Source organism: Chiloscyllium punctatum, chromosome 30 (genome assembly GCF_047496795.1).
Source record: "Chiloscyllium punctatum isolate Juve2018m chromosome 30, sChiPun1.3, whole genome shotgun sequence".
In the NCBI taxonomy this organism is placed as follows: domain Eukaryota; kingdom Metazoa; phylum Chordata; class Chondrichthyes; order Orectolobiformes; family Hemiscylliidae; genus Chiloscyllium; species Chiloscyllium punctatum.
In genome coordinates this window covers 43,846,561-43,906,785 of record NC_092768.1, presented here as the reverse complement: position 1 = coordinate 43,906,785, position 60,225 = coordinate 43,846,561, and the positions used below count along the sequence as shown (strand labels likewise).

At 46.8% G+C, this 60,225-nt stretch overlaps 2 protein-coding genes across 5 annotated transcripts; both read left to right on the top strand.

Moving 5' to 3' along the window:
* Positions 1–18,833: 18,833 nt before the first annotated feature.
* On the top strand, positions 18,834–34,883 carry LOC140455477 (class I histocompatibility antigen, F10 alpha chain-like). The gene is made up of 6 exons (XM_072550398.1): positions 18,834–19,268; positions 20,467–20,727; positions 28,146–28,421; positions 28,536–28,814; positions 34,329–34,436; positions 34,843–34,883. The coding sequence occupies exons 1-6, from the start codon at positions 19,217–19,219 to the stop codon at positions 34,881–34,883; spliced, it is 1,017 nt and encodes a 338-aa protein (XP_072406499.1). The 5' UTR covers positions 18,834–19,216.
* Positions 34,884–41,595: 6,712 nt separating this feature from the next.
* LOC140455475 (class I histocompatibility antigen, F10 alpha chain-like) lies at positions 41,596–58,366 on the top strand. Of its 4 annotated transcripts, none has more exons than XM_072550385.1 (8): positions 41,596–41,891; positions 44,620–44,880; positions 46,557–46,832; positions 46,949–47,227; positions 55,391–55,495; positions 55,900–55,932; positions 56,421–56,456; positions 58,006–58,361. In XM_072550385.1, the coding sequence occupies exons 1-7, from the start codon at positions 41,840–41,842 to the stop codon at positions 56,450–56,452; spliced, it is 1,038 nt and encodes a 345-aa protein (XP_072406486.1). In that variant the 5' UTR covers positions 41,596–41,839; the 3' UTR covers positions 56,453–56,456; positions 58,006–58,361. The 4 variants fall into 4 exon arrangements, with proteins under 4 accessions (XP_072406486.1, XP_072406488.1, XP_072406487.1 ...); XM_072550388.1 differs by having other exon boundaries at positions 41,840–41,891; positions 55,388–55,495; positions 58,006–58,366; XM_072550387.1 differs by lacking the exon at positions 55,900–55,932 and having other exon boundaries at positions 41,598–41,891; positions 55,388–55,495; positions 58,006–58,356.
* Positions 58,367–60,225: the final 1,859 nt, after the last annotated feature.

The following is a 60,225-nucleotide window of genomic DNA, read 5'->3' as shown; positions in this document are numbered from 1 at the left end:
GTACTACAAGCAAACAGAGTGGAGTAGAAATGTCTTTTGTCAAGAAAATTATTTAATTTCCACAAGGAAGGAGAGGGATGCCATTTGTCAGGGATAATATTCCATCCCCTTCGAAGAACTTGCTCTGTAAAAACTCTCAATGCTCCCCTCCCCCTTCCCTGAACAAGTGTCCAAACCAACCATCGTCCCTTTGATCACAGATCCGAGGGAGTATCCAATACCAAGAGTTTGGCATCGCCGGTATAGCTGGCACTGATGGCACGAGTCCCCATCTGGCCTTGTCAGCAATGCCTGTAACTTGTTATGGTAACACCACCCCCACCCACTTTCCTGTTTAATCACAACATTTGGTGATAGGACAGTCTGCCCACTCTGTTCGGCCTTCTCCTGCTAACCATATTGCAGCAGCAGAGGCAGGAATCCATCCTTAATCATGCCATAGTTGGGCAGTTAAGGCCTACAAAGAAGCCATTAGGCCGGGCTGGCTAGTGGGCACCTTGTCCATGCACCATTCAAATGTTATAGATCATGGGAAAGATCTGCATGCACCCAGACCCATTCCACGACCCTATTACCCTCTATTTACCCTCTAATGACTAATGCACCTTACCAGAAAACGATGTGGCAATGTGAGGCAGCAGTGCTAACCACCGAGTCACTGTGCCACCTCAAACTAGTTCTGTCATGATTAAAACCCAGAGAGCTGGCCTTTCATCAAACAAAGTTGTTCCAAATTGTAAAATGAACAAGAATGCGAACACATAGATTTAAAATGACGTGCAAAAAGGGTGAGAAAACTTTGCGCTCAGTCAGTAATTGGGGTACGAATGTACTGCCTGGAACCGTAATGGAGGCAGGGTCAAATCAGGCACTCAAGACAGCATTGGAAGATTACATGGATAGAAATAACGTAGGGACATTAGGAACAGGCAGGAATATGGCACTAGTTAATAAAATCAGTAAACATAAGGGGCCAAATGTCCTTATTCTATGCCATAGCAATTCTGTGTTCTTTTTGCTGAGGAATGGGTTGGGGGAGGGCAACCACACATCCTATTTTACGTGGACTTCCCCACACCCACCCCGAGCAAAAATGTCCCAGTGAGGGTGGTGCCAAAAATCCATCCCTCAGAAATCCGTCAGGATAATTAACCATGCTTGGCTTGCCGGCAACACCCAAGTCAGGCAACGAAAGTAATGTGTCATAGAGCATGGGAACAGGCCCTTCGGCCCAACTTGTCCATGGTTCTCACAATTTTAACTAGTTCCATTTGCCTGCATTTGGCCCATATCCCTCCATATCTAGCCCATCCATGTACCTGTCCAAACATTTCTGAAATGATGAAATTGTACTTACCACCACTACTGCCTGGGCAGCCCGTTCCAGACATTCACCACCCTCTATGTGAAAAAGCTTGCCCCTTTGGACCCTTTTGTATCACTCCCCTTTCACCTTAAACCTATGCCCTCTAGTCTTAGACTCCCCTACCCTGGGGAAAAGCTGTCACCCCTCACTCTCTTATGCTCCAGGGAAAGAAGCCCCCTCCACTAGCACACTCCCCTCCCCCAGCCTATTGAATCTCTCCTTATAACTCAAACTGTCCAGTCCAGGCAGCATCCTTGTAAATCTTTTCTGCAATCTTTTAATAATATCTTTTCTATAGTTGGGTGACCCAAACGTGCAGTTGATTGTGTATTCATTTTTATTCATGCCCCTGTTTCTTCCCTTCCCGCTGACCTGCAACTCTACTCAAACCATCATTCCTGAGTTGGCCCAGTGGTTAGCCCTGCTGCCCCACGGTGCCAGGGACCCAGGTTTGATTCTAGCCTCAGTGACTGTCAGTGTGGAGTTTGCACATTGTCTGCATGGTTTCCTCCCACTGTCCAAAGATGTGCAGATTAGGTGAATTGGCCATGCTAAATTGCCCCTCGTGTTCAGCGACATGTAGGTTAGATGCATTAGTCTGAGGAAATGTAAAGTAATAAGGGAATGAGTCTGGGTGGATACTCTTCGAAGGGTCAGTATGGACTTCTGGGGCCAAATTCTCTATTTTCACACTTTATGGACTCTATGAGTTCTTGGCCAGGCCTCCTCCCTTCCCCAAGTGTTTGTTGCCTAGTCCCACAACAGCAGCAAATTTGATTTGAAGGCAAGGGGTGGGATAGGAGTGACTAAGGACAATGTCAGAGCTCAACCAAATCACTGTACAACTTACAGTGGGGGGAATAGCAGCCAGGGACCCACAGGAACCAAGGCAGAGGATTCAGGTGAGTCAGGCCAAACAGGGAATGCCTCCAGGATAAAGTTTTCCAGTCCTGAAGCACAGTGAGCATTTAGCCAAGAACAAATTTCAACTGTTAATGACTAGTGAAGTGATGGTAGGGGTTTCCTATCACTCTGACTATGTCTTTGGAGAGATAGTTAGGGGTAGGATCCCTTTAAATGTTCATCAAATCGTGTGATGCTGAGAGAGGTTCCTTTAACTGTTCCCAGTCTCAATAGTGCTGGTGATGTTGGGCTCCCTTTAAATGTTCCAGACCCCTGCAGCACTGATCAGGGAGAGATCCCCTCAATGTCCCTTTAAATGTTCCAGATCCCTGTAGCACTGATCAAGGAGAGATTCCTTCAGTGTACCTTTAAATATTCCAGACCCCTGCAGCACTGATCAGGCAGACATCCCCTCAGTGTACCTTTAAATGTTCCAGACCCCTGCAGCACTGATCAGGGAGAGATTCCTTCAGTGTACCTTTAAATATTCCAGATCCCTGCAGCACTGATCAGGCAGACATCCCCTCAGTGTACCTTTAAATGTTCCAGACCCCTGCAGTACTGATCAGGGAGAGATCCCTTCAGTGCCCCTTTAAATATTCCAGATCCCTGCAGCACTGATCGGGCAGAGGTCTCCTCAGTGTCCCCTTAAATATTCCAGACCCCGGCAACACTGATCGGGCAGAGATCCCCTCAGTGTCCCTTTAAATGTTCCAGACCCCTGCAGCACTGATCAGGGAGAGATTCCTTCAGTGTCCCTTTAAATGTTCCAGACCTCTGCAGCACTGATCAGGGAGAGATCCCCTCAGTGTCCCTTTAAATGTTCCAGATCCCTGCAGTACTGATCAGGGAGAGATCCCCTCAATGTCCCTTTAAATATTCCAGACCCCTGCAGTACTGATCAGGGAGAGATCCCCTCAATGTCCCTTTAAATATTCCAGATCCCTGCAGCACTGATCAGGGAGAGGTCCCCTCAGTGTCCCCTTAATTATTCCAGACCCCTGCAGCACTGATCAGGGAGAGATTCCTTCAGTGTCCCTTTAAATATTCCAGACCCCTGCAGCATTGATCAGGGAGAGATCCCCTCAGTGTCCCTTTAAATGTTCCAGACCCCTGCAGTACTGATCAGGGAGAGATCCCCTCAGTGTCCCTTTAAATGTTCCAGACCCCTGCAGCACTGATCGGGCAGAGATCCCCTCAGTGTTGCTGGCCCCCTGGAGTAAAGGTGACTGCCTGAATGATTTTAACCCGTGACTGCACGGGTTAAAGTGCAGCCTGACCGCTTGCTGACATGGGTTCCTGCCTGTACCACTGCACACGTGGCAAGACTTTACACAGCACGTTTTAAACCTGCAATATTTTACATTCCACAAGATCTTATACCTGCAAAATGTCACACATTTTTACACCGCACATGAGTTTGCACACCACACCATTGGAGAATCCCTCCTGTGTGGAAACGGGCTGTTCAAATCCTAACTGACCCTTCAAAAAGGAGCCCAGTCTCCTGCCTCTAACCCTGCATTTCCCATGGCTAATCCACTTAACATGCACATCGTGAGACACTATGGGCCATTTAGCATGGCCAATCCACCCTAGCCTGCACATCTTTGGACCGTGGGAGAAACAGGAGCACCCCGAGGAAACCCACACAGACACAGGGAGAACTTGCAAACTCCACACAGTCGAACCTGAGTCCCTGGCGCTGTTAGGCAGCAGTGCTCACCACTGAGCCCAACATGCTGCCCACAATCTTTCATCCGACAAAAATAATACACAACACACAATTTACACCTCACAATCTTTACACCCCACAGTATTTTGCACCCATACTATTTCACACACATAATCTTACACCCAATGATTGAACACACACCAAACTTAACACAATCTTATACCCTAGGAATTTTACAACCACAGAACTGTACACCCCACATTATAGGGAGGCTGTAATTATACTCGATAGGATGCAGGGCAGATTTACCAGACTGTTAATGTGGCACTAGACAAGCACATCAGGTCAGGCAGCATCCAAGAGGCAGGAGAATTGACGTTTCGAGCATAAGCCCTTCATCAGGAATGAGGCTTGTGGGCCAGGGGGCTGAGAGATAAATGGGGGGGTTAGGTGCAAGGTAGCTGAGAATGTGATAGGAAGATGAAAGTGGGGGAGAAGGTGATAGGTCAAAGAGGAGGGTGGAGTGGATAGATGGGAAAGGCGATGAACAGGTCAAGATGGTGGTGCCGGGTTGGAGGCTTGGGACTGGAATAACGTGAGGGGGAGGCCAAATGATGAAACTGGTGAAATCCACATTAATCCCATATGGTTTCAGGGTCCCAAGACAGTAGATGAGGCATTCTGCCTCCAGGCGTTGGATGGTTAGGGTTTGGCAATGTATGGAGGAGGCCCAGGACCTGCATGTCCTTGGTGGGAGTGGATGGGGGAGTTGAAGTAGGCAGAAGTGGGCACTGCAGATGCTGGAGATTCGAATCAAGATGAGAGTGGTGCTGGAAAAGCACAGCACGTCAGGCAGTATCCGAGGAGCAGGAAAATTGACGTTTCAGGGGGAGTCAAAGTGTTCACCCACAGGGCAGTGGGGTTGGTGCGGGTGACCCAGAAAGTTCTCTGAAACGATCCGCAAGTTGGCATCCTGTCTCCCCAATATACAGGAGACCTCATCGGGTGCAACGGATACAGTGGATGACATTTGTGTCAGATGTGGAAGGCTCCTTTGGGGCCTTGGATTGAAGTTGGTGGGGGGGGGGGGGGGGGAGAGGTGTTGCCGCAGGTCTTGCACTTCCTGCTGTGGTAGAGGAAGGTGTTGGGAGTGGATGGTTGAGAGGGTCTCTCCTGAATGCTGGTGGGGGTGGGGAGGGAAACTGGAAGGATTCAGCTGTGAAGGAGAAGGAGGGAGACTGACGTTGTCTTCCTTGGACCAGAGATGACTGTGGGGAAGGCGCGGTGCGGGGGTGAGGGAAAATGTTGTCCTTCATTTCCACATATACAACTCTGAAGGGCATAGATAGCAATCCTGAAACCATATGAGATTAATGTGGGTTTCACCAGTTTCAACAGGGACAGGAAGATCAGGCAGGTCAGCTCCACTGCTAGGCTCTGCACCTCAAGACTGGATGTCATGGCTGTCCCGGAGCTTCTCCCCGCCTTGGATGCAGATCAATGGACAGAATTCCCTTCAAATAAAATATCCCGCCAACAATCGCTTTCACTTCTGCAAGTTGTCCCAAATTTTAACCCTGAAGGGTTTGAAATATACAACTTGTCTTTGTTCAGAGATGTTATTTCTCTAGAGCAGGTGGGACTTGAACCTGGGCTCGGAACTGTGTCTCAAAATGTCCCTTTAAACCCTTCCTTGTTTTCATGTGAATGGAAATGGCTGAAGATGCTAGAGGCCACTGGACTAGGCCGCATCCACCATCAGGCATGGCAGGATTTGAACCAGGGTCCCCTGAACATTGCCTGGTGCCCCAGGTTAACAGACCAGTGATAATGCCACTAAACTATTGCCTCCCCTTCATGGTGCTGGTGATGTTTGGGACATAGTCTGTAAAGTGTGATTCCATGAGCATGACTGTGTTTAGGCTTTTGTTTGACTGGTCTGTGAGAGAGCTCTCCCAATTTTGGCACTAGCCCCTAGATGTACAGAAGGAGCAGTTTGCAGGGTCAACAGGGCTGTTTATTGCCATTGTCTTTCTCGGTGCCGAGGTCAATGTCAGGTGGTCCATCCAGTTTCATTTCTTTGTTGAGCTTTTGTTGTTATTGATACAACTGACCAGCTTGCTAGGCCATTTCAGAGGGCAGGTGAGAGTCAACCACATTGTTGTGGGGTCTAGAGTCACATGTAGACCAGACTAGGTGAGGATGGCAGAATTCCTTCCCTGAAATGCGTTAGGGAACCAATTGGATTTTTCTAAACAATCCACAATGGTCCGATGCTCATCAGAAGATTCTTAATTCCAGTTTTTTTTATTGAATTCAGATTCCTCCAACTGCTGTGGCAGGATTCAGATCTGAGTCCCAAAACATCACCAGAGTTTCTGGGTTAATAGCCTAGTGATGGCACTACTAGGCAATGGTCCCACCTGCATTTCCACTCGAGTCTAATTTCTCAAGGTCTCATCTGATCTCTGCCCCTCACCCCATTGAATTCAAGCTGGTCAAAATGACTTAAGTCAATTTTAGAAAAAGTGATTGAAATCAATGCAAGCTAGTATATCAGTGTCTCTAAAAACAGCTTAAATGGAACTGTGGAATCTTTGGCTTTATTAGTCAAGATATTGAATACAAGAATAAGGAAGTGTTGAAGGAGTAGTATACAACATTAGCGAGTTCACAGCTGGGGTATTGCGTACAGTTTTAATGACCACACTATAGGAAGGATCATAGAATCCCTACAGTGTGGAAACAGGCCATTTAGCCCAACATGTTCACACGAACCATCTGAAGAGTAATCCACCCACACCCATCCCCCTACCCTATTGTCCACACATTTGCCCCTGACTAATGCACCTAACCTACATATTCCTGAACACTGCCTGAATTGGCAATTTAGCATGACCAATTCACTTGGCCTGTGGGAGGAAACTGGAGCACCTGGAGGAAACCCACACAGACAGTCATCCGAGGCTAGAATCAAACCCAGGACCCTGGCGCTGTGGGGCTGCAGTGCTAACCACTGAGTCACCCGTGCCATGAGAGAGGTTGCAAAGGATGTTCACCTGAAGGTTGCCTTGCCTGGATAGTTTCAGCTACTAAGAAAGACTGGAGCATCTGGGGTTGCTTTCCCTCGAGCAGAGAAATTTAAGAGGGGAGTCCAATTGCGATGTACCATATTTTGACAGGGTATGATTGGAAGAAATGTTTCCCCTTAATGGAGGGATGAATCATCAGCTTTTAAGATAAGGAGCAGGAGCTTTAGAGGTTTGTTTTTAAGATTAGATTAGATTCCCTACAGTGTGAAAACAGGCCCTTCGGCCCAACCAGTCCACACCCAACCCTCCGAAGAGTAACCCATAGAGAGCCATTTCCCTCTGACTAATGCACCTAACACTGTGGGCAATTTAGCATGGCCAATTCACCTGACCCACACATCTTTGGATTGTGGGAAGAAACCTACCCAGACACGGGGAGAATGTGCAAACTCCACACAGACAGTCACCCAAGGCTAGATGTGAACCTGGGACTCTGGTGCTGTGAGGCAGCAGTGCTAACCACTAAGCCACTCTGCCACCCCAATTTGAGGTGATTTGAGGAAATAAATATTCACTCAGAGAGTTGTGGGCATCTGAAACTTTATCCTGAAAGTGTAGCGGAAGCAAGAATCCTCAAGATATTTATGAATGATTTAGATAAGCACTTGAAATGTCATAACATCGAAGGCTGTGGGCTAAGTGCTGCGGAATAGAATAGATGGATGAAAATCAGTTCTGAGTCTTACCAGATTCAAAGCATGATATCATTCAGTCACAGTGGTTTATAGCATGGAAACAGGCCCTTCAGCCCAACTTGTCCATGCCATCCCATTTTCACAGATAGTCACAATTTTCACAACTCTATTTTTCTCCACAGTTGCTGACAGAATTGCTGCGTTTCTCCAGTATTCTCTGTGTTCGTTTTAGAATATAATGGTGGATAACATGGCAACACTGCTGCCTCACAGACCCAGGGTCCCTCACCCTCCGTTGGGTGACTGTCTTTGTGGAGTTTGCATCTGTGTGGGTTTCTGCAGGACACTCCAGTTTCCTCCCACAGCCCAAAGTCCAATGCAGGTTAGGTTGTGCTAAATTGCCCCACAGTGTCCAATGGTATGCAGGCTAGGTGGATTAACTATGGTAAAGTTGGGGTTACAGGGATAGGTTGGGGGTCTGGGTGGGATGCTTTTGGGAGGGTGAGGGTAGACTCGATGGGTTAAATGGCCTCTTTCTGCACTCTGTAATTTGATGATTAGTGTGGATTCATGAGATCTAAGGGCCTCTTTCGGCACTATAAACACTCCACGACTCTTTCATGGGGTCTGCCAGCACTGACAAGGTCAACAGTTGTTGCCCGTAAGCTGAGTAGCTCACAAGATCATTTCAGAGGGCCGTTAAGGGTTGACCACACTGTGTTGGGTCTGGAGTTACTTGTAGACCAGGTTAAGGTTAATTCCTGATGAAGGGCTCCTCAGATGCTGCCGGACCTGCTGTGCTTTTCCAGCATCTACACTCACTCTCATTAGTGAGCCACATGGGTTTTATAACAATTGGTGTCAATAGTTGTTGCTCACTTTTATTTTCCAAATGAATTAATTGAAATTCGATTCCACCAACTGTACTCGTGGGGCTGGTGCATTGATCGCCCAGTGTCTAAACCAGAGTTTCGGGTTCACTGATGTTGCTAATGCACCATCCTTATTGGTGAAGTGTTTCATCAATGCTGATCTCATGGGATGAACCTAACCTAACATTGGATCAAAATCAAACAGAAATAAAACAAAGAAACAAAAACAAAGAAATTGTTGGAGAAACTCAGGTCTGGCAGCATCTTTGGGGAAAGAAAAAGCCAAGTTAATGTTTTGGGTCCTGTGACTCTTTATCAGAACACTGAACCTAAATCTGTCAGTTCACTGAGTTTAAACCTGTTTGACAATATTGCTTGCAATCTTTCAAGGTAGCATGGTGGATCAGTGGTTAGCACTGCTGCCGCATCGTCCCAGGAGCCCTAGTTCGATTCCAGCCTCAGGTAACTGTGGAGTTTGCACATTCTCCCCGTGTCTGTGTGGATTTCCTCTGGGTGCTCTGGTTTCTTCCCACTGTCCAACAATATGCAGGTTAGGGTGGATTGCCCATGCTACATTGCTCATAGTGTCCAGGGATGCGCAGGATTAGCCATGGTAAATGCAGGGTTACAAGGATGGGGTGGGTCTGTGTGGGATACTCTTTGGAGGGTCAGTGTGGATTCAATGGGCTGAATGGTCTGCTTCCATACAATAGGGATTCTATGACTCCAGTTGAATGGAGGTGTATACCAGCCTGGCCCCTGAACCTGATGGTCTCCCACACTAGCTGGTTTCTGTTAGAATTGTCACTGGTGAGTTTGGGTAAATTGGCATGGGGATGAGGGCATCGTTGGTAGCAGACACAAGGGGCTCTGGTTCTCCATCCAGAGATCGGAGTGCAGGAATATCTGCTGTTTAATCCAGTAAGTACTGAGGGAGTGCTGCACTGTCAGAGTTTGCACCTTTTAACATCAATGAGACGTTAAGCTGACAGGAGAAAGTGAGGACTGCAGATGCTGGAGATCAGAGCTGAAAAATGTGTTGCTGGAAAAACGCATCAGGTCAGGCAGCGTCCAAAGATCAGGAGAATCGACGTTTCGGGCATGAGCCCTTCTTCTAGAATGAGGAAAGTTTGCCAAGCAGGCTAAGATAAAAGGTAGGGAGGAGGTGTTTGGGGGAGGGGCGTTGGAAATGTAATAGGTGGAAGGAGGTTAAGGTGAGGGTGATAGGCCGGAGAGGGGGTGGGGGCGGAGAGGTCAGGAAGACGATTGCAGGTCAAGAAAGTGGTGCTGAGTTCAAGGGTTGGGACTGAGATAAGGTGGGGGGAGGGGAAATGAGGAAGCTGGAGAAATCTGAGTTCATCCCTTGTGGTTGGAAGGTTTGTAGGCGGAAGATGAGGCGCTCTTCCTCCAGGCGTCGTGTTGCCATGGTCTGGCGATGGAGGAGTCCATGTCCTTGATGGAGTGGGAGGGGGAGTTGAAGTGTTGAACTACGGGGCGGTTGGGTTGGTTGGTGCGGGTGTCCCAGAGGTGTTCTCTGAAACGTTCCACAAGTTGGCTGACACCCCATCTGCCTATCTGGGTACATGTGGAAGTTCCCAGGGCACTATTTCAAAGAGGGGGCTTTTCTGGTCACATTTCGCTGCCACGTTTCCTACTTTATAACAATGGCTCTGTCTCAAAGTTGACCAATGAGAGCTGAGGTTGTGAAAGGCCTTACTTCAATGCATTTTGTTATTTTCTGTGTTTTCCCCTGACTCCCCCCCATGATGTGGAAATGACTTGACCCTCGGCCAACAAACAGTTGCTATTTCCCATCAACGAAACCACAGCTTGTATCATCCCTCAGACATTCAATACAGCTGCCAAGGTCAAGCTGCATTTCAACCTGCAGGGTCTCTGTGTGGCAGGATGGATCTGCCATTCTGTTTGAACATGAAAAGCACATTAATTATTGGCAGATGGCTCAAGGAGCAGTGAAAGGCTTGCAGGTCTTGGTTTATAGAATCGGGACAGTTTTGTTCACTTCATGTTGGATCGTTATAATGATGTGAGCATTCCAGGGAGAGGATTACCATGATATTTCTCAAACTCTCCAGGCAGGGAAAAGCAACTGTTGTCCATCAAAACGCTGGGGCACCTCTATCTGCCGAGTTACATCTCAATTTAAATAAGCAACTTACCCACTGATACTGCATTTTGTCTCCACAGAAAGTCAACCAACAGCAAACCACACCCACAGCCTTGATAACTAAGTGGTCATGAACTACTGTCACCAGAGGTCACAGCAGGGTCATGACAGCATTAACGGTGCTTCATTCAACAGGCAGCTAGAGCTCTGAAACAATATAAAAATACAGGAGGTCAGTCAGCGTGAAATGGTCCCTCATCGATCAGTGCAATTAACTGTGAAAGATATTTTAAAAGAAAGCAAAATTCTTGCATTGATCTAGCACCTTTCAGGATGCTGTGATCTCTCACAGTGGTCACTGTGGAGTATGGTCACTGTTGTGGTATAGGGAAAGCAGGAACCATCATGTGTACAGCACGATCCCATAGGCTGCCATGCAATGGGTGAGCAGTGAATTTGTTGGAAAATGCAAACATCTTCTGCCACGACCTTCTGCAAGGCGTAAGTCAGATGGGATTCTCCCCCACGTGCCTGGATGTGTGCAGCTCCAACAACACTGAAGAAGGTCAGAAGTCACACGACACCAGGTTATAGTCCACCAGGTTTATTTGAAATCACAAGCTTTCTGAGCGCTGCATCTTCGTCAGGCAATGGAGCAGTGCTGTGAAAGCTTGTGATTTCAAATAAACCTGTTGAACTATGACCTTGTGTCGTATCCACTCCAGTCCGACACTAGCACCTCCACATCACTATTGAAGAAACTTGACAAAGCTGGGTGGCACGGTGGCTCAGTGGTTAGCATAGCGCTGGAGACCTGGGTTCAATTCCTGCCTTGGGGGAGTTTGCACATTCTCCCTGTGTCTGTTTCCTCCCACAATCTAACAATGTGCAGGTCAAGTGACTTGGCCATGTTAAATTGCCCATACTGTTAGCTGCATTAGTTGAGGTAAATATTAGATGGGGGAATGGGTCTGGGTGAGTTGCTCTCCTTTGGAGGGTCAGTGTGGACTTGTTCGGCTGAAGGGTCTGTTTTCATACTATATAATCTAAAGGAGCCCACGAGATCCACTAAATTCAGTTACTCTACCAATGATGCTCAGTACCGTTAGTGTATACAGTACTATCTACAAGATGCACTGCAGAAATTCACCAAGGCACCTCATGTAACACCTTCTAAGCCCATGAGCAGTACCATCTACTTCTTGTTTATATTATCTGATTGAAAGTTTAGGAAAACGTCACTAAGAGATTGTGGAGTCATGCCTCGGGTTAAAAAGTTGAAAGTATCACTCCGCCATTAATAACCAGTGAGGCTCAGAAACCAGATAACAAAAGAATTGCTGGAATCACAGTGATTGTGAAGTGATCGAACAGTCAATGTGGATCTATGAAGGGAAGGATGTGCCTGGCTTATTAGGCCAAAGTGTTTTATGTTCCCCTGGATAAGATCGCATCGGTCCCTATCTCTGCATTGCAGCAGTTACAACAATGATGTTTCTACTCAGTGGCTCTACACACACAGTTGACAGGGAGTATCTCACCATAATCGGTTGTGGTTTTGGGCCTCACCTCTCGAGTGAAAACCCCTTTGAGGGTTTTGAGCACACTATTTTTACTTTGGAGAAGTTGGTGCTAAGCCATTTCCCTGAGCTGCTACAGTCACTTGAGATTACAGAGTTTCAGGATTTTGACCCAGCGATACTGAAGGCAGAGCGATACAGTTCCAAGTCAGGATGGTGAACTAACTTGAGGGGAACCTGCAGGGCTCAGTGTTCTCATGCATCTGCTGCCCTTGTCCTCCTAGATGGTAGAGGGCATGGGTTTGGAAGGCACTGCCAAAGGAGTACTGGCAAGTTGCTGTGTTGCATCTTGTGACCAACACACACTGTGTATCAATATGGAGGGAGTGAATGCTTACATCAGATGCTGATTGAGTGGGCTGTTTTGTTACAGCTGGTGTTAGACTTGGAGAATGTTGAAGCTGCAATCCAGGCAAGTGGAGAGTATTCCATTACACTCTGACCTTGTAGATGGGAGACAGGGGAGTCAGGAGGTGAGTTGGGGAAGATAAAGTGGCTTAGTGGTTAGCACTGCCGTCACACTGCTCTAGGGACCCAGATTTGATTCCAGCTCCAATCGACTGTATGGAGTTTGCACATTTTGCCATGCCTGCATGGGTTTCCTCTGGGTGCTCCAATTTCCTCCCAAAGTCAGGACAGCATGGTGGCTCAGTGGTTAGCACTGCTGCCTCACAGCACCAGGGACCTAGGTTCAATTTCAGCCTCGGGGGACTGTCTGTGTGGAGTTTGCACATTTTCCTCGTGTCTGCATGAGTTTCCCACAATCTATAGTATTCAGGTATGTGTAGGTTAGGTGCGTTAGTCAGGGGTAAATGTAGAGTAATAGGGTAGGGGAATGGGTCTGGGTGGGTTATTGTTCGGAGGGTCAGTGTGGATTGTTGGAACAGAAGGCCTGTTTCCACACTATGGGGATTATATGATATGATTGGATTAGATTCCCTCCAGGGCGGAAACAGGCCCTTCGGCCCATCCAGACCCATCTCCCTCATGCACCTAGAACTATGGGCAATTTAGCATGGCCAAGACACTTAACCTGCACATCTTTGGACTGTATGAAGAAACCGGAGCACTCGGAGGAAACCCACACAGACACAGGCAGAATGTGCAAACTCCACAGACAGTCGTCCAGGCTGGAATTGAACCTGGGACCCTGTTGCTGTGAGGCAACAGTGCTAACTGCTGAGACATCGTACCGCCTTATGAGTCGTAAGTTGTGCAGGCCAGGTGAATTGGCCGTGCTAAATTGCCCATAGTGTTAGGTGCATTAGTCAGAAGGAGATAGGTCTGGGTGGGTTACTCTTCGAAGGGTCGGTGTGGACTTGTTGGGCCGAAGGGCCTGTTTCCACACTGTAGGGAATCTAATCTAATCTAAATTGTAGTACCCAAGGATGTGCAGGCTGGGTGGGTTAGCCATGGTTAATGTGGGGTTTTTGGGATAGGGTGAGATCTTGGGTCTTGGTGAGATGGGATGCTCTCCAGCGGGTTTGCGCTGAATCAATGGGCCGAATGACCTCTGTCTGCCTTGGAGGGATTCTGTGATTCAATACCCGCGGCAGGATTCCTGACCTCTGATCTGCTCTGTAGCTATTGTAATAATATGGCGACAGCGTTCAGGATTCACACTCAACAACAATCACAAATATTCCCTCCCTGCATCGCTGCTCCTCAATCGCAGCAGAGTCTACCATCTACAAGATGCACTGCAGAAATTCACCAAAGGTCCTCAGACAGCACTTTCCAAACACACAATCACTCCTATCTGGAAGGAGGAGGGTAGCAGATACATGCGAACACCTCCACCAACCTGCAAGCTCCCCTTTAAGCCTCTCGCCATCCTGACTCGGAAATGTATTTTCAGTTGCTCACCTCATTTACAAGCGGAAGGGGGAGAGGGAGGAACTCAGAAATTGGGGACCAATCTCACTTTTGCATGTGGATTACAAAATTCTGTCAAAGGTAATCGCCAACCGGGTCAGGTCTGCTCTGGGGTGGGTTATTCACCCTGACCAAACCTGTGCTGTACCAGGCAGGAAGATCGCTGAGAGTCTCGCACTCCTCAGGGATACAATCGCCTACGTGCAGGACAGAGGGTTGGATACCTGCCTGATCAGCCTGGACCAGGAGAAAGCCTTTGACAGGATATCACACAAGTATATGAGAGATGTTCTCTCCAAAATGGGCTTTGGGGAGGAAATCTGCTATTGGATCAGACTGCTCTACACCAACATTGTCAGTGCAGTCTCAATCAATGGGTGGGAATCAGATAGCTTCCCAGTCAGATCTGGAGTCAGGCAGGGCTGCCCTCTCTCTCCTGCCTTGTTTGTGTGTTGCATAGAGCCATTTGCCGAGTCCATCAGGAAGGATGCGAGCCTGAGAGGGGTGACAATTCCTGGTAGAAGGGGCCTGCAGGTTAAGGCCTCCCTGTACATGGATGACGTCGCTGTTTTCTGCTCGGATCCGCTGTCCGTGCACAGACTCGTGTGCATCTGTGACCAGTTCGAACGGGCCTCGGGGGCCAAGGTAAACTGAGGCAAGAGCGAGGCCATGCTCTTCGGGAACTGGGCCGACCAATCCTCTATCCCCTTCACTGTCAGGACCGACCACCTGAAGGTGCTGGGTTTTTGGTTCGGGGGGGCTGGGGCGTGCGCCAAGTCTTGGGAGGAGCGTATCAGCAAAGTGAGGCAGAAACTGGGCAGATGGAAGCTACGGTCGCTCTCCATCGCGGGAAAAAACCTGGTCATCAGGTGTGAGGCACTGTCATTGCTATTGTACGTGGCACAGGTCTGGCCTATTCCCAGAACCTGTGCCGCTGCAGTCACCCGGGCCATCTTCCAGTTTATATGGAGGTCAAAGATGGACCGGGTCCGAAGGGACTCGCTGTACAAAGATCTGGGCAACGGGGGAAAAATATACACCTCATGCCACCCTCACCCTGATGGCCACCTTTGTGTGTGGCTGCATCAAGCTGTGCGTGGATTCCCGGTATGCAAACACCAAGTGTCACTACGTACTGAGGTTCAACCTGTCCCCGGTGTTGCGAAGGACGGGCCTGGCCTCGCTGCCGCGGAAAACTCCGAGTAGTTGGACCGTTTCGTATCACCTGTCCTTCGTGGAGAAGTTTATGAAGAAAAACACCTTTGATCACAAGTCCATCAGGAAGTGGTCAGCACGTAGCGTCCTTGAGACCCTTCGGGAAAAGGAGAGGGCGGATCCTATCGAGCTGTTCCCTGAGCAGACTGTCAAAGCCATTTGGCAGAATGCCTCATCGCCAGAACTTTCCAACAAGCACCAAGACGTGGCTTGGCTGGTGGTGAGAAGGGCTCTGCCTGTGAGATCCTTTATGCACGCCCGGACTCTCAGCCGCACCGCACGCTGCCCTCGAAGTGGCTGTGGGGGGGACGAGACTGTCACACACCTCCTTCTGGAATGTGCCTATGCAGATGAGGTCTGGAGAGGAATGCAGTGGTGTTTGTTGAGTTTTGTCCCGAGCAGCTCCGTGACGCAGGACTCCGTGCTCTATGGCCTGTTCCCCGGGACGCACACCGAGACGAACACCAACTGTGCCTGGAGGATCATCAACTCGGTGAAGGACGCTCTCTGGACGGTCCGAAACCTGTTGATCTTCCAGCTGAAGGAGTTGACCCCGACCGAGTGTTGCAGACTGGCACATTCCAAGGTCCAGGACTATGTGTTGAGGGACGCGCTGAAGCTTGGGGCAGCTGCCGCCAAGGCGCGGTGGGGAAAGACCACCGTGTAACATCTGCCTGCCTAAAGAAGAACAGGGGGCCCACGCAGTCATTTGGGCTCTGCTGATGCCTCAGCTAAAAATGTAATCGTACAGACCTGTAAATAGGAATGATTACTCTGGTTTCGGTATGCAAACAAATGGAATGTTTACATATGCATGGCATGTCCAGTTGGACAGATCATCAAAAAAATTTATGAATAAAGTATATTTTTGAAATAAAAAAAGGATGTGTACTACCTGCAGGATTTCCCTGGGGCAGGCTACTTTGATGTGACCTTCAGAAGCGTGAAGCAGTGCGAACAGCTCCTGAAGGTCTTCAAGGAGAAGGAAGGGGAGCCTCTGTTCTCCATCTTGTCGGCGACCCCATTGTGTGTGCTTCCTGCACAGAGGAATCGGGTTGTTACAATCCATATGTACAACCCCTATGTTCCAGCGGCTGATGTCCTGACCTTCCTGGGAAGGTACGTCCAAGTTGAGGGAGAAGCCACTGATGTGATCGACCCCTTTGGGATCTGGACCAGTAAGAGGCAGGTCAAGGTAACTCTGAGGGCCGATGATAGTGGGAACATCCTCCACCCACCCTCGAGCTTCGCAATCGGAGGGAGCAGAGGCTACCTGACATATGCAGGGCAGCCGAAAGTGTGCCGAACCTGCGGGAAGTCGGGACACGTGGCAGCGGATTGCAACGTGACCATCTGCAGGAACTGCAAACAGGAGGGTCACTTGACTAAGGACTGTCAGGAAGCAAAGAGCTGCAACCTGTGCGGAGAGGCGGGCCACATGTACAAGGCCTGCCCAAGACGGGGGGGGGGGCCCACTTACGCACAGATGGCGGGAGGTGGCAATGTGAGCCGTGGACCCCCAAAGACCAGTAAGGTCCACCCGAACAGCAGGGAAACGGAGTCTGGTGGCACCCAGAAAGAAGAACAGGCTGGAGTGGAGGAGGCGGCAGCCAGCGGAGAGACACAGCAGCTGATCCTAGCTCTAGCCGGGCAGATGGAAGAAATGGAGGAGGAGGTAATCAAGCAGGCAGAGGAGTGGATACCTGTTAAAAACAGGAAGAGGAAATCCTGCCAGGCCCCCAAAGCCTCCCAGCAAAAGGGGGAAAAGACAGCTGCACGAGGGAGGGATGGCCAGCTCTTCGGAGGGGGAAGACGGGTGCAAAGAAGGTCATCACCACCAGAAGAAGAGACAGAGCGCCGTCGGTAAAGAGGAGGGCATTTCCTCCCAACCAGGAAACAACAGACCCCCCGAAGTCCACCCTCCACCCAGTGAGAACCAGGGGGTACCCACTGCCCCACAACTACAGACAACTGGGAGCTGTGATCCTCTGACAGTCCCATTGTCAGACACAGAACTGGACGGTGCGGACCCTTGCCTTGGCTCAATGACACCAGAGCGGGTAAATGACCCCAGTGAGGAGCTGGATAGCTACCTCAGCCCAGCGAAGGTCCAGCAGTTCGTGCTTACCTTGGGGATGTAGACAGCCACCCCAGAGACAGGACAGTCAAATGGACAATGGTAACCCCATAAACTGGGGGTTAAAGAAGGTTCATTTGCTTTCATATAACAGGGCACCCACTCAGTAGGTGGGTTCCGCTGAAGCCACAGCTAAATACTAAGAGACTGGATAGTTAATAAAGGTAACTGTAAATAGGATAACTATAAATTCGATTAGTTCAATCTGTTCTTTGTAATGTTAAGACTTGCAATGTATATATCTATGAACGACATGGCAAATTGTACAGGTACCAAAGATTTATTTCTATGAATAAAGTATATTTTGAAATTTTTAAAAAGTCCTGAATTAGACTCAGTCCCAGGAAGAACACTAGTGTCCATGGGATTCCCAGCCAGCCCAGGGTTAGCAGTGACTGATACTGACCTGTGACCCATGACCCAGGGTGGCACCATGCCTCAGTGGTTAGCACTTCTGCCTCACAGCACCAGGGACCTGAGTTTGATTCCAGCCTTGGGTGACTGTCTGTGTGGAGTTTCCCTGAGTCTGCATGGAGTTCCTCTGGGTGCTCCAGTTTCCTGCCACAGTCGAACAGGTGCACCTTGGGTGGATTGGTCATGTTCAATTGCCCACATTGTAACATTTTCACATCCCTCCTGACCCTGTCCCATCCTCCCAGACACTGTTAATCCCTGTCAGACTAATCCCCATCCCCTCCTGACCCTGTCCCACCGGTCCCAGTGACGGGGAAGCTCCAGCACAGTCAGGCTGAGGTTCAGGCTCTGAGCCAGTAAGGCTGGGGCTGAGAAGAGGCCTCCCCCACCAGCTCAAAGAGCATCAGGACAGCACTAGGACCCTGGGATCACCCCCTCTCACAGTAAACATATGGCTCAGTCCTTCCAACTGGGGGAGGTGACAGTACATCGGGATAGTCCCTGGGGCATAGAGTCATAGAGATGTACAGCACAGAAACAGACCCTGCAGTCTAACTTCTCCATATATCTGACATTGTACCTATTACCCGTGTGTGTACATTTTTCTACAGACCTGAGTGAGCTGTGTATGGGTGCACACTGAACACTCTCTGTGTATCTGTCTATCTCCCTTCCCTTATCCCGGTTCTTCTCGGCCACTTTGTGTTATTCAACAAGGTAAAAACAATGACTGCAGATGCTGAAAATCAAATACTGGATTAGTGGTGCTGGAAGAGCACAGCAGTTCAGGCAGCATCCAACGAGCAGCGAAATCAACGTTTCGGGCAAGGGCTTTTGCCCGAAACGTCGATTTCGCTGCTCGTTGGATGCTGCCTGAACTGCTGTGCTCTTCCAGCACCACTAATCCACTTTGTGTAATTGCCTGTCCTGAAGTCTGCATTGGAGGATGGTCACCGGAAGATCTGAAGCTGAATGTCCCTGACCGCTGAAGTGTTCCCCAACTGGGAGGGAGCACACGCCTGCCTGGTGATTACTGCGCTGTTTCCCTGCGGGTAACTCAACCTGTATGAGTGTGATCCTCCTGGTAACTGGTGACAGAACTCTGTTCCTCTCTTTATTGGGTATTTTACTGAGACTGGGACCAATCATTGACTCTCTGCTTCTGCAGCTTGAAGTTCAGGAAATGATCTGCAGCTCAGCATTGACATGGAGTGGCTGGGGAGAAGGTGGTTTGTTCTTATAGACTCAGCAGTTGATCCCCTCCCCTCACCCCGAATATTTTATTCCCAATCCCTGATGGGAATAGGGAGAGTGGATTCCCAGAATGTTGCTGATCCTTCTCTCCATCTCCCTGTGTTTTTCCCGGGTCTCTCCCGGTAAGTACAGAATTCAGCTTTCCATTCTCTCTCTCTCTCTCTCTCTCCCTCTCTCTCTGTGTCTGGGGTGAATGTGAATCTCTTGGGGAGAGTTTGAAATGGGGGATGTTTGATCAGCCGCCTGTTAGACAGCCAGCCTGATCTTTTACACATTGAAGGCAGCACAGTCTGGAAGACTCTGATGGGATTTGTGTCCAGGTCTCCTGACAGCAGGATGTAGAAACCCCGAGATCAGAGAAGCTCCGAGCAAATGGGAAATGGTTCCAGTGGACAATTTTAATCTTCACATCGATTGGGAGAAGCCAAACAGCTTCATCATTCCTGGTCTAAAGTCTTGTAAACACTGCGGGGAAGAGAAGGAGACTCCACGTTTAACCAAGCCCAGGCTCAGCTGTGATGCCCTCATGGTTGAATAGGCCGGGTTATCTCAGTCACCAACATCCTACTGGCCGTGTATTAAGGGCTGATTAAAAAGCTCAGTGAAGGACAGTGAGGATCCTGCTCTGGATTGTTCATCCCCCTGTTTGACAAAGAGACTGTTCACATAGTGACTGTCCCCCATGGTCTCACACTTCATCCTCCCAAATATTCCTGTTTCTCTTCATTTCAATCTGGATTCACTCACCCCATATCTTTCCTGGTTCTGGATAAACCTGCCCTCGGATTATCCTGAATTCCTCATTCCAGATGGACCATGGGCAGGAAAGTCCCTTCAATATTTTTCTTCCATTTATGCCAGATTCCTGTTCCAGGTTAGTGATTTTCTGTTTAATATCCAATCACTGGATTGTGTCCCAGCCTCTCCCCTGTGTCCACACTGACTCCATCGAGTATCTGAGTGACCCTGATTCTGTGTTTACTCCCTGTTCTGAGAGGCTGCAGCAGCTAATTCTGACCCAGTTGAATCTGATTCTGTTGATTATATCAGACAGGATTCTGACAGTGTTATAATTTGGTGGGTTATTGGAGATTGTCACTGTGTGGATGGGCCTCACTTTGACCACCTGGAAGTGTATGTAATTGTTTTCAGCCTGACCTTTACAGATATAACATGTTGAAAGTGATTTTGAGGGCAGTCTCTCACACTAGCGATGTCCCTGATGTCTGTGATGTGATTCTGGTTTTGTAGCCCAGGTACATTAATATGATGTTTATTTTCGTGTTGAGTAACTTCCTGCTTTCATTATCTGTTTTACAGAGACTAATGTATACAGTGGAATGTATACAATTGTTTCTGGAATTAATGGTTTTCCTGAGGTTACAAGCACTGCAACAGTCAATGGAGTTATAACAGCTTCTCGTGACAGTAAAACCCAACGGTGCATCCCCAGACAGCAGTTCATGGCAGAATCCTTCAATGTGAATTTCTGGGATTATGTCACAGAAATAGTGAACAGACATGCAGACATGGCAAGGGAAACTATGAGTGCAGTCATGAAGAGGACAAACCAGACATCTGGTAAGATGTGGCTGATTGAATTTCCCTTTGGTTATTCCTTTTCATCATAAAACCTCATTCATTCCCCAACACTGACATTTTGGCCCCAGGACTGGGAGAGACATGATAGGCGTCGACGCTTCCCCTGTTTCTGTGAGCCTTTTCCACTCCTAGTGCACCACCAGTATTCACCCCATCTCTTCATATCTTTTGAGGGAAAATAGGGAAGTGTCGACACAGTGCGGTCAAAATGTTTTACATCGGTTAAACAAAACATCTTAGATTTTATACTCCATTCCTCTGTTTGCAAAGCCCATTGAAGTCTCAGATTTCAGTGTGACCCACCTTCCAACCATTGCTTTCTCAGATGTTAGACTTTATCTGTGAGAGTCTGAGTCACGGAGCAGATTCAGGTAACCTTTAATGTGACCAACAGCATCAGTTACAGCATTGCAAAAAGGCACATCAAAAGTTTCAGAATGTCTGAACTTATACAGTTTAAGCTTAGAGTATCCACCCCCTCCAACTTCCTCATCAAATATCAATGACTCAAATCTGTTCTCTGAATGTAAAGACTGTATGTGTCTGAATAGCATCATCACCTGTCCATGTCCCAAAGATTTCTTTGAGTAAAGTAGATTTTTGAAATTAAAAAATAAATTAACCATGGGCAGCCATCAGCCATTTTGTGCCACTCAGTCATGGGAGCCCTACCACCAGACAATGACACACAACTTGTTTCTTCAAACCTGGCCCTATGCAGTAACATCTTACAGGCACCCCGAAAGTAGAAATGTCACTGGAACATATCACAGGGTAGGAAAGTATTGCAGATGCTGGAAATCTGAAATTTAAACAGAAAATGCTGGAAATTCAAAGCTGGCCAGGCAGCATCCATTGAGAGAGAAAGAGAGTCGATCAAGGGTTGTGTAAAGATTTGAAGCTCAGTTTCTGCTGTAGTTCTTTAGCCAGTTTGTGATACTATGGGCAGAAACTGAAACACCTGATCAGCGGATCCAGACACTCTATACAATCAACACAGGAATTCTTGGACATCATCAGAAATATACACATATACAAGGAAGAAACCATGGTCTCATTCAATTTAAGGGCACTGTTCACCTCTATTAAAAAAACCTAGCCAGAGAAACGATAGCCAACCTGCTGGACATACAGAACAGACAACAGGACGTTGAACCTATCAACAAAGACTGCATACTCAAACTACTGGACCTGTGCCTCACAACACACTTCACATTCAACAACCAAATATATGAACAAATCAACGGCACACCCATGGGCTCACCCATCTCTGGACTCATAGCAGAAGCGGTAATGCAAAGGTTAGAACAAACAGTCTTACCGCAAATTCAACCCAAACTCTGGGTCAGATATGTGGATGACACCTTTGTAATCATTAAAAACACAGAAATAGAGAACACACACCGGATCATCAACGCCACACTCACAGGAATCCGATTCACTAGAGAGGAAGAAAAGGATAACCAATTCCCATTCCTAGATGTGATGGTACAGAGAACACCAAACGGAGAATTCACCACAAAGGTATACAGGAAAGCCACATACACAGACCAAGTCCTGAACTACAAAAGCAATCACCCCAACGCACACAAAAGAAGTTGCATCAGGACACTATTCAAAAGGGCCACAACACACTGCAGCACACCAGAACTGCAAAAAGAGGAAGAAGAACACCTTTACAATGTATTCGCCAAAAACGGATACCCGTGCAATTTCATCAACAGATGCCTAAGGGAACGACAACGGAATGAGGACATGCCGCAACCCAAAGGACTAGCCACGTTACCATACATCAAGAGCATTTCCAAACTGACAGCCAGACTACTGCGACCACTAGGACTCATAACAGCACACAAACCAACAGCCATTCTCAGACAACAACTCACCAGGACAAAGGACCCAATACCCAGCATGAGCAAAACCAATGTAGTGTACAAAATCCCATGCAAGGACTGCACAAAACACTACATAGGACAAACAGGAAGACAGCTAACGATCCGCATCCATGAATACCAACTAGCCACGAAACGACACGACCAGCTATCCTTAGTAGCCACACACGCAGATGACAAGCAACATGAATTCGACTGGGACAACACTACTATTATAGGACAAGCCAAACAGAGAACAGCCAGGGAATTCCTAGAGGCATGGCACTCATCCACAGATTCAATCAATAAGCACATCGATCTGGACCCAATATACCGACCAAAGCAGTGGACAGCTGGAACTGACAACCGGAAGTGGCAGATTCAAACCACGACAAATGCTGGAGGAAAGATCACAGAAGTGCTTCACAGGAGGCTCCCAAGCATTGAGGATGTCACCTAGACAGGGGATGAAACGTTTGCAACACAAATTCCCAGCTCGGCGAACAGAACCACAACAACGAGCACCCGAGCTACAAATCTTCTGACAAACTGTTCTCTTTCTGTGTGTCGCAAAAGAACTCCAACAAAAACTGAACCATCTTCTCAGTGGATCCAAGCACTCCATACAATCATCACAGGAATTCTGAGACAACATCAAGAACATAAACATAGATAAGGATGAAGCAATGGTCTCATTTGATGGAACAACACTGTTCACTTCAATTGACAAAACTCTAGCCAGAGAGACAATAGCCAACCTCCAGGACAAACAGAACAGGCGACACGACAGGGAACCTCTCAACAAGGTCTGCAGAGTCACACTACTAGACCTGTGCTTGAGGACACACTTTCCATTCAACAACCAAATACATGAACAGATCAATGGGACACCTATGGGCTCACCCATCTCCGGGCTCAGAGCACAAGCAGTGATGCAGAAACTGGAACAAACAGCCCTCCCATAAATCCAACCCAAACTCTAAATCAGATATGTGGACAACCTTTTTGTAGTTATTAAGAGAACAGATATAGAGAACACATACTATATTATTGACTCTGGTCAAAGGGATCAGATTTACGAGAGGGGAGGAAACCAACAGCCAACTCCCATTTCTGGATGTGATGGTAGAAAGAACACAGAGCGGTGAATGTACCACAACAGTGCACAGAAAAGCCACACACATGGACCAGGTCCTGAACTACAACAGCAACCACCCAAACACACACAAGAGAATCTGCATGAGGACCCTGTTCAAAAGGGCTGCAACACACTGCAGCTCTCCCGGCCAATGAAGGGAAGAAGAAGAACACCTCTACGGAGTCTTCACCAAGAACTGATACTCCCGCAACTTCATCTGCAGATGCCTAACAGGCAAACAACGCAACCAAGACAAGCCACAACCCAACACACAAACTGCTCTACCCTTATATAAAAATGTCTAAGACTGACAGGCAGATTTCTCCACCCACTGGGATCCATGACTGTCCATAAACTGACAGGCACGCTCAGTCATCACTCACCAGGACAAAGGACCCCATGCCCATCATGTGCTAGACTAACGTAATTTACAGGATTCCATATGAAGACTGTATGAAACACTATATGGGACAAAGGGAATTTCCTTCCAGCCTGGGTTTCCCTCCTCTCCGGGTCCAGTGTGTCCACAGGTTATTCCACGGGGTGTGTGTGTGTGTGTGTGTGTGTGTGTGTGTGTGTGTGTTATACTGTGTGGATCCAGTCTGGTCAAAAGAACAAAATAATTCTGAGTAAACCTTGCACAACATAAGCACTGATACCAAAAGCTCTTATAAACTGTATAAAAAGGAAGAGAATAGTGAAAGTAAATGTTGGTCCTTTACAGGACAGAAACGGTGAAGTAATAATGGGGTACTCAGGGATAGCAGGAATGTCTCTGTTGTCACAGTGTAAGGTAGCACTGTCTTCCCAAGAACTACAGTTACTCCCAAGGAACTTGGTGCAATTGCTGTAACTGGGGAAAAGGTATTACATAAACTGATGGGATGAAAGGCAGATAATTCGCCAGGGAATGATGGCCTGCACCCAGAGGTATAAAAGAATTTGTCAACAGAGATAGCGGATGCATTAGTTGAGATATTCCAAAATTGCCTGGATTCTGGAAAGGTACCAGTGAATTGGAAAAAATGCTAATGTGATACCCTTATTCAAATAGGAGATAGGCATAAAGTGGGAAACTGTAGACCAGTTAATTTGACCTTTGTCATGGGGAAGATGCTGAAGCCAATCAGAAGGAAGGAGATAACTGAACATTTAGATAAATGAAGCTCAATTCACCAGTGTCCAGTGGATGTGGTATATCTAGACTTCCAGAAGGCATTTGACAAGATGCCACATAAAAGACTGATCCTTATGGTCATATCCTCATAGTATTGGTTTGGATAAAGGATTGGCCAACTGACGGAAAACAGGGGATCAAGACAAATGGATCCTTCTCTGGGTGGTGAACTGTAACTAATCTTGTGCTGCATGGTTCAGTTCTCAGACTTCAATTAATTACAATCTGTATAAATGATCTGCAAGCAGGGACAGAGTGTATCATAGTTAAACTTGTGGATGATATTAATATTAGTGGGATACCAGGCTATGATAAAGGGATAATAAGTTTCCAGATGGATATTAGTGAGGAGAATGGGCCAGACTCTGACAGGTGGACTAGGCGAAAGTGAGGACTGCAGATGCTGGAGATTAGAGTCGAGAGTGTGGATCTGGAAAAGCACAGCAGGTTAGTTAGCATCCGAGGAGCAGGAGAATCGACATTTCAGCATTCCCGATGAAGGGCTGTTGCCCAAAACGTCGATTTTCCTGCGACTGTGACAGGTAGAGATTAATGTGGATAAGTGTGGTTGGTCCATATTGGCCAGAAAGTAAGTAGGCAAATTATTATTTCACTGGGAAGTAGATTCACAGTGTGTCAGTGCAGAAGGATCTGGGTGTTTTTGGGCATGAATTGCAGAAAGTGGATGTTCAGGTGCAGCATCTCATAAGAAAGGCAAATGGAATACTGGCAATTTTTGCAAAGAAGTGTTGTTACAATTATATAAGGCATTGGTGTGACCACACCTGGAGAATGATGTCCAGTTGTGGTCTCCTTACCTAAGGGAGGGTGTGGTGGCCTTGCAGGCAGTTCAGAGGAGGTTCACCAGGCTGGTTCCAGGGATGAAAGAGTTATTGTATGAGAAGCAATTGAATAGCTTGGGCCTGGACTCACTGGAGATCAGAGGAATGAAGGAACATCTGATTGAGGAATATAAAATGCTAAAGGGGATTGATAAGATTGATGACTAGCAGACGTTCCCCTTGTGGGACAGTCTCGAACAAGAGGTCATAGATATAGAGAGAGAAGGTCAGTTCAAAACTGAGATGAGAAGAACCTACCTCTTTCAGAGGGTTGTGAATCTGTGGAACTCACTGACCCAGAGTCGGGCAGAACCAATCAACAAATTCAGGAAAGAAATGGCTACGTTTCTGATGGAAAGCAGGATAAAGGGGGATGGGAGCAGGCAGGAAGGTGGAGTTGAGACCAGGATAAGATCAGCCATGATCATGTTAAATGGTAGAGTGGACTCAAAGGGCTGACTTGCCCACTCTCCCTCTGAATTCCCATGTTACTAGAATTAACTGGAAATGTGTTTGAAAGCAGCATATCAAGTGTAGCATTGGAATCTATTACTTGTTGTCTTGAAAACAGAAAAAAAAAGAATTGTAAAGTAAACAATGCTAGGAATGAAGAAATATATAACAAAATGAAGAAATTGATGGAAGGATCATTAACATTAATCTTGTTTAGTTCTTAGCCAATCAGCAAACAGTCAGGTAACGAATGAATTGAGGACCGGAGAGACATTAAAGAGAACATTTGACTGTCATGGTCCATTCATAATCTGGAATTATTTTTGAATCACGTGGTGCAGAGATATTGAGGCCCCTTTGGGGCAACTGGGACTTGGAACAGGGCATTCTCGGAAACTGCCTCAAAAGAGGCTAACTCATTCTGTTTAATTTATGAGGAATGGATTAAGCACGAGAACAAAATTAAAAACGCTGTAATAATTAGAGGAAATTGTACAGAAGGTAGATACATAGAGTTGTACTGCTCAGAACCAGACCCTTTAGTCCAACTCGTCCATGCAGACCAGAAATCCTAAACTATCTAAGTCCCATTTGCCAGCATTTAACCCATATCCTTCTAAACACTTTTTTTGCATAAACCCATCTCGATGCCAATTAAATGTTGATATTGTACCAGCCTCTATCAGTCCCCCTGACATCTCATTCCATAATTACACCACCGTCTGCATGTAAAAGTCGCCACTTATGTCCCTTTTACATCTTTTCCCTCTCACCTTAAACCTATGCTCTTTAGTTTCAGACTCACCTACCCTGGGAAAAGAATTTGGCTATTCACCTTATCCATGCCCCTCATGATTTTATAAACTTCTAAAGATGACCCTAAGCCTCCAACACTGAAGGGAAAATAGCCCCAACCTATTCAATTTCTCACTCTACTTCAAACTTTGTAAATCTCTTCTGAACTCTTTCCTATCACAGGAAGTCCAAAAATTAGCAGAGCTCTCAAAAAGTGGCTGAATCAATGGATAGCTGCAACATGATATCCCAACTCCTGGACTCAATCCACTGACCCATAAAGGCAAGTAGACCAAAGACCTTCTTCACTATCCTGTCAGTCTGTAACTCCACCTTCAGGAACTATGACTGTGCACCCCAAGGTCTGTTTGTTTGGCAACACTCCCCAGCACCCTACCATTAACTGTACAAGTGCAACTATGATTTACCCAAAATTTACCTAAATTAATGTCCATCTGCCACTCCTCAGCCCATCTGATCAAGGTCCCATTGTACTCTGAGATAACCTTCCTCACTACCCACTACATTTCCTGTTTTGGTGTCATCTGCAAACGAAACATTACTAACCATTCCCACCTATGTGCACATCCAAATCATTTATTAAAATGACAGAAAGCAGTGGACACAGGTAGTGAGTAACTTAAAGCGATTGATCCTCATGTCAATTCAGCCAGGCTCAGGGGAAGAGATTTCACAGCCCACGCAGGGAGAGGGTCCTTGTAAATAACACACAGAGTCCGATCGTGGGCCAGAGCCTGTGGGAGGCTGACAGAGTGGTCACGGACAGACATGGTCTACATCCCCCAGAATGCAGCCTGTGCTCGAAACAAATGACCAGAAGGACTGGGCCTGTCGTTCCAGGACAGTGGGAATGTGAGCACTGGAATTCTGACCTGGATCGGAGAGCATATTGCTTATTTGCTCCAGGTTGAGGTGTGAGACAGCAGTTGCAGAAAGGGGCAGCGTTCCTGACTCTGAAACCTTCTGAGAGCATAGGCCCTGGGGATTAGCCCCATGTGTAACCCTCTCTCCCTGGGCCTGATATAGGATCCCCATTCCCCTTAAATGGGATTGTTCCTCTGGTTATTAATTATTAATTATCTATGACTGATCACCGACAGGATTTCACATTTTTCAACGGATAGCTACTGTTGAGGTCAGTGATGACGGCAGCATTAAGACATCGATGAGATTTGGATTTGATGGAAAGGACTTTATCAGTTTAGACCCAGACAGAATGAAATGGATCGCACCCAATCCCATTGCAGTGATCACTAAAGAGAAATGGGATTCTGATGATTCCTGGAACAACTACTGGAAAATACACCTGGAAGAAGAAGATGTTGAACATTTAAAGAGATATTTGGAAGCTGGAAAGGAATATTTCACAAGGAAAGGTATATTTTCAGTTTTGCTCCATGTTCTGATCTAACCTCACTGATATATGAAACCATTCTCCTATTCCATTCCATTTATTCCATTGTTTGTGTTTTCACCCTTTCCCATCACAGTTCAGCCTGAAGTGTTCATCTCCAGGAGGGAGCCCAATGGTCAGGACAAGCCGCTCACTCTCTCCTGCCTGGTCACTGGGTTTTATCCTATAGACATCGAGGTGACCTGGCTAAGGAATGGAGAGGTCATGTCTGGGACACATTCCTCGGGGGTACGACCGAACCACAATGGGACCCATCAGATCCAGAAAGAGATTGAGATCAATGCTGGGGATGAGGATCAATACTCCTGTCAAATTGAACACAGCAGCCTGGCAGAGGCCCAGCTCTATCAGTGGGGTGAGGGACTGGAGTGTGTGTGTGTGTGCGCGCGCGTGTGTCCTGTCTTTTCCACCATTCACTGAGGTTGCTCTGATCTGTCCCTCATTCCCTTTATCCATTCCTGCTCCATGTCTTGTGCTGCTCTTCCCCAACAAAACTATCCTGACCTCAGGTTGGAAATATTCAATTGATCCTCAGTGCTCACAGCATTTTGGTTCGAAAACTCCAGATTTCTATTAGTGAATTTCTGAGGTAGTGCCTCTTGATTTCCCTCCTAAATGGTTTCATTCTAATTTGAAGGTGGTTCTCCCTTGTCCCAGATTCCAACACCAGATTATTCCTGTAGTGATTATACCAAGGTCAGCCAGCTGCAACGCGTCAATAGGAGGCCTCTGATTGGGCTGTTAACCTGATCCAATCAGGGAGTCCTGACTGACATTAAAAAAGGGTGAGTGTCAGAGGTATTGAGGGTCTGGCAGCTGACTCTGAATGAGGTACTACTAACATCAAGGACTGGTCATGTGTAAATAAAGGGTGGCTTGCTAGGTGAATACCAGCTTCTGTAGGGTTATTTCAGTGGCAATGGGGGTAAAGCACGATCCTGAAGAAACTTGCTCACAACAGGCACCTTTCAATCAGGGAAGCATTTGTTTGGGAAACTTGACTCGCCAATCCTGCGATCAAGGACTGGGCCCAGTTTGTGAAAATAATGCTGCACATTGTCTGGGCAAACGACATTGTGGCAGACAAAAAGCAACAAGTAATTCTCCTGACAGCCTGTGGAGCCGCAGCTTATTCTGTTATTAGGATCCTAGCTTTTCCTGAGGCACGAGATACTAAAACCTTTCAAGAATTAATGGAAATAATTCAGGAATATTATGAGCAAAAGCTTCCTGTAATTCTGAGACACAATTGTTTTTATTTGGCAATTCAAGAACCAGGGGTATCCACATCGGGATTCCTGTCTAGGTTCAGAAGACTGACAGAAGCACGTGAATTTGGCTTAACCTTTAATGAGATGCATAGAGAATTATATGTTGAATTACTGATGTAACTATGATGTTATTAATGATGTCACTATGTTGAAATTAATCATGTAACTATGCAAAAACACCTACTGGCTGAATCCCAATGGGAATTCAAGCAGGCTTTATCATTGGAAAATGCAGCAAAAGGAGCTCATGAGTTACAGGGTATTCCAATGGAAGTGGATCCTTCGACAATCCCACTGAACTTGGGAACACCGCCTGAGTGCAGGCAATTGTATAGCCTCACTCAGAACATTTCAATCAGAGGGATTCGAGGTTGGGTCACAGCAAAACCCCAAACCAAGCCCCGGCAAATGGTTAGAATTTTCTTCAAGATCCTGGCCAACAAGCCATTGTGGTTTCTGTTGGTACATGGAATTGAGACAGCAAAAGAACCCTTTTGGGCTTAAACTGAGTGAGATAACTTATAGGCCAGTATCCTGGAGGGTAACCTGAAAAATCCATCCATATCTGGTTTGGAACAGTTAAATTGTTTCTTGACATCAAAATCAGAACCAACCAATTTAAACGTCTGGTTACATGGTCATTCTGTTCTGACAGAGGTCGTATCAGTGACCACAGAACCAATCTTTAACAAGATTCCTCTGAACTCAATCTTTAACTTTGCACAAGATCTTGGCCAGACTGAGAACGTAAACTGAGGAAGCTTCAGAGAATAGGGGTACAACTTCAGTTCCGCTCTTTCACGGAAGGCAGCTGGTTCAGTTACCAGTGATTGTGCTAAAAGCTTCAAATCCAAGCTTCATGGGGAGAAATCAGTTGTGAGAGATTCGCCCCGAATGGCTCAGTATGTTTCAATTAGAAAATGGCTGCTTGAGTGAAATTCAATGTAATTACCTGGAGGTCATCCAGGAAGATCTAGGGGTTATCAGAGGAGCCAGACCACCTTGCATGTTGACCAGGAATCAATCCCATGATGCTGTAAGGCCTGTCCAGTGCCATTGGCCTTACAGGCAAAAGTCAAGGCAGAAATCAGAAGGCTGGAAAGTGAAGGAATTGTCAAACCAGTCCAGTTTGTGGAATAGGCAGCAGTGATTGGAATGGTACTGAAGCCCAGTGGGTCGGTTTGCCTTTGTGGGGATTTTAAACAAACAGAGTGTAAACTGCTTTTGACAGCAGAATAGATAGCCAGCCAGCTGGACATGAGCCACACTTACTTGCAATTGTGATTAGACCAGGTTCCCAGACGTATGCTACAATTAATATCCATCAGGGATTGTACCAAGATACAAGACTGCCATTTGAGGTATTGTCAGCCTGTTCGATCTTTCAGTTATCAATAGAGAACATCTTGCATGGTCGCCATTTACTCAGATGGTAAATGAGCCAATGACAGGGAAAACAAATAAGGAGCAGTCAGAGAACTGGATATAGTCCGAAAGTGGTTTTCCAAGGCAGGAATTTGCCGAAGAAGGAAAAATGTGTATCCCAAATGATCTACTTGGGATACAGATTTGACAACTCTGGGTTACACCTGTTGGAAGATAAAGTGAGGGAGATCAAAGGTGCTCTGGTTCCTACGTCTCTCCAGGAACCTACGTCATATCTTGGGCTGGTAAATTATTTTGGAAAGTTTGTACATAACCTGGCCTCCGTCCTGGCACCATTATATCAACTTGTGACAGAAAGGATCAGCCTGGGAAATGGTTGCAAACATAAGACCGAGCTTTCAATGAAGTAATGATACAAATGTCATCCTCTAAGGATTGGCACTCTATGATCCCAAGAAAGATCTAGTATTGACATGCGATGTTTTCCCGCACAGCTCATGGTGGCTCAGTGGAGAGGAACATCCAAGAGCATATACATCTAGGACTTTGGCCAATGCAGCATATAAGTACACCCAGATACAGAAGGAAGGATCGATGGTCATATCTGGAGTCAGGACATTCCACCAATACCTTTATGAATTAAAATTTGTGATAATCATGGACTACTTGGTGTGCTTAAAGAAGACAAGGCAGGGCCACCCTGTAATTTTGGGCCACCATCAATGGTGGGTTCTAATATGAAGTGCTTACAATTGCAAGCCAGAACACCGGCTGAGTAGTGAATGTGGATGCATTGAACTGCCTACCATTAGTAAATACACCACTGGGTAGCACCCCCAATGGAAAAGTCTATAATGGTATTAAACTTTCTGGACATGCTCCTAATCAGAGCTCTGTCCTCCTCTCTTGCCGCCCCCCCCCCCCCCAACTTTTCTATCCTTCCTGTAGCATCCATGCCTTGGAACATTGAGATACCAGTCCAGTCCATCCCTGAGCTATGTCTCTGTAATAGCGGTGATACCCTAGTCCCATGTTCTCAACCATGCCTTACCTGACAGACCTCTTACATTGAGGTAAATGCAGTTTATCATTCTGACCTTGGTCACTGCCAAGCTCTTGCCTGTTTTGACGATTTGAGCTGTTTCCCCTTACCTGCTGTACCAGCCTCAGCCCTTTCTCTTTCCTCACTGTTACTTTGATTTCAGTCATTCCCCTTACTAGTTTAAAGCCTCTGCAGTAGCACGATAAAGCCTCCCAGGTAGCACAAGTAACAGACCACAATTTACAAACCAGAAATTTTGTCATGTTTTTAAAATGGGATGAGGTTCTTCAGGTAAGGACAGCTTCATACCACCCAACATTGAATGGCCTGGCAGAAAAAAGCAGTCCAAACTTTAAAGGATGGCTTGAAAAACAGCCTACCCTCTTGATAGTTACCAAGGTATCATGGTTCTTATTTGATTATGGGATTAACCCACATGCAACAGCAGAGTTGGGACCAGCAGAGTTGCTAATGGGTAGAAGACTCTCCACCAGGTTGAATCTGCTCTTCCCGGACCTGTGGGGGTCGGGTGTAATGACCTCAGGAACACCAATACTGGACACAAGTCTCCATCAAACAAGAGAAACTGTTTGATGCAGGGAATTAAGGATCAGAGCAGACCCCTGCAAAATATTTTAAGAAGGCAGCCTGGAGCCTAACTTTATCTTATTTTAGAGGCACATGTAAAGTGCTGTGTTTCAGATGCAATTCGATTGGTCACACTACTCAGTTTTAGGCAAAACACACTTTATCGAAACACTAGAGCTGAAATATAACTGAAGAAAGAGGAATTTAGAATACCATAAATCTATCAGAAAAATTAACAAATCAATAGACACAGTACCGATTACTCATTAATGATTCAATGTAGTAACATCCCATAAACACACCCCTTGGCAAAGTTCAGAAAATAGATTTGTCTCACAGATAACTGTAGCAAGCCAGAAGGAAAAACTTCATGAGAAAACTTAGAGAGAGGAGCAGCAGGGAGACATTTACTGTAATTCCAAGCCTGTTGAGACTCCAACAGTAACTGATGCTGAATCACAAAGCTAAAAAACTACAAACTACAAGCTAGAAATCTAGGTCCAAGAGCTGGCCACACCCACCCAGGCTGCTTCTATTGTTCCTGCTTTAAAAAACCCAAGGCCTCATAAGCCAGTCACTTCACTGGCTTTCCAACCAGACAACTCGACACCTCTGCCTTACAACCTCTCTTTAAAAAGAAATAGGACAAAATAACCTCTCAAAGTCGCAGTATCATCACAGTAAGGGAAGGAGGTTTGGTGTAAGAATGATGGAAATGGACCTATATGGGAAAGAGGCATGCTCCATGTGAGATCAGGACCAGTGATGTGGAAAGGTCAGGCAGGTGCGATGGTCCTGAACCAGCACAAGGTCCATTTGAAAGTTGTAAATTTGTAAACAATGCAGGAGCAAAACGTACCCTGCCCCTCTGAGCAGTCAGAAAGGCTGCCAGAACCCATGGGTTCCCTCTCTCTGTCAAATATTGTTGAGAGTTTAGAATCGGAGATGGACATGATGGAGGAGCCAACTCGATGCCTTTGCCACTGGAAGAAGAAAATAAAATCCTGTCGAGGCACTCCTGGCACAAGAGGCGAGCTCCTGTGCATTCGATGCTGGTGTTATTATCTGCTGAACATGGAGGAAGCTGCCCCAGTGTTAAAACGCCCCAGGATGCTCTCCAAGGAAAATGGCTGGCCTATGTTCTCAGACTCAGAGGGGGAGGGAAGTTGTGATTGTAACGAGGCTAGCCAGCAGGACCTCAGAGAATATGAGTTCCCTGATTGATCCAGCTCCAATCAGGGAGCCCTGGCTGACAAATACTAAGGGGAGTGTCAGAGATGATGACACTCTGCTACCTGACTATTTGTATATGAATAGTCCTTGACTTTAGGACTGACTCTGAAAGAGTCAGTCCTAAAGTCAAGGACTATTCATATACAAATAAAGGGTGACTTGGTGAAGGATACCATCCTCTGTGCAGTTATTACATCGATCCCATCAATGAGATCTCGAGTGCAAAATTTATTGAACCAAGTCCATCAATTCCCAATGGGTGGGTTAAACTAAAACTGACCCCAACCAACACAGACCGAGAATGGATCCAGGAATAGAGATAATCCTGATATTATTCAATGTATTTCAGAAATCCCAGAAAACAGTGTGTTACGTTCCCATCTTATACTTTTGATTGGATTAATCGCTGCATTGGCTACAATATTCGGAATAATCATCTGGAAAAGGCCCTGGAGAGGTAAGATTCAGAGAGAGGGGAATGTGGAAGTGAGGGGACAGAGCGAGTGTGGGGGAATCTCCAGTACTGGGAGTCCAGGGCACTGTGGGGAATGGAACTGATTGAATTCCCACACAGATACACACGTATAAATACATCTTATTCCCTGTCTGATCATCCTTTGTGTGATTGGCCCCAACCAGGTCTAATATTGATCATTAAACCCATCATACACACTTACATCCTCACTGACTGAATATCAATGGGATGGGAGAGATCTCCAGAGTCTCCATAAGGTGTGAGGATGGAGGGGAGTGTGGGAATGAGGATTTCTGACACAATCTCCATTCCCTCACACTTGTTGTGTTCTCACTCTCTGAGAATGGATTATTCCTCATTCTAATGGACATTTATTTTGTTTCTGCAGGTTCACCAAGTGGGACCTACACAACAGCTCCCAGTAAGTGATTGAGGGGAGAGAGTATTGGGAATGATGGGAGAGGGATTGGAAGGTGTAGATGGGACATTCATCAGTTTCCTCATGGTTCAGTTCTTCATGACTCTCTTATCCTTCATGACTCTCTCGTCCTTCTCTTCCTCAACTCCATCCCCCCCAACCTCTCCTTCCAATCCTCCCCCCCTATTTTTCCATTCCCTACTCCCTCTCCCTCCACTCCTTCACCCTTAATTCCTTCTGCATTTTGCTGTGTGAATGTGGTTAGTCAGTGCTGAGGGTGATTGAATCCTGGGTCCAGTGAGTGAAAGAGAATATTTCAGAGTGTGTAGCTTTATATTTCATTCCATTTCAAACATTCTTTTTTATTTTCTCAGTTTTGGACGTCTGTATTCCAGCTTCTTCATAATTGAGTCAATGATATGTCAATTTCTGTCTGTCGACTTATTTGGAAATTCTTCACTCCCCTCCTGACCCTGTCCCACCCTCCCAGACACTGTTAAGCCCTGTCAGACTAATTCCCCTCTCCTCCTGAACCTGTCCCACCCTCCCAGACACTGTTAAACCCTGTCAGACTAATTCCCCTCCCCTCCTGTCCCTGTCCCACCCTCCCAGACACTGTTAAACCCTGTCAGACTAATTCCCCTCCCCTCCTGACCCTGTCCCACTGACGTTTAAAACTTGACAGACTAATTTCAGCCCTCTCCTGGCCCTGTCTCACTCTCCCAGATACCGTTACAACCTGCCAGTCCAATTTCACTCCCCTTCTGACTCACCCTCCCAGACACTGTTAAACCCTGTCAGACTTATTTCACTCCCATCGTGACCCTGTCTGACTGACCTTTAAAACTTGACATACTAATTTCAGCCCTCTCCTGGCCCTGTCTCACTCTCCAACATACTGTTAAACCCTGTCAGACTAATTCCCCTCCCCTCCTGACTCCCCCTCCCAGACACTGTTAAACCCTGTCAGACTAATTTCACTCCCCTCCCCATCCTGAAGAGATTGCCTTGTGTCTGTCCATTTCTGACCCTGTGGGTTTCCTGAGCACCACTACAGGTCATTCCCGGAGCTTCATTGTGGAATAATGGGATCCTCCTGTTCCAGTGTGAACATGGACATCAACGTCCACCCTTCCACATCACAGCAGACACACAGAATTACAGCTCATTGCTCACACCCAGTCGATTCAGGATTGAGATTGACTTTTCCTGAAAATGTGTTTCCACAGATTGAGCAGTGGATTCCAGATCCACATGTTTGGATCCTTATTCTGCAAGTGGGACCTTCTCAAGTCGTGTTTCCATCCCGCCTCAGAAATGTGAGCAGTGTCACGGTCAGAGGGATCTTCATGGATGCTTCCTCCCTCACACTTTCTCATCTTCACTGTCTTCAGTGGGTCAGTGATTGACCTGAAATGTAGCAATGTCCTGAACTCCCTCTGAGTGAGTTTTTGTATTGGAGGACATGAATCATTTCTGCACTTTATACAACGAAATTTTAACTTTTATGTTAAAGTCTCTATGAATTTTTTGTATTGATATCTCTCTCACTATTTAACTTCTCCTCTTCTATTTTTATCCTCATCTATTTTAAGCTGAACTGATCTGTTTTGCACTTTACATAAACAGCGTGATCAAATGTGAACGTTTATGTAAACTTCCTTGATTTTATTTGTTCACAATCATGTATTTATGGCAGCAAACATCTGTCATTATTTATCATCAACAATTAACTGCAGATACTGATCATTGCAGTTGCCAATCAATAAATTATTCTTGATCATTGATTTGTCTGAATTCTTCATTAATGATTTCACAGGAAAGGGTTAATTCATTCACTCTGCAGATTGTGGATCTTGGAATCAGCAGTGTCTGAGCTTCAGTTCAGTGTGAACTGGGAAGGGGGTTATGACCATGTAACTCCCCAGGAAGCCTTCCCCAAACCAAGCAGGATGCACACAGGAAAAACTCACAGAACTGTACATGCTGTAAATCAGAAACAACAATGGAAATGGCTGGAAAAGCTCAGCAGGTCTGGCAGCATCTGTGCAGAGAAATCAGAGTTACCGGTTCAGGTCTGGTGACCCTTCCTCAGAACTGGTCTGATTTCTTTGATTTCTCTTGACAGATGCTGCCAGACCTGCTGAGCTTTTCCAGCAATCTCTGTTTTTGTTCAGGATGCACAAAGTGATGTTTATTTAATATGTGTGTTTCAGAGTTGGATGGTTGATAATGTCTGGGAGTGTTCATTCCCCGGGGTGGGGGGTGATGTATCCTTTCGGAAGGATCTGAATGAGTGTGAAGAGAGGGCCAGGCAGCTGCTGGGAAGTAGGAATACTTCACTGATTGGTGACCCAGCAGCTATTGGAGGGAGGAAAGGATGGGCTCACCAGCTAAATGTTTCACCCAGGGCTGAGCACACAAGCTTCTGGGATGGGACAGATGGAGGGGAACCTTCATTGTCAATGTTTTCTTCTGACAGGTGCTGCCTTTGGACACACTGCCTGGAGGGGGAGGGGGGAGTCAGTGTCAGCAGCTGAGGCTCTGTCTCCCTCCCTTCTGTGACCTGGGGCTCAGTGCCCCCTCCAGGTCCCCTGTCCACTCCCTCAGCTGCTGTCACACCCACCACTACCCCACTAGACACACACACACACACACACAGACACACACACACAGACACATACATACAGAGACACATACTCAGCGACACAGACACACACACACAATCACATACATACAGACACACACACACACACACACACACAGACATATACTCAGCGACGCAGACACACATGCATACACCGAGAGACCGTGTATTCAATGCTAACATCTGTCAGAAAAAAACATTGACAACAAATACTCCCACCTCAGTGAGTGATGTTTGTGTCATGCAGTGGTTTTGAGTTTTATTGGCGAAACTCTAAGAAAAACATAAGTGGTCGTGTGATGATGGCAAGTCAGTGTTTACAAAATAAAAGTTGCATTTCACAAATGATATCTCTTTTTATTTAAAATACATTAAATGTGTCAACTCTCATTTGCAGTTAAAACTTAATTACTAGATACAGTTCACAGAACCAATTCCTCAACAAAACTGTTCCTTGCAGTCTGTCCCACTTTCCCCTGAAGCCTTCCCACCTGGTGTGGGCACAAGTTGGGGATCTTGGTTGTTTGAGTGAAAGCTGCTTCTTGTTCCTGCCCCATTACCACTGGCCCTCCTCAGGAGTGAGCTTGTACATTGGTTCACAGTCTCATGACAAATTAGACAAGAACTTTCCAGTGTGGTTTATGTGACCAACACAACACTGCACACTTCTCACATCTGTTCATCCCCATGTCTTTGTTACAGCTCTCACCTTGTCAGGATCAGGGTGAAATCCTCTCCCTATCGAACATTTCCCGTGCACTCGACTTCAGTTTCCTTCACCTTTTCCTTTTCAGCTTCCACTTCATCTGTCAGGACCCCTCCGCAGTCGCATTACATTTTAATCAGAGTCTGTGCAATGGCTTCTTTCACTGTCTTTCACATCTATATATGAGAAGCTAATCCACAATAATATCCACTGTCAGAAGATCCCTGATGTTCTCATGCTGTCTGCTTTGATGCTGTTCTGGAATAATCATTGAAATCCTTTGGATCTATGCAGACTCTCAGATTTCCAGGTGTTTTTTCCCCATGGCTGCGATGCTGCAAATGCATTCTGTAGGAGTTGTCCCTTTCTTGATAACTCCCTTTTTTTCCCCCAGCTCGACTATCTTTCCTTTCAGATCGGATAGGAGGGCAGCTGGATCTCTCCTCAGCAAGTGCTGCACTGGTCTCACACTCTCATCCTCTTTGAGATGATATGTGTTGCCAATCTAAGCTTTAGACTTGCTTCAGCTGGGATGGATGGATTGTAACTCAATGTCTACGATCTGGATCTGCTGGTCTTTATTGTGACAATCACATTGGTTTCTCAGCTTCATTTGTCCTCTTAGGAAGAGTGATGTATCATTAGATGGTCTCAAATTTACCTTTGATGGATTCATTTTCAGGTCATAAATAGAGCCACTTCACACTGTGTCTATCAAGATTATGATGTTACATGAATCACTGGTGTCTGTCTGACAGTTCACATTCACCTGATGCTCTCCTTCTGCAGTCATCATTCTAACAAGAACAAACCATTTGTTACCTTGAGACCCAGTGATGCTGAGAGGTTATATGGTTTAGAATGACCCGTTTAGAATCACCATCTGACATGTCTCCAGCAATAATCAGTTTGGGCCTGCTTTTCCTCTTTTGAGCTGAAAACTTGTGTTTAAAGTGAATCAGATTCTTGCGTGTAGACCACACATTTCCCAACACTTGATGTCCTTCCTTTTCTGGGTTGTCCTCTGCAACATTTACATCCTGTCCACTGGGCTTGATGTTTCTGCTGGCCCTTCAGCAAACGTTTCTTCTTGTTTTTCCCATTATGCTGTTCTTGTTTACCGGGACAGAGTCTCAGCATAATACAAAACCTTGTCTTTGTCCGTTAATCCTCTCCAGCTTTGATTGACAACCTCAGAGCTTCTGCACATGGCAATAGATTTCTCGAACAAGTTTTTCCTCTCTTAGAAGCTGCGCTGCCATGGTGGGACCTCTCATAAGACATTAACTTTCTATTATCCAGACTCTGAGATCCCAGCCAGATACCTCAATGCCATCACCGTACTGATCCATATTCTTTGTCTCCTTCAGGGATCTGATGTCCAGCACAGCTCCGTTCTGTGTAATCAGTAATGGAGTGCTCAAAGAATAGCTTCAAGGCTTTCAAAATGTCTCCAGCCTGATGTTTCTGTCCCCCGTGAGGTCTAGAATGTAGTCCAGCTTGTAGCTGTAGCTGGACCTGATGGGATGCATCCCAGTGTATTCAAGAAGTAGCCACAGAGATAGTTGATGCATTGAATCTTCTGGAAATTACTCGATTCTGGAAAAATTCCAGAAGATTAGAAAACTGCCACTTTTACTTAAAAAAGAAAGGAAACAAAAATGATAACTTTTGGCTAGTCAGCTCAATGCCTATTGTTGGGAAAATGAATCTAGAAATAAACAGCATGACCAAGCAGAATCAGCGTGGCATTGTGAAGGGGAAATCCTGCCTGAAAAATAAACAGAAATCTTTGAGGAAGGAACCAGCAAGATAAATACAGCAGAAGCAGTGGGTGAAATGTCTGGATTTTTGATAATGGCCCATATATGAGGCTACTTCATAAGATAAGAGCCCATAATGGTGGAGGTAGTATATTAGTATTGATGGAGGATTAGCAAAGGAATTAAAGAGAGAGAGTTCCAATAAAGGCAGTGTTTTCACAATAGCAGCCTGTAACTACTGCCACAGGGATCAGTGTTGGGGCAACAACTATTTACAAAAGATATTAATGACATGGAAGAGAAAAGTGAATGTAATACAGTCTGGTTTGAGAATGACACAAAAAGATGTGGGATGGCAAGTGATGAAGATGACATGAAGTGTCTGCAGAGGGATATAAAGAGATTGACTGAATGGGCCAATACTTGGCCGATGGAATGTCATGTGGGAAAATGTCGGTTTTGCACTTTGTCAGGACAAACTCAGGGACTGAATATCATTCAAATGGAGAAAGCCACAGGAAAGAGGGATTTCAGGGTCTTCACCCCCGATCACAAAAAGATGGTGTTCAGGTTCAGCCGGAAGGCAAATGGAATGTTGGCCTTGACTTCAAAAGGATGGAGTGTAAAAGTAAGGAGGTTTTGTAAAAACTATAGACGGCACTGGTCAGACCGAGTGGGAAGACGGTAAACAGGTTTGGGCCCTTTATCTAAGGAAGGATATCCTGGGAGTAAGGGCAGTCTGAAGAAGGTTCACTCGGCTGGTCCCAGATATGGAGGTTCAGTCTGATGGGGAAAGCTTGAGTAGATTAGCCTGCACTCATTGGAACATAGAAACATGAGAGGTGGCTGTTCCCCAGAGGAGGGGGAGTCCAAAACTAGAGGATAGAGGTATAAGAGGGGAAAGATTTAAAGGGACCTGAGGGGCCAGTTTTTCACACAAGGAGTTGTGGGGATATGGAACCAGCTGCCAGAGGATGTGGTAGAGATGAGTACAATTACAATATTCAAAAGGCATTCGGACAGGTACATGGACAGGAAAGGTTGGAGGGAGGACAGGACAAACACAGACAAATGGGATAAATCTAGTTTAGGGAACCTGGTGGGAATGGACATGTTGGGCTGAAGGGTCTGTTTCCATGCTGTATGTTTCTCCAACTCTCTCTGACTCTACGCCTGCTCCAGAAATAACTCTCAGACCATGGGCCCTTCAGGACCCCACTCTGGAGCTCAGGGACACCTGGTACTTGCCTTGCATCATCCAGGTCACTGTGTGCAGGGATAAACAGTATCTTCCATATCCTGACAGACTGACCTTAATACATGACGCTGGAGACATGGGGAAATGTACAAGTTTAAACGGATGCAAAGAGGGATGGATCCAGCCGGATAGAGATGAGAGTTCAGGGTCTCACATGACCAGCTTTTATCATTGGATAGGGATCACTGTCCTTTCTAATGAAGAGTGGGAGCGGGGCTGTCGGATGGAGAATGAGGATTTCCCTCCCAATTCAGCTGCAACACACGGTCTGTGCTTTTACCTCCTGGAGCGATCCCCGTTCCTGATGGGGGCAGCGTCTCCAACCTGCAGCTCTTGGTGTCAAACCCCTGTGTGTCTGCCTTTCAGTCTCCCGGGAACTGGTGACAGGCTCACGGTTTCACATTTAATTGGGTGTTTCTTTATTACGAACCAATCATTCCCCTCTCTGTTTGAGTTGGAGGAAGTGATCAAATTTCCATCGAACTTGGAGAATGGACTCACTACAGACGTTTTTCTTTGTCATTTCCAGTCCATTATCAGCAGCTTTTACCCCAATCCGTTTTTGATGGGAATAACGACAGTGGATTCCCAGAATGTTGCTGATCCTTTTCTCCATCTCCCTGTGTTTTTCTCGGGTCTCTCCCGGTAAGTACAGAATTCAGCTTTCCATTCTCTCTCTCTCTCTCTCTCTGTGTCTGGGGTGAATGTGAATCTCTTGGGGAGAGTTTGAATTGGGGGATGTTTGATCAGCCGCCTGTTATACAGCCAGCCTGATCTTTTACACATTGAAGGCAGCACAGTCTGGAAGACTCTGATGGGATTTGTGTCCAGGTCTCCTGACAGCAGGATGTAGAAACCCCGAGATCAGAGAAGCTCCGAACAAATGGGAAATGGTTCCAATGGACAGTTTTAATTTTCACATCGATTGGGAGAAGCCAAACAGCTTCATCATTCCTGGTCTAAAGTCTTGTAAACACTGTGGGGAGGAGAAGGATACTCCATGTTTAACCCAGCCCAGGCTCAGCTGTGATGCCCTCATGGTTGAATAGGCCAAGTTATTCCAGACACCAACATCTTAATGGTCTCCTCTACATTGGGGAGACTGGACGCCTCCTCGCAGAGCGCTTTAGGGAACATCTCCGAGACACCCGCACCAATCAACCACACTGCCCTGTGGCCCAACATTTGAACTCTCCCTCCCACTCTGCCGTGGACATGGAGGTCCTGGATCTCCTTCACCGCCGCTCCCTCACCACCAGACGCCTGGAGGAAGAATGCCTCATCTTCCGCCTTGGAACACTTCAACCCCAGGGCATCAATGTGGACTTCAACAGTTTCCTCATTTCCCCTTCCCCCCACCACACCCTAGTTCGAAACTTCCAGCTCAGCATTGTCCCCATGACTTGTCCTACCTGCCTATCTTCTTTTCCGCCTATCAACTCCACCCTCCTCCCCTGACCTATCACCTTCATCCAGAGATTGATAGATTCTTGTTGTCTCGGGGAATTAAGGGCTACGGGGAGAATGCGGGTAAGTGGAGTTGAAGTGCCCAGCAGCCATGATTGAATGGCGGAGTGGACTCGATGGGCCGAATGGCCTTACTTCCACTCCTATGTCTTATGGTCTTCATCCCCTCCCCCACTCACCTATTGAACTCTATGCTACTTTCTCCCCACCCCCACCCTCCTCTCATTTACCTCTCCACCCTTCAGGCTCTCTGCTGTATTCCTGATGAAGGGCTTTTGCCCGAAACGTCGATTTTACTGCTCCTTGGATACTGCCTGAACTGCTGTGCTCTTCCAGCACCACTAATCCAGAATCTGGTTTCCAGCATCTGCAGTCATTGTTTTTACCAATATCTTAATGGCCATCCCCCTGTTTGACAGAGAGACTGTTCACACAGTGACTGTCCCTCATGGTCTCACACTTCATCCTCCCAATATTCCTGTTTCTCTTCATTTCAATTCGGATTCACTCACTCCACATCTTTCCTGGTTATAGCAATAAAGCACAAACCTGCCCTTGGGTTATCCTGAATTCCTCACACCAGATGCTCCGCAGTCAGGAAGGTTTCCTCAATGTCTTTCTTCACTTTATTCCAGGTCACTGTTCCAGGTTAAACAGGGAGCTCCAGGATTATGAAACAACAAAAGTAATCGAATAGTGATATCTTTCCAAATGATGGTGTGTGGCCTGGAGGGGAATTTCCAGGGGTTAGTGTACTCTTGCATCTGTTGCTGTTGTCCTCCTTGAAGATAGATGTCACAGGTTTGGAAGGTACTGTCAGGCACTTGGAGACAGTACACACTGCTGTGTGTCAGTACTGTAAGGAGTGAGTGTTGTGGATGGGCTAACAATTAAGCAGGACGTGAGTCAGCAGTTACTCACTGCAGAATTCCCAACACCTGACCTGCTCTTGCATACAGTATACATGTGGTTCATCCACTTCAGTTTCTGGACAATTCAGAGATTACAACACCATTGAATATCGAAGGGAGATAGTCACATTCTCACCGGTTTCAGTTGGTCAGTACATGAAGCCTGTGTGTGCTGCCAGTATAACTTGCCACTTACCAGCCGAAGCCTGAATATTGTCACAAGTGTGGCACTGGAAAAACACAGCAGGTCAGGGAGCATCCGAGGAGCAGAAGAGTTAATGTTTCGAGCGTAAGCTCTTCCTGAATATTGCCCAGGTGTTGCTGCATTTGGAAATGGATGGTTTCAGTACCTGAGGAATCACAAGCAATGCTGAACATGGTGCAATCATCAGTGAACATCCCTATTTCTGACCTTATACTGGAGAGAAGGTCCCTGAGGAGTTCTTGTAGTGATGTCCTGGAGCTGAGGTGCCTGACCTCCAACAACTACAACCATCTTCTTCTGTGCCCGGTATGACTCCAACTGGCAGAAAGTGTTCCCCCTGAGTCCCACTGATTCCAGTTTTGCCAGGACTCCTTGATGCCACACTTGGTCAAACATGGCCGAGATACCCAGGGCTGCCACTCTTGCCTCCCCTCTGGAATTCAGCTTTTTTGTCCATGTTTGAACTAAGTTTATAACGAGGTCAGGAACTCAGTGGCCCCAGGAGAAGTGAAACTGGGTGTCATTGAGCAGGTTATTGCTGCTTGATGGCACTTTCTAACAGTTAACTGATGATCGAGAGTAGGCTGATGGGGTGGTTAATTCACTGGGTTGGATTTGTCCTGCTTTTTTGTGTACAGGTCATGCCTGAGCAATTTTTCACATTGTCATGTTGAGGCTGGTGTTGGAGCTGTACTGGAACATCTTGGTTGGGTGTGTAGGGATTTCTGGGGCATATGTCTTCAGTACTGTGTAGATGTTTATTAACCCCTTCTTTAACTGATATTTGCAGACACCGACTCACTGACTGTGATCTACACGGCAGTCTCTGGCATTAAGGATTTTCCGGAGGTGACTAACATTGCGATAGTCAATGGAGTTCAACTCAATTATCATGACACTAATGTTCGTCGGATGGTCCCCAGACAGCAGTTCATGGTGGAATATTTTGATGCAGAATACTGGCAATATCTCACAGGTCTCGGGAATACACGATCAGACATGGCAAAGGAGAATCTGAATACAATGATGAAAAGTACAAACCAGACATCTGGTAAGATCGGTGATGGGGAATTTCTGAAGGGTAATGTTGACTGTGGTGTAGGTGGTGTCCCTCTGGGTTCTGCATCAGAAGGTTGTAGGTACAAAGCCCCAGCCCAGGGCATAAACACAGCAATTACACTGAACATGCCAGTTCAGGCTTTACAGAATGCTGTGCTGTTGAAGTTGCTGTCTGTCAGATGAGATGCTGAACAGAGTCTCCGTTGGCTTTATGTCAATGAACCTTTGAAGAAGAGCAGGGAAGTTATCCCCAAAACCCTGGTCAGTATCAAACTTCAATTATCATCATTTGAAAGTGTGTAGGAGCTTTTCTGTATGCAAATTATCTCCCACATTGCCTCCTTTTAAAACAATTACTAAAGGTAATGAATTACATCACACTTCAGCATTCCTAGAGATCAAGAAACTTGCTTTTTAAAAACAAGCTTAATTTTATTTGTTCTTTCCAATGAGTGACAGGCAGGTACTGAGCCTGAGTTATCCTGTTCGCTGTAACACTTGCACATTCCACGTGTGACACTGTGTGAGCCAGAGGTATGCAGAGTGATACTCTGTTCCTTCTGCCTATTCTGAGTGAGAAATTTATGAAGTTGTGTCATAATAATGAAGATCAGGAGATGGTTTATGATTGAGTGAGTGGGAATCTGGTGAAATGGGTGTGATCCTCCAGGAACAAGCAGCTTGTTGGAGAATTCCTGTCATCTCACTGGGTCTCAATGTCTGTTCATATATCAGGTGGGCGGGGGGCATTGATCTTCTCCTGTATTACGGAATGAACAATGTGAATCCAGCAGGCAGTGTGAGAGGACAATGAGAAGCTCTGTAGAAAATATCTGAGAGAGGTAAGGCAGTGAAGATGACCAAGTCCATTCTCCAGCACTCACCTCTTGTTCACTCCACTCAGTCCATCCCCCAGCACTGACCCCTGGGTCACTCCACTCAGTCCATCCACCAGTGCTGACCCCTGGGTCACTACACTCAGTCTATCCCCCAGCACTGACCCCTGGGTCACTCCACTCAGTCCATCCCCCAGCACTGACCCCTGGGTCACTCCACTCAGTCCATCCCCCAGCACTGACCCCTGCGTCACTTCACTCAGTCCATCACCCAGCACTGACCCCTGGGTCACTCAGTCCATCCCCCAGCACTGACCCCTGGGTCACTCCACTCAGTCCATCCCCCAGCACTGACCCCTGGGTCACTCCACTCAGTCCATCACCCAGCACTGACCCCTGGGTCACTCAGTCCATCTCCCAGCACTGACCCCTGGGTCACTCCACTCAGTCCATCCCCCAGCACTGACCCCTGGGTCACTCCACTCAGTCCATCCCCCAGCACTGACCCATGGGTCACTCCACTCAGTCCAACCCCCAGCACTGACCCCTGCGTCACTTCACTCAGTCCACCCCCAGCACTGACCCCTGGGTCACTCCACTCAGTCCATCCCCCAGCACTGACCCCTGGGTCACTCCACTCAGTCCATCCCCCAGCACTGACCCCTGGGTCACCCCACTCAGTCTATCTCCCAGCACTAACCCCCTGATATCATTCGTTACTGGACTATAATTTCCAATTCTATTTGATCCTAGATTACTCTCCCCTCAGATCAGACAGGTTGTCATTTATTTGCAAAAAATTGAATACTATTTCCTGTTTGGTCACCGATAGGAATTCACACATTTCAATGGATAACAATTGTTGAAATCACTGATGACGGCTCTATTAAGAGATCGATGCGAGTTGGATTTGATGGAAAGGATTACCTCAGCTTAGATCCAGATAGAATGAGATGGATCGCAACCAATCACAATGCAGTGAAGACTAAAGAGAAATGGAATACTGATGAATCCTGGAACAAATATTGGGAAACCCATCTAGAGCAAGGGTTTGTTCAGGATTTAAAGAGATATTTGCAAGCTGGAAAGCAGTATTTTGGAAGGAAAGGTATGTATTTCAGTTTTGCTCCATGTTCTGATCTAACCTCACTGATCTATGAAACCATTCTCCCATTCCATTCAGTGTCTGTCTGTTGTTTGTGTTTTCACCCTTTCCCATCACAGTTCAGCCTGAAGTGTTCATCTCCAGGAGGGAGCCCAATGGTCAGGACAAGCCACTCACTCTCTCCTGCCTGGTCACTGGGTTTTATCCTGTAGACATCGAGGTGATCTGGCTAAGGAATGGAGAGGTCATGTCTGAGACCCAATCCTCGGGGGTTCGACCGAACCACGATGGGACCCATCAGATCCAGAAAGAGATTGAGATCAATGCTGGGGATGAGGATCAATACTCCTGTCAAATTGAACACAGCAGCCTGGCAGAGGCCCAGCTGTATCAGTGGGGTAAGGGACTGGTGTGTGTGTCTGTGTGTGTGTATGTGTGTGTGTGTCTGTGTGTGTTTGTGTGTGTGTGTCCATTTTTTTTACAACACCTAAACTTTTAAAACTATGAACATACTTTGATAGCTCTCTCTGAGATTGACCTTAGATTTTCTTAGACTCACACTTTCCCAGACTGGGTAAAATGATGGTGGGTGGAATTCCCCCTTTTTGTGAGGAGGGGAGGTGATGACGTGGTGGTATTATCACCAGACTATTAATCCAGAGACCTGAGTAACATCCTGGTGACCTGAGTTTGTATTCCATTTGTTAGATGGTGGAAGTTGATTTGAATGAAAATCTGGAATGAAGAGTCTAATAATGACAATGAAACCATTGTTGTGTAAACTTGTTTGGTTCATGAATTCCCTTTTGGGTGGAAATCAGCCGTTCTCACCTCCATGTGACTCCAGACATACAGCAGTGTGGGTAACTCTCAACTGCCCTCTGACCAATTAGGATTGATTTATAAATGCTAGACCAGCCAGTAACACTGCTGTTTATGATTTATAGAAATTATATAAAGTTGACTGTTAGAGGGTTATTCAGTAAGTTCTCAGATGATATGAAATGAGTGAGGTGGGACAGAGTGAGGAGGATAGCCTTCGATTACAGGAAGATATAGATGTTCTGGTCAGGTGGGCTGGTCAGTGCCAAATGGAATTCACTCTGGATAAGGCAAAGGTGATGCACTGGGGCAGGACAACCAAGGCAAGGGAATCCATGATGGATCCTGGGAAGCACCGAGAATCAGAGGGACCTTGATGTGGCTGGTCACTGGTCCCTTAAGGTATGAGGACAGGTAGATAAAGTGGTTAAGAAGGCATGTGTTACACTTGCCTTTTATTAGCTGTGTCATAGATTTGAAGATAAAGGATGTTACACTGGACCTGTATCAAAACATGGTTATATCACAGCGAGATTATTGTGTACAGTTCTGGAATCCATATTACGGCACGGTGGCTCAGTGGTTAGCACTGCTGCCTCACAGCGTCAGGGACCCAGGTTCGATTCCCACCTCGGTGGACTGTCTGTGTGGAGTTTACACATTCTGCCCGTGTCTGTGTAGGTTTCCTCTGGGTGCTCCGGATTCCTGCCACAGTCCAAAGATGTGCAGGCTAGGTGAATTGGCCATGCTAATTTGCCCATAGTGTTAGGTGCATTAGTCAGAGGGAAATGTAGGGAAATGAACAAAGAACAAAGAATATTTACAACACAGGAACAGGCCCTTTGGCCCCCCAAGCCTGAGCCGATCCAAATCCACTGTCTAAAACTGTCGCTCAATTCTTAAGCATCTGTATCCCTCTGCTACCCTCTTACTCATGCATCTGTCCAGACGCACCTTAAATGAATCTATCGTGCCTGCCTCTACCACCTCTCCTGGCAACACGTTCCAGGCACCTACCACCCTCTGTGGGAAGTATTTGCCGTGTGTATCCTCCTTAAACTTTTCACCTCTCACCTTGAAGGTGTGATCTCTCGTTATTGAATCCTTCCCCCTGGGAAAAATTTTATTCCTATCCACCCTGTGTATACCCTTCATGATTTTGTAGACCTCAATCAGGTCCCCCCTAAATCTCCTTTTTTCTAATGAAAACAATCCTAACCTACTCAACCCCTCTTCATAGCTAGCACCTTCCATACCAGGCAACATCCTCGTAAACCTTCTCTGCACCCTCTCCAAAGCTGAAAATATGTTGCTGAAAAAGCGCAGCAGGTCAGGCAACATCCAAGGAGCAGGAGAATCGACGTTTCAGGCATGAACCCTTCTTCAGGAAGGCTCATGCCCGAAACATCGATTCTCCTGCTCCTTGGATGCTGCCTGACCTGCTGCGCTTTTCCAGCAACACATTTTCAGCTCTGATCTCCAGCATCTGTAGTCCTCACTTACACCCTCTCCAAAGCGTCCACATCCTTTTGGTAATGTGGCGACCAGAACTGTACACAGTATTCAAAATGCGGCTGAACCAATGTCGTGTACAATTTTAACATGACCTGCCAGCTCTTATACTCAATACCCCGTCCGATGAAGGCAAGCATACCATATGCCTTCTTGACCACTCTATCCACCTGTGCAGCCATCTTCAGGATACAATGGACCTACACACCCAGATCTCTCTGCCCATCAACATTTCCCAAGACTCTTCCGTTTACAGTATATTTCGCTCTAGAATTAGACTTCCCAAAATGAAACACCTCACATTTGTCTGGATTGAACTCCATCTGCCACTTCTCCGCCCAACTCTCCAGTCTATCCATATCCTCCTGTATTCTTTGACAGTCCCCTATGCTTTCTGCTACCTCAGCAATCTTCGTATCTTCTGCAAACTTACTGATCAGACCAACTCTGTCCTCTCCAGATCATTTATGTATATCACAAACAACAGTGACCCCAACACTGACCCCTGTGGAGCACCACTGGTCACCTTTCTCCATTTGGAGAAACTCCCTTCAACTACTACTCTCTGTCTCCTGTTGCTCAACTAGTTCTTTATCCACCTAGCTAGAACACCCTGCACACCATGTGACTTCACTTTCTCCATTAGTTTACTGCGGGGAACCCTATCAAATGCCTTACTAAAGTTCATGTATATGACATCTACAGCCTTTCCTTCATCTATCAACTTGGTCACTTCCTCAAAGAACTCTATTAAGTTGGTAAGGCACGATCTCCCCACACAAAACCATGTGGCCTATCACTGATAAGTGCATTCTTTCCTTAATATAAATCGATTTTATCCTTCAGTACCTTCTCCAGCAAGTTTCCCACCACTGACGTCAGGCTCACTGGTCTGTAGTTACCTGGAATATCCCTACTACCCTCCTTGTACAGGGGGACAACATGAGCAACCCTCCAGTCCTCTGGCAGCTCACCTGTGTTTAAGGACGCTACAAAGATATCTATCGGGGCCCAAGCTATTTCCTCTCTCACCTCCCTCAGCAACCTGGGTTAGATCCTATCCGGTCCTGGAGATTTGTCCACCTTAATATCCTTTAGCCTATCCAACACATCTTGCCTCTTTATGTCAAAGTGATCCAGAGTAAACAAACTTCTCTCTCTAATCTCATGTCCCTCTCCTCAGTGAACACTGATGCAAAGTAATCATTGAAAATCTCACCCACTTTCTCAGGTTTGACGCACAACCTTCCTTCCTTATCCTTTAGTGGACGAACCCTTTCTCTAGTTACCCTCTTGCTTCTTATATATGAATAAAAGGCTTTGGGATTCTCCTTATTTCATGAGCCCTTTTAGCCCACTTGATTCCACGTTTAAGATTGGTCCGACTCTCCCAATATTCCTCCAAGGCCCGTTCTGTTCTAAGCTGCCTGGACCTTATGTATGCTTCCCTTTTCCTCTTGGCTAGTTGCATGATTTCTCCGATCATCCACGGTTCACGAATCTTGCCTTTCCTATCCCTTGCCCTCAACGGGACATGCCTATCTGCACAATCTTCAACCTGTCTTTGAAAGCCTCCCACATCTCAAATGTGGACTTCCTTTCAAATAGCTGTGTCCAATCCACATTTCCCAGCTCCTGCCTAATTTTGATATAATTCGCCTTAGCCCAGTTTAGTACTCTTCCGTTAGGACCACTCTCATCTTTGTCCATGAGTATTCTAAAACTTACACAATTGTGGTCACTATTCCCAAAGAAAACCTCCCACTGCAACTTCTACCACCTGGCCCGATTCATTCCCCAACACCAGGTCCAATATGGCCGCTTCCCTTGTCAGGCTATTGACATACTGCTCCAGAAAACTTTCCTGGATGCTCCTTACAAAATCTGCCCCATCCAGACCTCTGACACTAAATGTATTCCAGTCAATGTTGGGAAAATTAAAATCTCCCATCATCACCATATCTTTCCATAATCTGTTCACCTATTTGTTCTTCTAAGTCACACTCACTGTAGGGAGGCCTGTAGTACAGCCCCAACAATGTAACTGAGCCCTTCTTATTTCTCCACCCCACCCATAATGCCTCACTACCCAATCCCCCGTAGTGTCCTCCTTTAGCACAGCCGTGATATCATCGCTCACCAGCAATGCAACTCCTCCCTCACTTTTACTTCCCTCCTTGTCCTGTCTGAAGCATCTATATCCTGGAACATTTAGTTGCCAATCATGCCCTTCCTTCAACCAAGTCTCTGTGATCTCAAAAACGCCATACTCCCAGACACCAATCCAAGCCCTAAGTCCATCTGCCTTACCTACTATACTTCATGCATTAAAGTATATGCACTTCAGGCTGCCAGTTCTTTTGCATTCATCTGCTGTCTGCCTACTCTTCCCCTCGGTAATGCTAACTTCATGATCCTTACAGTCTCAGTTTCCAACTCACTGTCTACTAGTTGTCTCTTCTGGTTCCCAGCCCCCTGTTGCATTAGTTTAAATCCTCCCCAACATCAGTAGCAAAAACTCCCCCAAGGACATTAGTTCCGTCTGGTTCAGATGTATACCGACAATTTGTAATTGTCCCGCCTTCCCCAGAACCGGTCCCAATGTCCCACAAATCTGAACCTCTCCCTCCTACCCCATCCCTCAAGCCACATGTTCATCCTGCCTATTCTTTTGTTTCTACCCTGGCTAGCATGTGGCACTGGTAGTAATCCCGACATCACTACCTTTGAGGTCCTCCACTTTAACTTCTCTCCTAGCTCCCTGAATTCTGCTTTCAGGACCTCATCTCTTTTTTTTACTTATATCGTTGGTGCCTATAAGCACCAAGAGAACTGACTGTTCACCTCCCCTTTTAGAATGCTCTGCAGCCAATCGGTGACATCCCTGACCCGAGCACCTGGGAGGCAAAATACAATCCAGGAGTCTCGTTTCCGGCCACAGAACGGCCTATCTACTCCCCTTACAATAGAATCCCCTCTGACTATGACACTGCAAGTCTTTTTCCCACCCATCTGAACAGCAGTGCCCGCCACGGTGCCATGATCCTGGCAACTGCTGCCCTCCCCTGGTGATCCATCTCCCCCAGCAGTATCCAAAGCGGTATACCTGTCTTGGAGGGAGATGACCGCAGGGGACACCTGCACTGCCTTCCTGTTCTTTTTCTGCCTTTTGGTCACCTATTCACTGTCTCCCTCAGCAGTTCTAACCTGCGGTGTGACCATATCACGAAACGTGCTATCCACGACCTCCTCAGCATCTTGGATGCCCCACAGTGAGTCCATCCGCAGTTCCAGAGCCGTCACACGGTCAAACAAGAGCTGCAGCTGGACACACTTCTTCCAAATGTAAGAGTCAGGGATGTCAGCCACATTCCTGAGCTCCTACGTCAAGCAAGAGGCACATGCCACGGGTCTGAATCCCCTGCCATTGTAAGCCTCAGTTTTATATCAACTAACTAAAACCAAACAATGCACTTAAATATATGAAGGAAACAAAAGTAAAAGAAAGCCTTACCTTACAGAGTCCTTTTCTTCTGGTTAGAGTTGGTGGGGGGGGGGTGGGGGTGTTGCGGGAGGGAGGTACTACACATGTAGTATCTCGGGTTTAACCGCTGCTCAAATTTATACTAAGTCCTTACTTTCCCGGCAACCTCCTCGTCTCCACCACTCCCTCTGCACTGTCTCCTGCTGCTCCCGGACAGGAAAAAGGCCTCAGGCTTCGAAGGTAAGAATTTTTACTGTTCTTTTACTTTCCCGGCAACCTCCTGGTGTCCAACATCACCTCCACTCTGTCTCCCACTGCTCCCAGACAGGAAGAAAAAGACAAAAAAATGGGTCTGGGTGGATACTCTTCGGAGGGTCGGTGTGGACCTCTTGGGCTGAAGGGCCTGTCTCCACACTATCGGGAATCTAATGTAATCAAGGAGAAATTACAGGCACAATGTGTCATCAAGATGGCGGTGGAGTATAGCTCCACGTCTCCTCTGAATGGTTTTCCATTTTTTTGGTCTTTCTGTTTGGACTCACCTCTTTTCCTGAGCTTGGACAGCATCAGCAGCAGCAAAGTATCCCAGTGTGGACTCGACTGGGCCTAGTGTGGACCTTGTGATGGTGGGAAGTGAGCCTTGCTTACTTACTTTACCAGGGCCGAGCATGGGGAGCTGGTATCGGAATTGGCAGCTGCTACCCAGTGGGGGCGATGTTGGTAGGGTAGGCTCAGCAGCGAAAGGTGGCACCTGAGGATCAGTAACTTCGTCATTGGTTGGACCCAGCTCTAGTGATGGAGATACATTGGTGGGAGGGCCTCATAGTGACATTGATGAGGTTGGCCAAATGGTGAGAGATGCGACTCTGATGTTGTTGGATACGGTGCAGGTGGCAGCAAGGCGGTGGCAGAGGAGAATTGGCCCAGATATACAAGATGGTGCCTGAAGAGTGGCAGTTTCAACGTTGGTTGGGTCCAGTGTAGAGAGTGGGCGAGGCAGTGGGAGAGGGATAGTGGTGCAGCATCATCGATGATTGGGACTCATGGACTCTCTTGAAGCCTTAACTCTCATTTTTTTGGTTTTTTAAAAATAGAATCCCAACAATGTCAAAACAGGTCCCATGGCCCAACAAGTTTACACTGATCCTCCAAGGAATATCCCACATGAACCCATTCCCCATTACTCTACATTTATCCCTGACTAATTCACCTGACCCACATTCCTGAACACAATAGGCAATTTAGCATAGCCACTTTACCTGACCTGCACATCTTTGAACTGGGGGAGGAAACCCACGCAGACCTGGGGAGTATGTGCAAACTCCACACAGACAGTAGCCCGAGGCTGGAATCGAACCTGGGTGCCGAGCACTGGGAGGCAGCAGTGCTAACCACTGAGCCACTGTGCCATCCCCTTGTTCTTAAAACTAATCAAAATGGTGTCAGATTGTGGTGACAGTGAAAAATCTTCTCACTGTATTTTACTGTTTTCTCACTGTAAAATACACATGACAATGAAATCATTCGTTCGTTCACGTGATAGGACTGTCGAGGGTGCAGAGGAGATTTACCAGGATATGCCTGGTCTGGAGAGTTTCCGTTATGAAGAGAGATGAGACAGACTGGGATTGTTTTACATACAGCAGAGGAGATCGAAGGGGGAGGGGACATGATTGTGATATATAAAATCATGGGGAGCACAGATAAGGCAGACAGAAGAAACATTTCCCCCTGTGGGGTGGAAAGATCAATGAACAGGGGGAATAGATTTTATATAAGTCTGAGAACATCCTCATTAATACTGAGAATGTTCCGAGGAGCTGTGAGGAAATGTGGGTAGTGGGAATCTGGAACTCACTGCCTGTTCGGATGTTGGGGCAGAAACCCTCATTAGCATTTAAGAAGTATTTAGATGTGCCCTTGTGATTCCAAGGCTGACAAGGCTATGGCCAAGTGCTTGAAAATGGGATTGGAACAGTTTGTTGGTTGTTGTTAACATGATGTGCTGAAGGGTGTCTCTCTGTGCTGCAGACATCTCTGTCTCTGTGACCCCCACATCCCAGGAGCAGATTAATGAGGTTAATGTGACCAGTGCTTATCATTCACTCTACTGAATCTCCACTATACCCCCCTCCAAGAACAGTCTGTCTGATGTGAGGTTTGATGTTCAGGACACAATGTCATTCTCTGGATAGAGTCTAACCGAAGATGCACTTTGCCACTTTGTATTGTAACCCCCTTGAGGAAACGGCCAACACTCTATTAACTTTCTGTGTTTTTTAATGAAACATGCATGAGATGTTTATGATGTTTCTACATGACCTTGCTAAATGCACTATATTTAACATCTTATAATCTCACAACAGCACGAAAGGGTTCAGATTTGTCTTCCTCAGATCTAAAGTGGATGAATGCACACTTCCCCAATTGGATAAAACGGAAGCAGATGGAATTCACTCATTTACTCTGTTACTGTACCTTCAGTCTGTCTCTTAACCTAGCGCCTTCCGTAAACATGGATATTATCCCCCTCGATTGGGACAACACGGTGTTTGCACCCCCTTCAATAAGATCTTTAGGGACTTCACTGGAGAGTGAAACTGGGTGACGGTCAAACCAATGTTAAACCAACCCCATCAAGTCCCAACGGACAAGTTCTTTTCAATTGTCTCGAATCGACACGAATTGGGAACGGATCCAGGAACAGAGACAATCCTGATGTTATTCAAATGTATTTCAGAAGTCCTGAAAAACAGTGCAGGATATGCTCATCTTGGAATTGTGATTGGATTAGTCGCTGCAATGGCTGCAATATTCGGAATAATCATCTGGAAAAAACCCTGGAGAGGTAAGAATCAGAGAGAGGGGAATGTGGAACTGAGGGGACAGAGTGAGTGTGGGGGAATCTCCTGTACTGGGAGCACAGGGCACTGTGTGGAATGGAACTGAATAAACCTCCACACACACATACACACGTATACACACGTCCTGTCCCTTGTCTGACTTTTGTTCAGGTGATCGGCCCAGTCCAGGTCTAATATTGATCATTAAACCCTTCACACACTCTCACCTTCTCACTGACTGAATATCAATGGAATGGTAGAGATCTCCAGCATCTCCAGAAAAGGTTAGGATGGAAAGGAATGTGGGATCTAGGATTTCTTACAGAACCTCAATTCCCTCACACTGTGTTGTCATCCTTTGAGAATGGATTATTCCCCATTCTAATGGACATTTATTTTGTTTCTGCAGATTCACCAAGTGGGACCTACACAACAGCTTCCAGTAAGTGACTGAGGGGACAGAGTGTTGGGAATGATGGAGAGGGATTTGCAAGTACAGAGTTACATTCCACTGAGTGTTACTCAGGCTGACACATATACCACCCTCCGCACTCTGAAGACCCTCCACCTCTTAACCCACTTCTTCCTCATTTCACATCTTCCCCACCCCCCATTCATCTCCATCCAATTCTTTGCTCTTTCATCCGTTATCCCCATCCATCACCATTCAGTTCCTGTTCCCTCAGACCCCAGTGTCCCACTGCCTCACCCTTCACTTCCCCATCCCCCACACTGCACTCCCTCAACCTCACCATCCACTCTCTCCCTCCAATCCCTCTTCCTCCACTCCCTTTGTGCTGTGCCCTCTGGGTCTGCTTTGTTAATGCTGAGGGGAATTGAATCCTGGGTCCTGTGACTGAGCGACAATAACTCAAAATGGTCAAGTTTATATTTTGTTCCATTTCTCACAATCCGTTTTTATTTTCTCAGCTTCTGACATCTCTGTTCCAGCTCCTTCATGATTCGGTGAGTGACATTTTAACGTAGCACCAGTGATGTATAACATTTTCACTCCCCTCCTGACCCTGTCCCACCCTCCCAGACACAGTTAAACCCTGTCAGACTAATTCCCCTCCCCTCCTGACCCTGTCCCACCCTTCCAGACACTGATAAACCCTGTCAGACTAATTCCCCTCTGCTCCTGACCCTATCCCACCCTCCCAGGCACTGTTAAACCCTGACTAATTTCCCTCCCCTCCTGACCCTGTCCCAGCCTCCCAGACACTGTTAAACCCTGTCAGACTAATTCCCCTCCCCTCCTGACCCTGTCCTATCCTCCCAGACACTGTTAAACCCTGTCAGACTAATTCCCCCTCCCCCCCGACCATGTCCCACCCTCCCAGACACTGCAAAACCCTGTCAGACTAATTCCCCTCTCTTCCTGACTCTGTCCTATCCTCCCAGACACTGTTGAACCCTGTCAGACGAATTCCCCTCCCCTCCTGACCCTGTCCCACCCTCCCAGTCACTGTTAAACCCTGTCAGACTAATCCCCTTCCACTCCTGACCCTGTCCCACCCTCCCAGACACAGTTAAACCCTGTCAGACTAATTCCCCTCCCCTCCTGACCCTGTCCCACCCTCCCAGACACTGATAAACCCTGTCAGACTAATTCCCCTCTGCTCTTGACCCTATCCCACCCTCCCAGACACTGTTAAACCCTGTCAGACTAATTCCCCTACCCGCCTGACCCTGTCGCACCCTCCCAGTCACTATTAAACCCTGTCAGACTAATTCCCCTCCCCTCCTGACCTTGTCCCACGTTCCCAGACACTGTTAAACCCTGACTAATTCCCCTCCCCTCCTGACCCTGTCCCATCCTATCAGTCACTGTTAAACCCTGTCAGACTAATTCCCCTCCCTTCCTGACCCTATCCTATCCTCCCAGACACTGTTAAACCCTGTCAGACTAATTCCCCTCCCTTCCTGACCCTATCCTATCCTCCCAGACACTGTTAAACCCTGTCAGACTAATTCCCCCTCCCCCCCAGACCATGTCCCACCCTCCCAGACACTGCAAAACCCTGTCAGACTAATTCCCCTCCCTTCCTGACCCTGTCCTATCCTCCCAGTCACTGTTAAACCCTGTCAGACTAATTCCCCTCCCCTCCTGACCCTGTCCCACCCTCCCAGACACTGTTAAACCCTGTCACACTAATTCCCCTCCGCTCCTGACCCTGTCCCACCCTCCCAGACACTATTAAACCCTGTCAGACTAATTCCCCTCCCCTCCTGACCCTGTCCACCCTCCCAAACACTGTTCAACCCTGACAGACTAATTTCACTCCCCTCCCCATTCTGAAGTGTTTGCTTCGTGTCTGTCATTCCTGACCTTCACTGCAGGACATTCCTGGAGCCTTATTGTGGAATAATGGGATCCTCCTGTTCCAGTGTGAACATGGACATCATTGTCCATCCTTCCATATCACAGCAGACACACAGAATTACAGCTCATTGCTCACATCTAGTTCTTTCAGGATTGAGATTGAGATTTCCTGGGAATATATTTCCACAGGTTGAACGGTGGATCCTGGATCTGCAGGTTTGGATCCTGATCCTTCAAATGAGACCTTCTCAAGTCGTGTGTCCATTCCGTCTCAGAAATGTGAGCAGTGTCACCGTCAGAGGGATCTTCAAGGATGGTTCCTCCCTCACACTTGCTCATCATCACTGTCTTCAGTGGGTCACTGATTGACCTGAAATGAAGCAACATCCCGAGGCAACTCAGAGGCACAGTATTTATTGGGGTGAAACTGATACATTGTTTTGCACATTACGTGCCAAATTTGAACAGCTCTGTAAATATCTGTATAAATATGTTGACAGAAATCTCTATTTATCTGTTACTGTTCTATTTTTATTCTAACTTAATTTAAGCTGAACTGACCAACTTCGCACTTTCTGTAACACTGTTATTTTATTTTATCACTATAATGTTTTATGATGGCAGCAATTTGATCCTACTTATTATCAATGTTTAGCTACAGATGCTGAGAATTGTGGTTTGTCATCAATAAACAGTTATTGGTGTTGAATGTGAGGAAAGGGCAGGCTCACCAGCTGAATGTTTCACCCAGGGCTGAGCACACGAGCGTCTGGGCTGGGACAGATGGGAAGGAACTTTCATTGTCAATGTTTCCTTCTGACAGGTGCTGCCTTTGGACACACTGCCTGGGGGGGGAAGCGGGGAGTCAGTGTCAGCAGCTCAGGGGGGTGAAAGGGGACCTGGAGAAGGCCCTGGGACAGTAACTGAGCTGGAGGGGGAAGGGGAGTGACATCCAGATGAACAGGAGGGGGAGCACCCTGGGCTGGGAGGGCAGGTGAAGTGGCACTCTCACTCCTGTCCCCATGTTGCACCTTCGGGTGTTAATGTGGGGGGTGTCCCAAGTCTGGGATGATAATCCGGTCCCCAGCTCTCCATCTCCGAGCCTCTCTTGGTCTGAGGAAGGCATTAGGGCAGCCATGAAGCTGATGGGGTGGGGTTAGTGGGAGGGTGGGTGATAAACCGATCTGATCTGTCAGGGCCTGAGGGACCTCCAACAGTTCAAGGACTTGCTCCATAGTCTTCAGTGACACAGGGACCACATCAGGCCCATGTTGGCACTCTGCTGGAAGAGGTGTTCATCACTGACCTGAACAATGGACTGGTGGCTCAACATGACAGGCACCTTGACTCTCTGCACTTGAGCAGCAGGAGATGGGGGAGGTTCAGACAAGGGCTTCTACAGCAGCTGGGCCTTTGGAGAAAAAGCATTCCTGATGCATTGCCTGGTCCAAAGCAGACCCATCTCAATCCTTCAGGTCACATGGAGGATCCTGCAAGGCCCCATAACCAGAGGCCAATACAAACCCAGCTGTTGGAGACAGCTGCTCGGGCAGGAATACAAAGCAGCCCAATAGAAGGCCTCCTGGCAGCTCCGAGTCCAGAAACAGGGCAGGCCCAAGGGAGAGCAGCTGGAGCTCTCATGGATGCAGCTCCTGGCCAGCAGCTCCCCAGGGAGGAGTTCTCAGCTGCTGGGCATGTCTCTGGGACAGGAGGGGGGTGCAGGATACGGGCACAGGGGGAGATACAGGAGGCATGAGGGTGGCAGCTCTAACAGGGGGATGTCTGTCTGCCCTCCCCACTCCTGCCCTGTGAGAGTGACCCTCAGGCACTGATGAGCGTGTGGCTTTTTAACGTTTCATTTTGAGGAAATCCCCTATTTAAAGAGAGTTCTATTTCTAAATTATAAATTGTTTCTCTTCTGTTGGAGTCCATTATTTTATTTACAGATTGACCTGGAGTCAGTTTAAATCACACAAAACAATTTTTATTGACATGTAACACTCAGACATTCCAACCAAACTGTTTGGGGATGCTACAGAAAATACAAATGACTAAACATGAGCCCAGACACACGAGTGGCTCTGAGTGTAGTGTACTTTTGTGGAGACCAGGTGTTGGAATAAAAGTTAATTCAATTCCTCCTCCCTCCGTGACCAACGGCTTGTCCTTACTTTCCACAAGCGAACATAACTGGTACAGCATGAGAGTTACAGATTCCCAGTATGAACATAACATCCTGTCACTGCCGTGAAGGAGCTACCTGGGCCAATGGCACTTTAAAGGCCTTCAGTGAATTCCCGGTCGTTTGGGAAGATCAATTGTGGATATGTCCCGAAATAACAGGAAGTGTGGAATATTTCTCCAATGACATTCCCCTTTTGGTCACCCTCCATGTCTCTCCTCTGGAGA

Excerpts from the sequence above, each read along its gene's own strand:
- LOC140455477 (XM_072550398.1), top strand. The coding sequence starts at position 19,217 with ATGTTGCTGATCCTTCTCTCCATCTCCCTGTGTTTTTCCCGGGTCTCT. Across the intron at positions 28,422-28,535 it reads GGAATATTTCACAAGGAAAG|TTCAGCCTGAAGTGTTCATC; the intron begins GTATATTTTCAG and ends TTCCCATCACAG. Across the intron at positions 34,437-34,842 it reads CTGGAAAAGGCCCTGGAGAG|GTTCACCAAGTGGGACCTAC; the intron begins GTAAGATTCAGA and ends TTGTTTCTGCAG.
- LOC140455475 (XM_072550388.1), top strand. The coding sequence starts at position 41,840 with ATGTTGCTGATCCTTTTCTCCATCTCCCTGTGTTTTTCTCGGGTCTCT. Across the intron at positions 47,228-55,387 it reads GGCCCAGCTGTATCAGTGGG|AAGTCCTGAAAAACAGTGCA; the intron begins GTAAGGGACTGG and ends AATGTATTTCAG. Across the intron at positions 55,933-56,420 it reads GACCTACACAACAGCTTCCA|CTTCTGACATCTCTGTTCCA; the intron begins GTAAGTGACTGA and ends TTATTTTCTCAG.